The 56,126-nt window shown below is 37.3% G+C and overlaps 1 protein-coding gene across 2 annotated transcripts; it reads left to right on the top strand.

Moving 5' to 3' along the window:
• The first annotated feature begins 13,662 nt into the window (after positions 1-13,662).
• On the top strand, positions 13,663-55,819 carry LOC121375890. Of its 2 annotated transcripts, none has more exons than XM_041503577.1 (18): positions 13,663-14,273; positions 17,628-18,589; positions 19,512-19,662; positions 20,458-20,573; positions 21,863-22,052; positions 23,332-23,468; positions 24,110-24,266; positions 30,193-30,363; positions 31,083-31,214; positions 32,821-32,906; positions 35,204-35,400; positions 39,732-39,896; positions 42,093-42,320; positions 44,696-44,862; positions 46,255-46,401; positions 49,051-49,218; positions 51,296-51,516; positions 52,713-55,819. In XM_041503577.1, exons 2-18 carry the CDS (start codon positions 17,635-17,637, stop codon positions 52,964-52,966), a joined length of 3,642 nt encoding a protein of 1,213 aa, XP_041359511.1. In that variant the 5' UTR covers positions 13,663-14,273; positions 17,628-17,634; the 3' UTR covers positions 52,967-55,819. The 2 variants fall into 2 exon arrangements, with proteins under 2 accessions (XP_041359511.1, XP_041359510.1); XM_041503576.1 differs by having other exon boundaries at positions 13,663-14,498.
• The last annotated feature ends 307 nt before the right edge of the window (positions 55,820-56,126 follow it).

The following is a 56,126-nucleotide window of genomic DNA, read 5'->3' as shown; positions in this document are numbered from 1 at the left end:
ATTCGCATGTTTGCGATGAAGTAACAAGATGGAGCATATTACCTACATTATTTTCTCAATAGTTTCAGTTAGCAGCACCACCTGTGTTCAATATTAGCATATTATTTCCGGTTGCCTAGGATATGAATGCCATGGCAGTCGACACTGATACGTTCTAAGTGCGTCTGTTTACTCATTATTATTAGTGAGTCCGCTGATTAATACAGAGGTTGCTGTTATGTTTGTTTTCCAGCCAAAACTCTTCAACCTTGGCGAGCGCGTTACATGTTATAGTGAAGCCCGAATTAAAGATATAGCTCTTTCGAAAGGTCATTGACAGAGTTAACCTTGGGCACGTTGTTTATCTTCTAGTGTTAAAAAAAGAAAATTGGAGAAATTTTAAGATAGATGTATAATTAATAGTTCAAACTCAACAAGCTGCTTGTGGATACAGTATATATACAGTATATGTACGGCATACAGACTTCGTTTACTCAATTAATTTTGTTTGTAAATTATCTGGTTGCATGTCTGACACATAAACTGTTTTTGACGCGCGCCATAGGTGGCAATCCTCTTACGAAGTTGGATTCAGGTATAATATTGGTCCAGATCCCCTCTAGTCAAAGCACCTGACGTTAAACCATCATTATTATGGCTGTATATCCACATGATTTTAGCAGAACATCTTTTGGAAACAGTTTTGTGCAGAAACGCCAATGGCAGATTCATAACAAGTGGCATGTACGATACGTGTTCTGTAATGCTAGTGTCAGACTGTCAACTGCCAGCAGAAAGTTGGCCAACTCGACGATTGCACTGTGATTCCCCCAACTCCCGACTTACCACGGGTGCCCTCAGATTAACTATTAATGAGTTATATAACGAAAAAAAGTTTGTTTTATTTAACGACGCCACTAGTGCACAATTGATTTTTTATCTTATCATCGGCTATTGGACGTCAAACATATGGTCATTCTGACACTGTTTTTTTTTTAGAGGAAACCCGCTGTCGCCACATAGGCTACTCTTTTACGACAGGCAGCAAGGGATCTTTTATTTTCGCTTCCCACAGGCAGGATAGCACAAACCATGGCGTTTGTTGAACCAGTTATGGATCACTGGTCGGTGCAAGTGGTTTACACCTACCCATTGAGCCTTGCGGAGCACTCACTCAGGGTTTGGAGTCGGTATCTAGATTAAAAATCCCATGCCTCGACTGGGATCCGAACCCAGTACCTACCAGCCTGTAGACCGATGGCCTAACCACGACGCCACCGAGGCCGGTTTATATAACGAGAATCGAGTTGTAAGAGCGCTCAGACCAGCAACTAGTACTAAAAAAGGAACGAAGTACCTACCAGCTTTAAGGTCGATAGCTTAATTACTATGCGACAGATGCTATTCATCTGTTACCATAACAACAGGATGGGTTTCTACCGTCTGAGTATCTGATATTGTGTACGTAGACCACCGCAAAAGATGCACTGTGCTCCACTCTATCCAGGCGCTGGTGGTGGCATAAGCACATTTTTTGGTTATATATATAATATTTGTATATTTGATATACCACTCGTGGTGCACTGGCAGGAACAATAAATAGTCCAATAGTCCACTGACGGGGATCGATCCTAGACCGCTTTACCACTGGGCTTCGTCGGTGTACGTCTCAGGCGCGGATCCAGGATTTTTAATAGAGGATGCCAAAACCCGTTGTTGTTTTGAAAATAGATTTAAGGTCCTTGGCAGGTGGATGGGATACGTTTGTGGGGGGTTTTGTGTGTGTATTCTGTATTATATATTGTTTGACCAAAAATAGGGGTGGCCTGGGCAATCAATGCGCCACGAAGTACATGGTATGTACTGTTCTGTCTGTAGGAAGGTGCATATAAAAAGATCCCCTTCTGCTAACGGGAAAGTGTAATGGGTTTCCTCTTAGGAATTACCAAATATTTAAAACCCAGTAGCCGATGATTAATTAATCAATGTCATATAGTCGTGTTGCTAAACAAAACAGACTTTAAATTTAATATGGCGTTGAGATTCGTGATTAAAGCCAAAACATTTAATAACATCCTTTTATTTTATTTATTTCCGATTAGCAGCATGGGGTGTCTTTATGCACTACCCCACAGACAGAATAATATATACCACGGCCTTTGTTACACCAGTTGTAACCACAATGAGTTTGTTTTGTTTAACGACATCACTATAGCACACTAATTTATTAATCCTAGGCTATTGGATGTCAAACATTTGGTAATTTTGACATGTAGTCTTAGAAAGGAAGGAAATGTTTTATTTAACGACGCACTCAACGCGATTAAATTTTGTCGGTTATATGGCTAAGGCCCACACAGATATTGAGGGAGAAAATCCGCTGTCGCCACTTCATGGGCTACTCTTTTCGATTAGCAGGAATGGATCTTTTATATGCACCATCCCATAGACATGATGGTACATACCACGGCCTTTGATGTACCAGTCGTGGTGCACTGGCTGGAGCGAGATCTTAGAGAGGAAACCCGCTACATGTTTGCATTAGTAGCAAAGGATTTTTTATATGCACCATACCAACAGAGAGGATAACATATACCACGGTCTTTGATATACTAGTCGTGGTGCACTGGTTGCAACGAAAAACAGACCAATGGGGCCACCGACGGGGATCGATCCCAAACAGACAGCGCATCAAATTAGCGCTTTACTACTGGGCTACGCCCCGCCCCTCATTTGTAACCAATGAGCCCACCGAATGGATAAGAATCGGACTTGTATTCATCGTGTATCACGCAAGTTCTGTACCACGAGGCAACGTCCTCCATCTTTTTGGGATAAATATATATATAATATTTTTAAATTTTAATTTAAATTTTAGAAAAGAAAAAAAGTGTTTTTAATTATGAATGGATACTTTAGTATAACTCAAATTTAGTATATCTTTTCAATTGTTATTGCATTGCTTTAAACGGACTATCCTGAGTTAGACGGCAACTGAACGTTGTCCACCCATTTCAGCCAATTGCAGACTTGTATTTTGATTGTGTTAATCACGACGAACGACCGAAAAGCCGTCTTAATTCGTAGTGCTGCATGTTTTGCCCATTTGAGAGAATGAACCAATGAAACGCCGTCTCAATAGGTTAGAAGGCATTCATTCATTCATTTCTTCATAAATAAGAATGGGTAGAGCGAAGTCTATTCTTATTTCTGAAGAAACGTCTGAATTCCTTCTAACCTATACTTTGTAGTCATTTAAAGGGATATTCCTGAGTTTGCTACATTGTAAGATGTTTCCGACTAATAAAATAGCTCTACGATTAAACTTACATATTAAATATATGTTCTTGTTTAGAAATCGATGTCTGTATATTCAATGTGTTTCTGGTCGTCTTAATATTTGTAAGAAGCCCAAACTGGATTTTGTCTTCAAATAATTTCGTACGTACGAACAAATATATTTTAGGAAATAAAATGAAATTTAACCTAGTACAAATATTAGAACGATCAGAAACACGTTTAATATACAGCCACTAATATATTATGCAGAAAACAATATATTTAATATGTAATTACAATCGTTAAAAAGTATCTGTTAGTCGACAACATCTTAAAAATTGCAGCAAACTCAGGAATGTCCCTTTAAAAGGGTTTTCGGCAAATAAAATATTTCTACATTTTTAAAATTACAATGTCTTACTTTTGTTTTACTTAGAATACGTATATCTCTTTAACAAATACATGTCTGGACATCGTTATGTTTTGTAGTATTTCAATTAACATTTTTGCCTCAAATGATTTCGTACTTATTTACTATTTCTTTGAACGGCCATACGAAATTTGAAATAATACAACCAAAGGTCATCCCAAATGTATTTATCCGTATACTGCTTTCTAATTAAAATAAGTTACGGTATGATATGTTTTTAAAAAAAAAGGAAAAGGTTTAGTTTGTTAGAGAGTAGAAAATCTTGCTAGAGATGAAAATTCAGGATAGTCGATTTAATATCTGGTTTAGAAATTTGTTTTTAACTACTGTCTAAGCAAACACTGGATCTGTCCACAATACTGTGTTGTAGCGTTTATTTTGTTCATATGTGTGCACGCGTGTCTGTGTGTTTATGTATTTGTTCTTGTAAAGGTGCGTTTTATACAAATATATGAGACACATTATTTTAAACACAAGCTCAACTGTATTCATAATTGCACCCATGGTAATACAGAACATACAAAAGGTTGTTCATGTATGCATATATATTTTCAATCCGGTCAACAACGTTACCCGCAAATTATTTTTATGATACATCACCATAAACTAGTTTTTGTTTTGTAAACTCCAGTTCTTCACCTTGGTTTGTCTGAATGACTTGTCTTTCTAGCTGTATTTTCTGTTAATTTGACTGTCTAACCCTCCGTCCCTCCCCTCTCTCTCTCTCTCTCTCTCTCTCTCTCTCTCTCTCTCTCTCTCTCTCTCTCTCTCTCTCTCTCTCTCTCTCTCTCTCTCTCTCTCTCTCTCTCAAGCTTTATGTACTCTCCCTATCTATAAATGAAAACAAGTGTACAGTTTAATACATGTATTTAAATATTTTTAAAGAAATAATATCCTTATTGTGTCATTTTATAAATGAAAACGAGTGTACAGTGTAATATATGTATTTAAATAGTTTTAAAGAAATAATATCCTTATTGTGTCATTTTATAAATGAAAACAAGTGTACAGTGTAATATATGTATTTAAAATTTGTAAAGGATATTATTTCTTTGAAAAATTTAAATGAACATATTACACTGTACACATCTTTTCAGTTATAATATAAAGGCACGTAGGAACGATATTTGGAGTGTGTGTGTGTGGGGGGGGGGGGGGGCGGGGCGGCATAAGCCAAATTCGTATCTTTATTTACATACAGTAGGTAAAAAACGTACATAAATATCGTCCTCAAGTGGGGGCACAGGCACCACACACACACACCACTCTCTCTCTCTCTCTCTCTCTCTCTCTCTCTCTCTCTCTCTCTCTCTCTCTCTCTCTCTCTCTCTCTCTCTCTCTCTCTCTCTCTCTCTCTCTCTGTCTATGTCTGTCTCTGTCTGTCTCTCTCTCCTTCCAACCTCCCGGTTCGGTTTCTACGGCCCTATATATATTCACGTCTGTCATCCATGTTAACAGATATGCAATGCATGTACCGGAATTTATTATCAAAACTGGTAGAATATTTGTGTATACAGGAGCGTCTGTGTGATCTTGTCTCAGATGCACACGATCAATCAATGTTTATTGTTTTAATAAGCCATGCTGCAACAACCAAATATGTGCAGATGTTTCTGTGATGCCGCCAGCTAAATAACTGATGCTGCCCAAAACAGATTTATGCTACTATCAACTTGCTTTGATAACATTTTGTACCACACCATGGAGGTTTATGCATTTGTCGATAGTCACCCCTGCGTGTGCATTAACCTCATCGTGGTGCAGGGGTGAACATTATTTTATAGAATAGCCAATAAATGCACAACTCCTCATATGAAGCGCCTTGTTTGCCGTGAGGTGCGACCCGTGAAGTGGATGATGGGATCCTGGTGGTTGAGTCGTGGTTAATGTCTGCAACTGAGTATATTGCCATTGACAATACACCACTTTGGCCCGGAGTTCATGTAGACGGGAGGTCAGGAAGGCCCGACCTGATCAATCGGCTGGTCACGCCAAGCTCAAGAGTTATCAACCCTGTTTTGTTTAATTTTGTCAAGAACAAACATTGTTATATACCATTTGTATATGTTGCTCTTGGGGCGGTGGCTAGGGTCAATTGGGTGATTTCTAGCATATTACCTGAGTATATCAACCATATATCCCTGGCATGACTGACTGGAGGTTATCCGCAGCAGCATGTTCCCTTGTTGGACTCGGTGGTGGGTGGGGGGGGGGGGGGGGGGGGCATGGTTGATGAATTTTAAAATTAAATTATGTCTTCCAAAAATAAAAATACATCCTTGGATGGGACCCTGAAAAGGGTCCACACCGAAGTTTCGGACTTCTTGTCTTCCGACGAGGAGTCCAGAATATCACAGAAAAGTGTGAAAAAATATATAGTAGTTTCTTCACAATATTGGCCAAGGTACCTTGTCATCAGTTCTACTGAAGATGGGGCCTTGAACAAATTGTCCCCTTTTGCCATTCAAAAGGCAATTGTTGGCTTAGCTGGTGAGCCGAAATCAGTTAAAAAGATTAGAAATGGATTGTTGGTCGAATGTTCTACTGAAAAACATTCGACATGTCTTCTTAAGTCAAAGGTTTTTTGTAATGTACCTGTTAACGTGACTCCACATTCCTCCCTGAATTCATCAAAGGGAGTGATTAGGTGTAAAGACCTGGAAGGTACCAGTGAGGATGAAATTTGTGAAAATTTGTCCTCATAGGGCGTTACTGTAGTCAGGAGGATAAAGGTACGTCGGAACAATGAATTGTTACCGACAAATACCTTTGTCTTAACATTTGATGTCCCTACCCTTCCTACATCTATTAAAGCAGGTTACCTTAACATTTCAGTTCAACCCTTCATTCCAAATCCCTTGCGTTGTTTCAAATGCCAGAGATTTGGTCATGGACAGAACACATGTCGTGGCAAGATTACATGTGCACGTTGCGGTCTTTTTGATCATGAAAGCAAGTCCTGCACCAAAGATATTGTTTGTGCCAATTGCAAGGGAAGTCACTGTGCGTACTCGCGGGAGTGTCCACGGTGGCAATTGGAAAAACGGGTTCAACATGTCAGAGTACAAAATAGGTTGTCATTTAATGAGGCCAGAAAGCTAGTGGAGTCGGCAACGCCTATGGTGGAAACAAGTCATACGCAGCAGCAGCTGCTGCTGATCCAAAAGTTGCCACTAAAAGTGTGTCCGTTAACACAGAGCTAACTTGGCACCCTGATGACACCAAATACAAAAAGATATCTGACATTGAGAAGGCAGAAAGACAAGTCCAAAAAGCAGTACAAAAACAAACAAGTGTTTCTCCACCCAAGGACTCTGTGAATAAAAACAATCCGACAAAAAAATCGAATTCTACTTCGACTAAACATGGTTCTGATAGCTGTTCAGGCCGACTCAAGAAGGCCGAACAACGTCTCGTCCCAATCAGCGATAGTTATGAAACTTTAGCTGATTTGGAAGATGATGCTATGGATATTTCATATCACCAGTCAAAAAAGCCACCAGCAAAGTCAAAGATAATTCCCATAATTCCTCCTGATGACTAACTCAGTCATTCAGTGGAACTGCCGTGGGCTTAGGCCCAATTTTGATGAATTAAGTCTTTTAATTCAAACACATAATCCTCTTGCAGTGTGTCTTCAAGAAACTTTCTTGAAGGACACTGATCATATTACCATGAGAGGATTTAACCTCTATCACAAATTTCAAGAAACTGAAAATAGAGCATCTGGGGGTGTTTCCATTCTTGTTAATGAAAACATACCTCAGAGTATTATCACATTAAATACTCATTTACAAGTTGTGGCTGCAAAGGTTACAGCTCATACAACTATTACTCTATGTTCGGTTTACTTGCCACCTCGTAATAATTTTAATTTTAATCCTAAGGATCTTCAAGATCTTATTGACCAGCTCCCTTCTCCCTTTATTATTATGGGAGATTTTAATGGTCACCACACTTTGTGGGGATGCGAGAATATTAATATTAGAGGTAAACAATTAGAAGATTTAATTCTCAAAAATGACTTACTTTTATTTAATGATAAAAGTTATACATATTTTCATTCTGCAAGTGGTTCTTTCACTTCTATAGATTTAACCCTTTGTAGTCCTTCACTTTTTCTTGATTTCTCCTGGAAAGTTGGTTCAGACCTTTGTGGTAGTGACCACTTTCCCATTATTTTGGAGAATGATGGACCACCATCACTTGAAAGGGTTCAAAGGTGGAAGTTGGCGAAGGCAAATTGGGGTCAATTTCAGCATCTGTGCAGCACTCGTCTGTAACAATTTGCCATTACGGATGCTGATGATCCTATGTCTTTGTTCACTTCCATCTTGAAGGACATTGCAGCTGAAACTATTCCTAAGACTTCGGCAGTGCCAAAGTGTTTCAATAAACCATGGTTTAATGATACGTGCAAAGATGCATTCAAAGAGCGAACCAGGTTGCTTGAGCGGTTCAAACGTGAACCTACAGCAGACAACCTGGATGCATTTCGTATTGCTAGGGCTAAGGCTCGCAGAGAGATTAGACACAGTAAGAAATCATCTTGGAGAACTTTTGTCTCCAAGTTGTATTCACAAACATCAGTAAAATCTGTCTGGAATAGGATCTGTAAAATCAAAGGTAAAGAATCCAGTAATACAGTTCATCATGTGTCTGTCAATGATACGGATGTCACGTCTCATCGTGACATTGTCAATGCATTGGCAGACAACTTTTCTCATAATTCATCTTCTGCTTTCAGTACAGATGCTTTTACATCTGTCCGAACTAAAGCTGAAAAGCAGTCCATTAATTTTTCATCTGAAAATGCTGAAGTGTACAACAGGCGTTTCTCTGTGGAGGAATTGCAGGATGCTCTTCGTAGAGCCCATGATACTTCAGTAGGACCAGATGAAATTCATTATCAGTTATTAAAACATTTACCTGAATCATCTTTGATGGTTCTGTTGAATATTTTTAATAACATCTGGATTTCTGGAGACTTTCCTTCTGATTGGAGGAAAGCAATTATTATCCCTATTCCCAAGGCTGGTAAGGATCCAACTAATCCTACTAGTTATCGCCCTATCGCTTTGACAAGTTGCATTTGTAAAACCATGGAACGCATGATCAATCGTAGACTCGTTTGGTATCTTGAATCTCACAAATTGCTTACTAACGTGCAGTGTGGGTTCAGATCTAGACGTAGCACGGTTGATCATCTTGTTAGATTTGAAACGTTTTGTAGGGAACGATATCACGTGGAAGTATGGGATTTTAAACGACCTCCATGGCATGGGCCTGAGAGGTCGACTTCCTGTTTTTATTTCTCAATTTTTAAAAGATAGATCTTTTAAAGTCCGGGTGGGGTCGACTTTGTTTGACATTCACCCACAGGAGATGGGTGTGCCTCAAGGTAGTATCCTGTCTGTAACTTTATTTTCTGTGAAAATTAACAGCATCACCCAGTGTTTAACACCTGGTGTGGATTGCTCGTTATATGTCGATGATTTTCAGATTTGCTATAGATCGTCCAATATGAGTATCACTGGACGTATGTTGCAGCTTTGTTTGAATAAACTTCATCAATGAGCAACTGACAATGGTTTTAGATTCTCAAAGGCAAAAACGCTCACTGGCTGACGACTCTCAGTGTCTACGATTTAGTCTCTCCCATGCATGTCTGCCAGAAAAGAGGTCTCCACTTAGATCCACAGTTGTTTTTGGACAAAAATCCAATTCGAGTTGTGGAGGAGACTAAATTTCTGGGGGTTATATTTGACAGGAAGCTATCTTTTGTGCCCCATCTCAAATATGTTAAAAAGAAGGGCTTGAAAGCTCTTAATATTTTAAAAGTTATTGGTAATACGGAATGGGGAGCAGACCGAAAGGTTATGCTCCGTCTGTATAGATCGATCTCTTGTGAGATCTAAACTAGATTATGGATGCATTGCGTATGGGTCGGCACGCAAGTCTTACTTGCAGATGCTAGATCCTATACACAACCAGGGACTTAGGCGTTGTCTTGGTGCGTTTAGAACATCTCCTGTGGAGAGCTTGTACGTTGATGCACACGAACCTTGTTTGGGTGCTAGACGTGCCAAGCTTTCTCTACAGTATGCTGCCAAGATTAAATCTTTACCAACACATCCAACACATGATGCGGTGTTTGACAACAAATATATGAAGTTGTTTGATGCAAGGCTAAATGCTATTCGTACATTTGGTCTTCGCATTAAGCGCTTTTTGTCGCTTTCCAACATTGATTTATCAGACACTTTGGAAACTCCTTCATATTTTGTTTTACCACCATGGTGTATTACATCACCTAAAATTGTGTTTGATCTTTCGCATCTGAAGAAAGATCGTACAGATGCTGTTGTGTATAAACAGTTTTTCATGGAAATTCAGGACAAATACCGTGACTACATTCCTGTGTATACAAATGGATCACGGGATGGGAATTCTGTGGCATGTGCTAAAGTTTTTCCATCAGACACAATACTTTCCATGAGACTGCCCGACTCAGCATCGATTTTTAGTGATGAAGTTTGGGCAGTCATTAAAGCCTTAGAAGAAATCAAAGATTCAATAGCATCCAAGTTTATTATTTTCACTGACTCACTTTCGTGTCTCCAAGCTTTACGTAATATGAAGCTGGACCATCCCTTAATTGGGATGGTGATACTAAAGTGTGTCTTTTTATCCATTGCCAATAAATTTATTGTATTTTGTTGGGTGCCCAGCCATGTTGGCATCAGGGGTAATGAAAAGGCAGAGTCAGCTGCCAAGTCTGCTTTGGATTTGCCTCATGCCAGGGTTGGTGTGCCTTATACTGATTTTAAAACTAATATCAACCAATTTATCTGTTCGACTTGGCAACGTGATTGGGACAGTGAGGTTGCGAACAAGCTTCATGCTATCAAGCCAGTCTTGGGAGAGTGGCAGTCCTCCTATAGACAGTGCAGGAAGGATGAAATAGTCTTGTGTCGTGCCCGCATTGGGCATACTCACTTGACCCATTCATTTATCTTAAAGAAAGATCCTCCGCCTCAGTGTGAGCACTGTCAGTGTCTCCTGACGGTGCGCCACATTTTGGTGGAGAGCCAGTTTCTGAAAGAAACGCGAAAAGATATATTTGGTCAGAGAAATGTGATGAAATCATTTCGATTCCATCCAGAACTTTTATTACAATTTTTTCGAGATACTGACTTTTATTGTAAATTTTTAATTTTATCTATCTGTGATATTTGTATTTTTGCACAGTTCTTTACACTGTGTTTTAATTTAACTGTTGAATTTTTATATTGATGTTGATTATCAAATTTGTTTTGCTTTTACCATAGTCTGACACCCAATAGCCGATGTATTTTTCGTGCTGGGGTGTCGTTAAACATTCATTCATTCATTCATTCATTCTTTGTCGATAGTCATGGCTTATAAATAATGTTTTTGACAATAACATACATGTAGTTTAAATATTAACTATAAACATACAGGAGCAGTGAAGCTTCCCATTTCAAATCGTTTCAAACTCTGAATCTCTGTAACTGTCCGTGTATTCAGTCTGGATACGGTTTTGTCAACGATTAAAGATATTGTCCTGAGTTTTCAACCATTGTGACATGGGTTTTTTTTCCCAACTTCTGCATACTTTTCATCTCGTTAGATGAAGTGGCAGACCTCACAGCTGTGGTGGCAGTACTCATGATGGATGCCACCGGTGGGGCAGATATACACATATTTCGCGAACACCTTATACCATCACTGTTTTGACAGTGATTCGTGGGTGTATGTCGTCACAGCTATATGTATTCCAATGAGCTCTGTCCTGTGCTAGTTTTAATTCAGTAATCTAGTTTGTGCGTGGCAGTCCTCATTGAGCGGTTCAGGAAGTATGTATTGTTCAATAACGGATCTTCTCGAGAGTGGCTGTCCTCCTATAGACGAGGCATTTGATAAACATTCATGGAATCAATCACTATCTTCCCAAATGCCCATTTGACTCAGCAATGTGTGGAAATACGGTTTTCTCGTTCAGATTTGACTAACAGAGCATTTTTAACAACAACAAAATACATATTAAATACTTCCTTTAAATGTCACTGTCTATAAATATAATGTCTTTCTTGTTATCGTAATGTTTAGGATGTCAAACTGTATTTTACCTTCAAATGATTTTGTACGTGCAAAACAAATTATGTTAGCAAGTAAAATCAAATTTGAGTTAACAAGCATTAGGACGACCACAACATATTCGATTTACAGATATTGTCCCCCCAAAAAAGATCTCCTCTTGAGTGACTGACCTCCTATAGGTGAGGCACCTGATGAGGCATAGAATTAAAGGGACATTCCTGAGTTTGCTGCATTTTTTTTGTTGTTATCGACTAAGAGAGAGATTTTAACGATTGTAATTATATATCAAATATATTTTTATGCATAATATATTAGTGGCTGTATAGTAAACCTGTTTCTGATCGTTCTAATATTTGTACTAGGTTAAATTTCATTTTATTTTCTAAAATATGTTTTTTTTCGTACGTACGAAATTATTTGAAGACGAAATCCATTTTGGGCTTCTTACAAATACTAAGACGACCAGAAACACATTAAATATACAGACAATGATATTCTAAACAAGAAAATATATTTAATATGTAAGTTTAATCGTTGAAATATTTTATTAACCGGAAACATCCTACAATGCAGCAAACTCAGGAATGTCCCTTTAAGCACAAATGACTGACTATTCGACGCAACATTGTGCAGAGATACGGTCTTGATCACGGAATGAATGAATGTATGAATGTTTAACGACACCACAGCACGAAAAAAAACTATGGTGAATGCAACAACAATGCTCTTGATCACAGATAACGGTTTTGTCGTTCAGATTCAAGATGTATCTTCAGTTGTTTATTGTTTGGAAATAGTTACATTGGTTGTAAATTCAGAATAGTCCCTTTACAATTTCTCCATCTATAAAAAACAACTTTTGGCGTTTATCATGGCTGGGGGCCAGCGCTCGCTTGATGCGCGGTCGGTCTGGGATCGATCCCCGTCGGTGGGTCCATTGAGCTATTTCTCGTTCCAGCCAGTGCACCATGACTTGTATATCAAAGGCCGTGGTATGTGGTATCCTGTCTGTGGGATGGTGCATATAAAAGATCCCTTGCTGCTAATCGAAAAGAGTAGCCCATGAAGTGGCGACAGTGGGTTTCTTATCTGAATCTCTGTGGTCCTTAACCATATAACCGTAAAATAAAATGTGTTGAGTGCGTCGTTAAATAAAACATTTCCTTCCTTTATCTTGGCTGTAGTTTGCATCCGGTTAAATATCAGGTGGCAGGCCCCGCGGAGTGTATTTAAAATTGGGGGGCACTGTTATTAATGTAGTGCGATAACTAAGGGGGTTGGGAATCTGTTAGCGGATTCGGAGGTATTTTTAATTTCTGATGTTTCAATACGGCATTACCCCCTGAGAATCTCACTTTTTTTCTCTCTTTCTTTTAACTCCAGAAAATAGTATACACATCTCAGGGGTTTAATTTGTAGATAGTGTTTCATTTGTTTATAAAAATAGTGCCCCACCTCGGATTTTGATCAGGGTACGGCCTTAGAGTATGCGTTCCTCCCAGTGACAGTCGATCTAAACTCTAAACATGGATTTGGGTGAAGGTTGGGGGGTACTCCGACAGTTGACAAGAATGTAGCTCATAGGGACCTACTTAAAAACAATTAATATAAATATATATGTGTGTGTGTATATATATATATATATATATATATATATATATATATATATATATATATATATATATATATATATATATATTTATATGCGCGTCTGTGTCTGCGTATGTGTACGTGTGTGTCTGTGTGTGTGTGTGTGTGTGAGAGAGAGAGAGAGAGAGAGAGAGAGAGAGAGAGAGAGAGAGAGAGAGAGAGAGAGAGAGAGAGAGAGAGAGAGAGAGAGAGAGAGACAGACAGACAGACAGACAGACAGACAGACAGAGACAGACAGACAGACAGACAGACAGACAGAGAGAGACAGACAGAGAGAGACAGAGAGAGAGAGAGATTGAGAGATTTAATAACTGACCTCTCCAGTTTGCCTTCCCCGCCAACACCCACCACCAGTAACTGGCATCTTCCGACGCCTATCATACTGATGTACTTACCTTTGTTTGACACCTAATAGCCAATCTCTGGGGTGTTTTTTTTTTTTTTTTTTTTTTCTTGCTTGTTTTTTTGCTTGCTTGCTTGTCGTAAACATTCATTCCGACGCCTATGAAATAATGTAATCTAAAATCTTGACTTGCGGAAGCGGGTCAGGTCAGTCTTTATGGATATTTTGTACAACCGGATATGTTTATTTCTATTTTTAATTTATTCTTGCTTTCTTTTTCTTTTTTTGTAATTGGGAGTTCTTTCCCTTTAGTGAAACATTTCACAATTTGAAGTAATCGGTGCTTGATTGTCAAAACGTGCTGTTACTTGTACGTGTGTAACTTCAGTCCCCAACTTCATTAGGGCATTTTATTAAGTATTGCAACGTACAGTAATTATTTGACAAGCAACAGTTCTGTATCTGAAGGTAAGTCGATGTCCGTTTGATATGACTGACATCGTACACACGGACACATAATGACAGTCACACTGTTGTCATCAAACACTTGAAACAGTAATATACTAATAATATTATTTGTTACATGTGATACTATTGCACGGGGCACGTTATGTCAATAAGAACCACACATTCTACGTCCCTTCGGACTAGTCACAGTGAGATACCTGCAACTGTTCAAACAGCAACACCTTGGTAAGTTGGTTCCATCAGTGATTAATACTAACAACTTGTATGTTAGTAAGTACAACATACAAAATAGCCAGGCAGCACTCAATACAAATTACACTAAACAATGAAAAACTTAATGCAGTAAAATCGCAAAAGGTACTTGGTGTTTATATAGATGAGTCACTGACCTGGACAGTACACATTAGAAAAGTGATTTCAAAATTGGCCTCGACTATCTCACTTCTCAGGAGACTTAATATATATTTAAATCAAGCTGCCAAAACAGTTTTCTATAATGCATACGTTGTTCCAACTCTCGACTTTGCTGCTACTGTTTGGGGACACTGTGCTAAGGAACAAGTGGTTCAAATTCTAAAAATGCAAAAACGTGCAATGAGAATAATTTTAAACAAACCATTAATAACTCCATCTAAAGACATGTTCAGGGAACTAAATATTTTACCTTTCCCTGACAGAATAAAATACCACATCGGCATAATGGTATATAAAGCGCTAAATGGCTTCTCCCCAGAATACATTACATCTCTCCTTACCCCAATATCTGAAACCAGTAATTATAACCTAAGATCCTCTAACAAAAACAAACTTCAGTTACCAAGGCCTCATACTGAACTATATAAAAAATCTTTCAGTTACTCAGGTGTTCAGATATGGAATACAATACCCCTTGATATTAGACACCAGAAGTCAGTTGCGAACTTTAAATCCAGCCTGAAACAATATCTCATGGATGTTTATTTGGCTGATTAATTTTTATTCTATATAATAATTATGTTTTGAGACTTTAGTGTCAATATTACACAACTAACAGATGTCTGTTAAATGTAAGATTTCTCTAGTCAATATGTATGTATGCATTAGTATAATAGTATAGTACTTAGTATATATGTATTTTCTTTTCCAATATTTCAATGTATTGTTGAGGGCCAAGTGGAAGGTTATGATTATTATTATTATTATTATTATTATTATTTATTGCTGGAGGCTGAAGTAAACAACATGGGCTATTTATCTTTCTAGCAGGACGTAGCCCAGTTGTAAAGAGCTCGCTTGATGTGTGGTCCGTCTAGATATTTCTCGTCCCAGACTGCTCCACGACTTGTATTTCAAAGACTGATATGTGCTATCCTGTCTGTGGGATGGTGCATATATATATATATATATATATATATATATACAAGATCCCCTGCTACTAATGGAAAAAAGCATCGGGTTACATCCAAGACTATATGTCTAAATGACCAAATGTTTGACATTCAATAGCCAATGACTAATAAATCAATGTGCTCTAGTGGTGTCGTTAAACAAAACAAAAAAGGTTCAACAAAGACCGTGCTATGTAGGCCAATCCTGTCTGAGACACCGTCAGTGGGCCTTGCTACTAAAGACCGTACCCTGTGTCGTAGTGATTAAACCATCAGACATAATGCTGGGAGGTACTGGGTTTTAACAACTCAATGGGTAGGTGTAAGGATAACATCTCTTGCGCTATCCACTATTTTAAACAACTGATCAGTAACCCACTGTCATGGACAGACAGCCCAGATTGAAAATCCCATGCCTCGGGGATCCGAACCCAGTACCACGATGCCGCCGAGGTCAGTCCCGAGAAAGCAAAGATTCCATCTGTAATATACCGGCCTCGGTGGCGTCGTGGTTAGGCCATCGGTCTACAGGCTGGTAGGTACTGGGTTCAGATCCCAGTTGAGACATGGGATTTTTTATCCAGATACCGACTCCAAACCCTGAGTGTGTGCCCCACAAGGCTCAATGGGTAGGTGTAAACTACTTGCACTGACCAGTGATCCATAACTGGTTCAACAAAGGCCATGGTTTGTGCTATCCTGCCTGTGGGAAGCGCAAATAAAAGATCCCTTGCTGCTAATCGGAAAGAGTAGCCCATGTAGTGGTGACAGCGGGTTTCCTCTCAAAATCTGTGTGGTCCTTAACCATATGTCTGACGCCATATAACCGTAAATAAAATGTGTTGAGTGCATCGTTAAATAAAACATTTCTTTCTTTCTTTCCATCTGTAATAAGACGATAATCCTATTTGTGGCATTAAGATCAGTTTGCAGCAAGGTATCTTTTATATGCATTTCCCACAGACAGGGCAGCACATACCACAGCCTTTGATATACCAGTCATGGTACACTGGTTGGGATGGGAGCACTACTGACTGAACTTGATCTTAAGCTTTAGAGTCTATATGCCATTATCATAGGTACCATAATGGTTTCTGCCAGAGGGTAAAACGGGTATGGCGCCATACCCAAATTTTGTTGCAGATTGTTTTTTGAAGTTAATTTTAACCCATTTTCCTTCTGGGGGAGGCCCCATCATACCCCCCTGTTGACTGTGGTTGCATTCAATTCCATAGTGCCATACCCAAGAATTTATTTCTGGCAGAAACACTGACCATAAGGAATTTTTGAAGGAGTGTCCATTTCATAATGAATTAAGTGCATTTTATGGTGGGGTTTTTGTGTTCTAAGCAAATTAACAAAAGTGAATTCATTAACACTGAATAAGTCGACAAAACAACTGATGTTGAGCAGTAAATATCAGTTCCCCTTGCTTGACCTTCTGGTAACACTAGGCCAAACATTTTTGTTTTTAAATTGCTATGGCAGACCAGTTCTTAAGTTCTAGCCCTAAATTTCTAGCATTTGCTTTTATCTTGAAATGTGAGAAGCCAAGACTGCTTCCCACTCAACAAAAGGATCATTCCCCATTGGTATTCCCATTAGTTTATTTCTCGTTCCAGACAGTACACCACAACTTTTATATTAAAGGCTGTGGTATGTGCTGTTCTATTTGTGGGATGGTGCTTGCAAAAGATCCCTTGCCACTAATGGAAAAATGTAGCGGGTTTCCTCTCTTCTAAGACTACATATCAAAATTACCATATGTTTGGCATCTAGTAGCTGATTAATAAATCAATGTACTTGTGAATGTCATGTTGTGCTGCATTGTTTACATTCTTTTCGAATCCATCTCGGTATCTGTTGAATCAACCATAAACTTATTTTCTAAATTTTTTACGAAGAAGCTAATATAGTACCTATTGAATAATTGTTTCATTTGTTAATATTTAATTTACACAATGATCTGAAATGTTTTTCTTGACAGCAAAACTATGGAAGAAGATAAAAGTGGATTAAACATTTTGATTTCTCAAAGACTGCATCGTCCAAATCTCTCTCGTATGATATCATGGGAAATAGAAAAGGAAAAGCCACAAGTTGGATCATCAAAACGAAGGAAGAAGGCAAAGAAGAAACTTTCTCTTCAAGATTCTGCTGGCAGTGTCTCTCCTGAAGTAGGGTGTTCCGGTAGTCATGGCGACAACATTGACAGTGATGGATCAGAGTATTATTCTGCAGAAGAGTGTTTCATTTCATCTGACTCTGAAAGTTCTGCGGATTCACCATCCCTCTCATTGCATGGCTTTGACCTGGAAGATGATATACCGATAGATGAATCCGATGATGATGAGGAAGTTGATGGTGAAAGAAAGAGAGCCCTTAGTAAGAAACAGAAACGTCGACGAAGAGAAAGACTAAAACTCTGCTTTGCAGATTACATGATTCCCTTTAGAAATGTTGAACACATTGACCTGGATGCCAGTGACTTGTTTGAGTTCTGTCCCTCCGACGTGCATGTAACCAGGGTTGTGCCATCCTTGTTTCAGCTTGCTCTTCACACACTGTGGAGAAGAAAACAGACCAAAACTAGCTCGCAGTCGTACACAAAACTTCCAAGAGTTATGAAAACTGAGGTGTCAGACCTGCAGCTAGGTCAGTCATTTGCCAGCATCCAACTGTCCTTGCTCTATCGACTTCTTGCATATGTTGAAAAACACATCAAGGAGATTTTAAGAGCAGACTATGATTCTTTTAAAAAAATAAAAAACTACAAGATTGAGTTTGTGAAGAGGAATGTCTGGAGTTACGTCTTTTTTGAGAGGTCTATGAACACAAACTTTATCGGACATGAATCCACTGCTTGGCTGCCATTTACTTATTTTGGATATGGGGCGCTTTATTCTGATAACATGGGCCATCATCTGTATCAGGTTGCCTTGATTTCAAGTGAGTTGCAGAAGATTTTGTCATTTAATATTAATAATCTCGCTTAAAATATATTTTGTGTGTGTATGTGCTGAAAATAGTAAATAATAATCAGAGGCGGATCTAGGGCGTGTCCCAGGGGCCCGGGCCCCCCCTAAATTTTGCAATAGTTATAATTTTATTATATATATTTTTTTTATGATCCCCTCCAAAACTCCCCCAAAGTTCCCTTGACATTCCACCTCATGTCACTGTTGGTAAACCACCTCCACATCAGTAAAAATTGTCTACCATTATTTAACATTTGAAATATGTCTACATGCAACAAATTAACCTTTCAGTCATGTTTATTTGCTAAAATTGGTGCTTTTTTTAAAAAAAAAGCCAGGCTCAAATTTGTCATTGGTGGGCTTTGGCAATTTTTTAATTAATTATTATTATTGCTTTGGGTGACAAATACATGGGTTTTTTTGTCTTACTGTATATAAATAAAGATAAAAATCTGACTTGTGCACCCCCCCCCCCTCCCACAACACACACACACACACACTAGAGACTTTGTTCTCACCACTTGATTGTGTGCCCCCACCACACACACACACACACTCAAGATGTTCCTATGGGCCTGAAAATGAATAATACATATACAATTATGTTGTTGGTTTGTGTTAGTTAAACTGTTCTTGGATATTAAAATCTTGATTAACAGTAATATAGTAAATCAAAAGAGAGGGGTTTTTTGCTGAGTATTTAAAAACCAGTTGGCACTCAATTATCATAAAATATTTTATTGTAATAATTTAAATTTGCTGAATTCATTGTGTAAGATTTTGTGATATTATTCATAAATGTACTCCAATGTTCATTTTCAAAATGTTCTCTCTTTGTGTTGACAGTATGTTTTATGGTTGATAAGTAATTATGAATGTTGTGTTTTTGCTAGTCCTGTCAGTCGTAATGGATCTGATGTTGCCACGGAGCATCTCGGCCGCTCGATACAACAAATCCCGTAAACGGACTCGGTCCGAGACTGATGTTATGAAGCAGGCAATGCAATCACTGCTCCGATTTGTTAAACATTCACTCAGTAAAAGGTAATGAGTTGTGCTCACTTTATTTGTTCATTTCTTTTCATTTTGACTTATTTTCATGCTTACAATGTATATTGAATTAAGGCTTATGCACACTGTCCTGATTAGTTGTTAGTGATGGATGGGATGTAGCCCAGTGGTTAAGTGCTCATCTGATGCACAGTCAGTCCCCCGTCAGTGGGCCAATTGTCATATTTCTCATTCCAGCCAGTGCCCCATGACTGGTAAATCAAATGATGTGGTATGTGCTTTCCTGTCTGTGGAAAAGTGCATATAAAAAATCCTTTGCTATTAATGGAAAAATGTGGCAAGTTTCCTCTCTAAAGACTATATGTCAGAATTACCAAATGTTTGGCATCCAATAGCTGATGAATAATAAATCAGTGTGCTCTAGCAGTGTCTTTAAAAAAAAAAAACTTTTTAGTTGTTAGTGGTGAGTTAGAGAGAAGTTGGTGTAGTTTCCTTCCTCGATGATTCATTCAAACTCTCTCTCTCTCTGGATCATCCAGTACCGGGATGAGAACCCAGAGTCTACCAGCCTTAATTAAATATAAATATTAAATAAGCTTTAATGTTTGCTTTATTGTTGTACAAACTTAATATAAGAATATCCTCCTTTGTGGCATAGCTTCTTGAAAAATTAAAACAAAATGAAAAAAACTTGAAAATTAAGATTGATCACTGAATTTGTAAAGAAGCTTAACTTGCTTCTATCATGATTACAAATTGTGTGCAAAGTAATGATTGCCTACAGATCCATATTAAAGTGAAAGCCCTTCTTTTCGTTGTGCTGTGCAGGTATCCTGAAGTGGTGAAGCATGTTTTCGACTGGGCTGTTCCATACTTCCACTGGTCACGGGGGAACATCAGTCTGGCTGCTGAAGCCTTTCTTGAGAATTCAGAAAAAGTAGACGGTAATTGCCCGATATAATTTATCAAGTGCTGGACTGAATGTAAATATATATATTTTATGGCTTGGTGTAAAGGCAACACCACATGATATAAGTGCCTCATACGAGAATAGTCTATTGTGACAAGACAATATTATGATTTCAGTGGTTCTTAAATTCAATCGGCTATTCTCGTACAAGGCACTTAAGTACTTCTACAGCTTCTTTGCGAGACATTTATTATTATTGATATCCAGTAAAACTTGTCATTTACCAGACCCTGAACAAACCTTAATGCTGTCAAAATTAGCCAAGTTTTATGGTCCCAAATTTTCTTAATTATTACGGCCCTGAAACGATACGGTTTAGACAAGTTTTACTGTATAATTTAAGGTTGACTTGTGCATATTTGCTAATTATTACCCATATGATTAAAAATATCTTGGGACATATCAAAGTGATACATCCCACTAGAACACCAAGTGGGACGTAACACTTGATCGTCACACAATGATGTCATCGATTGGCGCACTACAACCGTATTATATAGGAATGTCAACGATACGAGTTGAGTTATATAAATTAAGATCAATTATGGGTAATAAATAGGATATTAAACTCACTACCATTTCATATTATGTTTATGTCCTTCGTAAAATAATTTTCATTGTCACTTGCTAAAGCTCGTGACAATTGAAAATTAGTTTACTTGGGACATAAACATGATACGAAATGGAAGCTCATTTAATATCCTATAATTATTACATATTTCGGGGTTCACTTGTGCAGTTTTGTTTATTTACTAATTAGAACATTTCATGTGTTTTTTGTGGGTGCTTCCTAATGATAACTCGTGGCAGGCCATCGGTCTACAGGCTGGTAGGTACTGGGTTCGGATCCCAGTCGAGGCATGGGATTTTTAATCCAGATACCGACTCCAAACCCTGAGTGAGTGCTCCGCAAGGCTCAATGGGTAGGTGTAAACCACTTGCACCGACCAGTGATTCATAACTGGTTCAACAAAGGCCATGGTTTGTGCTATCCTGCCTGTGGGAAGCGCAAATAAAAGATCCCTTGCTGCCTGTCATAAAAGAGTAGCCTATGTGGCGACAGCGGGTTTCCTCTAAAAAAAATCTGTGTGGTCCTTAACCATATGTCTGACGCCATATAACCGTAAATAAAATGTGATGAGCGCGTTGTTAAATAAAACACTTCTTTCTTTCCTAATGATAACATATTTCAGATGTATTTCAAGTGTGACTTGTTCACATTTCCTAATATTTCCAGTGTGACTAATGATGACTATATTTTAGGTGTAAATCGTGCGTGTCTGCTAAGCGAGGCAGCGAGGCTGTATTGCCATCACGACCAGCCTGATATGGCCTCCCAACTGTACAGGGAAGCAGCAAACAGTGTGCTCGACTGCGGAAATCTGGAACCTTTGGCTGTTGATCAAATATCTGCCCAGAGGTTTGCTTTGATGGCCGATATTAATGATCAAGGGTAATTAGTCTACATTCTCATTTATTTAGGTTTGCAGCCTACCAGCCTCAGTGATGTCATGGTTAAGCTATCGGACATACGGCTGGTAATTACAGGGTTCACAGCCCAGTACCAGTTCCCACCTAGAGCACGTTTTAGCAACTCAGTGGGTAGGTGTAAGACCACTACACCCTACTCTCTCTCACTAACCATTAACATCTAACCCACTGTCCTGGACATACAGCCCAGATAGCTGAGGTGTGTATCCAGGACAGCGTGCTTGAATCTTAATTGGATATAAGCACTAAAATAAGTTGAAATGAATGAAATTAAGGTCACTTTTTGCACCCTTGTTTAGGCTTCGTACACAGTGAATAAAACATATGCAACAATAATTTCTTTATATGATATGTTTGACAAAAGGTACTTTTTATTTCTTTCATCTTTTAAAACTTAAAATTAATATTTTGTTCAGAGTTATGGAAAAATAAAAAATACCAAACTGTAAACAACATTGTCTGCTTCTCAGAAATTTGACAGGGCTCAAGGTTAGTAGACCAGTTTTTATTTTAATGTGGCGAAGCATTGTAATAGTATATCTAGTTTTGAATTTGAATGACGTCAGTATTCCAGTGACGTCACTTTGCATCTCCTTACATTAACCATAAACTGGGTACATGATGTTTCTGTTTTAAGAATGCTGGAAAAATTTCTAATTTAATGCAAAATTGCTATTGAAAATTATTTGTTTGAACATTACTAATCCACCTGAATGTGTTAGAAGAAAATCTTGTGATTAAATAATTGTACCTTTTACGAAATATTGATGTCAAGTGAAATTACGGTAAGATATGCTATATGTATTGTGTACAAACCCAAGACAAGGGTGCGAGTAGTGACTGTCGTCGACTTTAGGTTTGTATACTGTTTGTTTATCACACTAATTTGGGCTCAACAGGCTTTTTGTCTGTTCTGAGAACATCAAAGTTTTTTTTATTGCAGTAATGTTAATAATAGCTGGTAAAGAGTTGTACATATTCAGAAATGCATTTCAAGTTATTTTATTTCATTGATTTTGAGGTGAAATGTTTTGAGGTTAGCATGTTTATACTTAATTTGGGCTTGTTTACTTTGGACATACTTTGGGCACACACTTTAATGCCTCAATTTTGGTGCAATCTAAAGCCCTGTAATTCACAGTAATTCATTTTATTATTGTCTATTTTACAAATATTACAAAAATATACTGCAGACTGCACCCTTAAGGTTAACTCTTGTATCTTCTTTCTTCCGTCTACAGAGTCATGACATCTCCAAAGGCAGAGGAGGCTGCCAGTACCTGGAGATCGGTTCTCAAGCTTGCCAAACATGCCCCTCCAGGACTGGGATCTCGAGCTATTGAATCATTGCTGTGTTTTCATGCGGGTAGTCGTCAAGGTAATCCGTAAACCAAAGGGAAATTAAAGGCACTTGCTCCTAGTTCATGACCCTGGAAATTGTGATAACAATCATACTTAGGTTGTACATTGCCAGCACATGCCTAGATTTGTAACGCCATTTTTTATTCACACTTTAAATATAGGACATCATGGTCATGGTCATGACATGTTATACAAACTCAGAATAAGTTAGTTGAATTTGTTTTTACTTAACCCATAAATGTTTTACACAAATTTTCAGTTCTTAGAGGCCTTTATTTATTAGGCATTGTAAACCATTTTGTGATGTTATATAGCTGACAATTTCTTGCTTAAACTGTTCATTTTAATAAATCTGTTTCTGATCCTATTTAAATGTGTTTTCCGATTAAAGCTTATTTGCAGTTAAATTTCAGTCAGATTCATGTTCACCTATACACTATACAGCACAGAACAGTTAATTGTGCTTGTTTCATTGGATGGTATGTCTGTGGTTGCTAGGTAGAAGCCAATTGTATGTCTCTAAATTGAAATCACACATATGTATGTTGTTTCCTTGCTATATCATAAATAACACGATACAAAATACAATAAAGAAGGAAAAACACTAACTGAACAATGTGTTGAGGTGTCCTTAAGTAGATAACCGTATACTTGCAGGTGTTTCTGATGCTGACATCTTGAAGGAAGCCTTGAATCTAGCATCACCCGAGGTGATGAGTGACACACCACAGCTCTATCTACACTTGTCTCTCATATACGCTTTACTGGGAAACTCCGCAGAATCACTAGCAGAATACAAACAGTTTAAAGTATAGTAGGTTTCTTTTGAAGTTTAATATTGTCACAATCATTAATGCAATACAGTCTTTTGTAATCAAGCATGACATCTGGTCTGTATTTGAATTAACATATCATGGCAGTTTTTCTACATCATAGTATCTCGGAATAGTCTTAGTCAACTTACTGTGCTAGCACAACAAATATGCTATTCAACCTGAGTCATACCTACACACTGCAGAATTCTCTCCCTTGCCGGATATGCGCAATGCTATCCTTGCACGGGCTACCTGTAACTTCATTCTCAATTCTGCAGTCCACCTGTTAACACCTGTTAAGCTTTGGCAAAAAGTTTTCTTTACTTGTAATTTTGTGTTTGTTTTTCGGTTGAACTTGACATACGGTTGGTAGTTGGGAATTCTGTGTTGAATTTACCATGTCCGACGCCTCCTCCTGTGAAAAAGGCTGCTTTTTTACAGTCGGCTCAGATCCCTAGGGTTCCTGACACTAGGAGGCAACCAGGTAACAACCCGTCTTCCGCTAAGCGAGGACGCAAACATTGTACTGCGTTCCGTTCTCAGTCCACCAAAGGCGTTGCGCCTACAGGTGGTAAGAGGTTGGGGTGAGGGTACGTGAACGATCGGCAGTTGCTTTCGGAGGTACTGTTAGCAACCATACCCGTGGGGGGAAGGTTCCGCCATTTCCTTCGAAATTGGTGCAAGCTGCCTGGTCTCGACCCCTGGGTTCTGTTGGTCGTTCGACACGGTTACAAAATACCCTTTTCTTCGAGCCCCCCTCTTACTTCCACTCCGAGAATGCCGCCGTTACCGTCCGCGGATCGGCGCGTTTTAGTGGTGAGTATGATTGCCAAGTTTCTCGACAAAGGGGCCATCCAGAGAGTCAGTCTGGACACTCCGGGATTTTATTCTCCTCTTTTCTTCACCCACAAGAAAAATGGGGAATGGAGACCAATCCTAAATTTGAAGCCACTGAACGTCTACGTCGATGTTCCTTCCATGAAAATGGAAACAGTTCATTCGGTCCGGAACCTGCTTCAAAATGGGGAGTGGGCTGCGTCGATTTATCTTAAAGACGCATACCTCCATGTCCCGGTGCACAAGGCGTTTTGGAAGTTTCTGCGCTTCCTGTTCGACGGGAAAGCATACGAGTTGTGCTCCCGTTCGGTTTGGCGACGAGTCCCCATGCTTTTACACGTGTGGTAAAAGCGGTGGTAGGTCATGTTCATTTGTTAGGGGTTCGAATGCATACCTATCTGGACGATTGGTTGATCCCAGCTTCGCCGCAACAGGAGTGTCAGACCAATGTCGGGTTGGTTTTGGACACGATCCTCTAATTGGGTTTTATTCCCAATTGGGTGAAATCGGAGTTAACGCCGGCTCAGATTTTCATATATCTCGGAGTGGTCTTCGATCTTGTGGTACTGTCGGTTCATCCCACCGATGTGCGTATCCACAATTTTCAAACGTCGGCGCGACGTTTGATGGGGGAGCAAAGTACTATGGTACGATCTCTCCACGTAGTGTTGGGCCACCTCGAATCTCTGGCCTCATTGATCGTGCGGTTCTGACGATTCAAACGATCACTCCAGTGGCATTTGTCCCCACGGTGGGACGGTCACAATTGGGACACGATAGTGCCTCTGGGCCCATGGTTCACTCATCCAATACAGGAGTGCCTGTCGGACAGGTGCATGTCCCTATCGGTTCCGTTGCACCCCCCTGCTCCGGATCTGATCCTTTTCACGGATGCGTCGCTGCACGGGTACTGGGCGCATCTGTTGGATCAACACATTTCAGGGGTATGGAATCTCTCCAAGAGGAAGCTTCATATCAACTGTTTGGAGATGGAGGCAGTGCATTGTGCCTGTCTTCATTTCCGGTGTGTTCTTCGACACCGTCGAATTCTGTTGAGATACAACAATACGTCGGTAGTGGCATATCTCAATCGTTGGGGTGGAACGAAATCGGAGACTTTGGGTTGCAAAGCTCTTGCGATTTTGGAATTCTGCGACCAATTAGGGACCACTCTGTGGGCAAAACACACTCCTTCATCGGTGAATGTGTTAGCCGATGCCCGCAGTCGACATACCCCTGTTCAGACGGAGTGGATGTTGAACAAAGGGGTGGTCGCAGCGGTTCTTCAGGTGTGGGGCAGTCCACAGGTGGACATGTTTGCCACACGGTTGAACAACCAATTGCCGGTGTTCGTGTCCCCGGTACCGGACACATTGGCGTTGGAGTACGCGTTAAGTATGGATTGGACGGGACTGGATTTTTATGCCTTCCCTCCTCTTGTCTTACTCGGCAAGGTGTTGACCAAAGTGGTCCAGGAACCTTGTCACGTGACGCTGATAGCTCCTCTGTGGGTGGTGCAGCCCTGGTTTCCACAGCTCCTGTCACTGTTAGTGGCAGTCCCGTTCCGGTTACCAGTGTTGTCCGATCTACTCAGCCAGCGACTGAGTCAGACGGTGTGGCATCCGAAGCCGGAGGTCTTCCGGCTTCACGCGTGGAGGTTATCAGGGCTTCCTTGCGACGCAGAGGTTTTTCGACAAGAATTGCGCATCTCGTCTCTTCAGCAAAACGCAAATCTACCGAGTCGGGTTTATCAGTGTCACTGGCGTATGTGGGTTCGTTGGGCGAACGCAAGGGATTTCGATCCCTTATCGCCTACTGTCAATGATTTCGCGGAGTACTTTCTGGCGTTGGTCCAAGAAAGGAAACTTAAAGTGACGACAGTGAAAAGTCACAGAGCTGCGATTTTCACTACTCTTAAACAGTGTGGATGTCGTGACTTTTCTACGAACTTGGTGTTGCATGATTTACTTAAATCATTACAATCCACGGTTGAACGACCTTTCATTATTCCGAAATGGAATGTCTTTCTGGTGTTACATGCTCTTAAGGGTGCGCCTTATGAGCCGTTGAGGTTTGCTAGTCTTTGTGCCTTGACGTGGAAGACTGTTTCTGGTTTCACTGGCGGCTTGTCGTCGGATCAGTGAGATACATGCTTTTTTGCATGACTTGGTTGATTACAATTCGGACGGGTCTGTCACTTTACGTACCGACCCTATCTTCCACCTACTGTCATTCACAGTTTATCTCGTACACTGTCATCTGGTAACTCGGATAGACTTCTTTGCCCGGTGAGAGCATTGAAGTATTATTTGGAGCGTACGAAAAACCGGTGGCAGGGTAAAAAGAGATTGTTTATTTCTTATACCATTAGGCCGGGTGATGTCACAAAAAATGCTTTTTCTCGATGGATAGCAGCTACCATCAAGCTAGCATATGAGATGGCGGGTGATCATGTGTTACGGAATTTCTCTGTTAAACCACATGAGCCATTTCTGCTTCCCTGAATTTTCATGACTCTTCAGATATTATAAAGGTCATGAATGCAGGGGTTTGGAAAGGACGGCACACTTTTGACCGTTTCTATTTCCGGGATATGGCGGTTGGTCCTGACGGTACGTGTAGGATCCAGACAGTCATTGCGGCTCAACACGTCGTGTCTGTGCGCAGGGCAACGGAAAGGGGTCGACCTCTTTTCCGTCCGACTGCCATCGATTCACGCATGTTTAACACTCCACCCTTTTCTGAGGGATGGGTTTTTTTGTAGTGTTGTCTACCATTTCCTCTCCCTGGGGAGATGTTTTTCCTCCCTTTCATGGGGATGATTTTTTTTTTTGGGAAGCCCCTTTTTTTTTTTTTCAAAAAAGTTTTTTGATTCCTTGTTACCATATGTCGTGGTTCATCCTATCTCCATGTCATTACTTCAAAGGAGCTTTTTGGGTACAGGTAAGTCCTCTATTTTCTTACCTCCTCCCATTAATGTTAAATTCACGTGCTCTAATGGTGTCATTGCACGTCCGTTATAGCATATTTGTTGTGCTAGCACAGTAAGTTGAATAAGACTGTTAGAAAATTTGTTTCTAATTTTCATTATTATTCATACTTACCTAGTGCTAGCACAACAAATATGCTTTTCAACCTGAGTCATACCTACACACTACAGAATTCTCTCCCTTGCTGGATATGCGCAATGCTATCCTTGCACGGGCTACCTGTAACTTCATTCTCGGTTCAAAGTGCACCCAAACCCATCGAGGGAAAGCCTCATAGGGGTGGGTGGGAGGTATAGTTTATTGTGCTAGCACTAGGTAAGTATGAATAATAATGAAAATTAGAAACAAATTTTCTAATTATACACACATGATTCTGAACTACATGTATTGGGGAGGTGTGAAATAAATGACAAGTGATTCAGTCAGAATTGGTTTTAAAAGATTTCACCAGAACTGCATATTGAGTATTATTATTTACATAGTTCAACATATACAGGGAAATATAACCAGTATGACACACGTGTGTCATAACAATTTTACATGACCAACAACTGACTGTCATCATAATGTGGCTTCACCAGTCTTCGCCTTGTGTATTTGCTTACCAAAATGGCATCATTTCATCATCTCCTTCTAGTTACATTTGCAAAGTTTTGACATGGTCCTTTTAATCTTTAAAAAAATATAATATCATGGATAATATTGATAATAAAGAAATGATTAAACTTGCATGTGAATCGTACTGATTTTACAAAACTCGTGACACTCGTTTCATAAAATCAATGTGACACTTAAGCTTACTGCATTCATTGAGTATTAGGGGTGCGATCCAGCTCAGATGGTAGAGCTCTCGCCTGAGGTGCGTGCGTCATAGGATCAAATCACCTCAGTGGAACCATTCTCTGATTGGTTTTTTTTCCCCCATCCCAACCAGTGCACCATGACTGTTGTGATATGTGCTGTCCAGTCTGTGGGGAAAATGCATATAAAAGATCCCTTGCTACTAATGAACAATGTTTGTTTTTTAAAGCTCATTATGCGATGTTAGTATTTTTCAACTTTTGTGACACTTTTGGATTCCTGTTTACATTAAAACCGTTTCCAAAATTTCGTAAAATTATTGGCATTCCAATATTATGTCTACATATATTCGTTTAGAGATACAATATATAGATTCTATGTAGACCATTTAGTTTAGACTGGTCGCATGTTACAATTGTTGCAGTGTAATGTTGTTTATTGGTTTACTGCACATCAAATATCTAAAAATTCAGTCTAAAACATTTGTCGGAATACTAGGAATATGTCTGCTTTAATAAACTTACTGTAATAGTGAGTTTTAATTTCTGAACCTCTACAGGTCAAGACATAACCGATTTGTGTTTTGGGTAAATTTAATTTTGCGTAACCGACACGTGAACAGAATGGTGGTTCAGGTGAAATATTGTGCCTGCAATAGCTGATGATTAATAAATCAATGTGCTCTAGTAGTGTCATTAAACACAACAAATTTTACTTTCAATGAATGTTACTGCATTCATATAGAGATTGTAAGATCGATGTACAATTCAGTCAAGAGCAGTTTTAAAGGGTTAAAACAAAAGCTATTTTGCCAAAACTGGACATTGAGTGATTCATGCGTTCATAGATAGGAAGAGAGGTGGGTGAGGTTCGATGTAGCTCAGTGAGCAGTACTGTAGTGAGTTCGTCTGAGGTGGGGTCGAGACATAGCCCAGTGGTAAAGCGCTCGCTTGGTGCGTGGTCAGTTTGGGATCGATCCCTGTTAGTGGGCCCCTTGGGCTATTTCTTGCTCCAGCTAATGCATCAAAGGCTGTGGTATGTGCTATCCTGTCTATGGGATGGTGCATATAAAAGATCCCTTGCTACTACTCGAAAAGAGTAGCCCATGAAGTGACGACAGCGGGTTTTCGCCCTTAATAACTGTGTGGTCCTTAACCATTTGTCCGACGCCATATAACCATAAATAAAATGTGTTGAGTGCGTCGTTAAATAAAACATTTCCTTCCTTCCTTTGATGCATCATGATCATTTGAGCCAATACCGTATTATTTTTAATTTTTAATATTTTATCTTTCAGTTATTTTGAGAATGACATAGTACCAGGCAGTTTCATGATGACAAAAGGTGATGGTAGAACATTCAACCCTTGGCAGCACCTTCTGAAACACACCGAGACTGGCAACATATTACATTTGTTAGACGTGGCCTGGCGCACTCAGCTAGGACACATGAGGATAGTGAAAGACAAGTGAGTCGCAGCTAGCATAACTGCAAGTTTTTACAATCAGCGATTAAAAAAACAAAACAAAATTTGCTTGTATTCTGGCACTTAATCTTTATGTTAAAGGCAAAATTATTTATCAGCTTATAGGTCTCAGTACTATGGATTACCTTCCCTTTTTTTCAAATTGTGGCTTCTGTGATTCTCTGGAATTTTTTTTAATGACCGACATAAGTTTTTCTATGCATGCGGCCTATTGATATTAAAACAAGCTAGATTGTTATGCTATTTCCCCTGTCAATAGTATTTATTAATGAAACCTTTCATTCCTGCACCAAACATTTCTCAATGAAATTTATACATAAACATATTCAAGGCTAAACAAATGTATTCAAACATGTTTTTATTAAATTATGTGACTGACTACAGATATTTTCTGATTATGGAAGTATTCGAAAGAACAATGTGCACACTTTTGGCATGACACCCATGGTATCTTTTCCACCGTGTAATAAATACAAAGTTATCAGGAGATAAATCCAGTTTGGGATAATATAAACTACCAGACACATTGAATATGCACACTGATGTTCTATATAATAAAATGTAATTTTCTTTATTAAAAGGCTCTATTAGTTGGAAACATGTTACCATGGCAGCAAAATCTAGATCCCTTTAATGATTGTGTATATCAAAAACAAAACTTAATTGTTAAAATGAGGCTGTTTTTGTTTTATTTCACATAGGGATTCATTTGATGGTGACGTTGCTTCATATCCTGATCTGCACTTGACCATGACCTCTGATGGCTTCCTTTCAGCTGACCTCCAGATGGTGCTGCCCTCTATGAGAAATCTGAAACTGGATCCGTACACTGGGTAATCCAATCAGTTAATCTCTAGAACAGTTAGGAAATCCAGCGTTTCTTACCTTAACACCTGATATTTTAGTTAAGAAAAGTTAAAGTTTGTTTTGTTTAACATTGAGCACATTGATTTATTAATCATCTATAATTGGATGTCAAACATTTTGTAATTCTGACATATAGTCTTAGAGAGGAAACCCGCATATTGATTTATTAATCATCAACTATTGGATGTCAAACCTTTGGTAATTTTGACATATAGTCTTAGAGAGGAAACCAGCTACATTTTTCCACTAGTAACATATATCAGTCATGGTGTACTGGCTGGGACAAGAAATAGCCCAATGGGCCCACCAATGGGGATCGAACCCAGACCAACCACACATCAAGCAAGCATTTTACTACTGGGCTATGTCCTGCCCCTTCTGATATTTCAGAGCTTAGATTATAACAATTTACATGTGTTGAAATTTTTGTCCAGCAAGGACATACATGAATTGTTAACACTATATTTCATAGCTTAACATGATATTAATTAAAAAACATTTTAATGTAATATAACTCATTTATTGATTTGGTAAATGACCATTCTTTCTTGAAGTCATCTTGATTGTTTTTTTACAACAAGAAAAATATGGCATATGCCTCATAATACAAGAACTTTAAGAACAGTAATGTTTGTGTTATCGATTATAACTGAAAAATTGATTGGTTGGTTTCAGCAATGATCAGTTGAAATCCATAATCAATACCTCAAGGTATTGAACTGATATTTTGTGTATAGCTTTATCATGTTCCATTACAGGTCAAATTTGACATTCATGGCACTTTATCCTTTTGTTTTCAGAGTTATGGCCGTTGAATTTAGGAAATGAGAAAATGTTTTGGGTCTGGTTTTAAAGAGACATATGTATTGCTTTTTATCATATAATATCTTACATTTTCAGTGCAATCAAAGTATGTGATATTTTTCAGATCACATATTTAAGAATTTGATAACTTTGCAAATTAGTTGTAAATTAGTCGAGGTCTTGGCACTAGGTTTATTGACATTTAAGCAAACGTACTTGGATGACACTCCATGATTGACGTATGCATTCATAGTCATCAAATAAAAACATTTCAATGGCAATTTGACACTGAAAGCTGATCAGCATTCAGAAAACAAAAAACGTTAGGCATAACTTTATTTTGATGTAAGGACATCCAAAATGACGTCATTCGAGTTTGACGTCATTTCCATTCAAAAATATACACCGCGCCACATTTTCTTACGTCATTTGAATTTCTAGTAATGGCGGACTGGAATTAAAGTTGCGTGTACAGTTTACAAAAACACGTTGTATTAAGCTTGAGCTTATATGATAAAGAGATTATTACCCTCGTGTATTTCAGTATCGTCAATATCATATATTAGGAATAAAAATAATGTATTATGTTCGCCAGAGGCTCGCATCATACGATTTTTATTCCTAATATATGATATTGACGATACTGAAAAACACTCTGGTAATAACCTCTCTATATATTGAATACATGGTGTTTACTTATTAGTATATACATATATGGTTACTGAAGTGAAAACATATTTAAAGATGTACTAATATTGTATCTTTCAGTTCGATTGTTTATGACCAGCTCTCCAGGGTAAACTTTCCATGGCATTCATTGGATTTCCTCCATGCTGAAATGCACAACTATAATGGTAAGTTAGTGTCTGTTTTAATGTACACAAAAACATCTGTAATGGGGAGTAAATATTTGTATAATTAATGTATTTTAATATTTATTGTATGTATTTTAGTATTTTATTTCAGTTTTGTAGGTTATGATATTCCAGAATGTCACATTTTTTGGAGACAGAGACATAGCTTGTTCCCGATTATATTGTCCTGTTGTATCACATGATGCTCATGTAACGTCTGTGCAACAATCACATACACTGATACACCACTTCAATACGTCAACAGAGAAGGGGTACAGGACGTCTGATGTGCGGTCAGTCTAGGATCGATCCTCATCGGTGGACCCATTGGGCTATTTCTCGTTCCCGCCAGTGCACCATGATTGGTATATCAAATGTCATGGTATGTGCTTTCCTGTTTGTAGGAAAGTGCATATAAAAGATTCCTTGCAGCATTAGGAAAAATGTAGCGTGTTTCCTCTGATAACTACATGTCAGAATTACCAAATGTTTGACATCCAATAGCCGATGATCAATCAATCAATATGCTCTGTTGGTTTTGTTAAACAAAACAAACTTTCAACAGAGAAGGGTTTGTTTTTGTGTCTCTGTTCATCTCCATTGTCATCATCCATGATCACAGCACAGGTTTCGATGTGACACACACAATTGTCTGGTTATAACTTTATGAGATTACTCTACCACAGTGAAGAATTGTTTTTGTATTTTATCCGGTAGTTCTTGTTCCCCTTGATTGAAGGCTTTGCTGATATCGCAAAATACTGCCTTTACCTCTTTCCCATCATCCATTGCTTTAGAGATATAATTATAAAGGTCTGTCAACTGATAAGCTGTGGAATCACCAGGTCTAAACCCAGACTGTAAATAAGATATTATTTCATTATCAAGAAAGAAATTTGAAATATATTTCATAACGCATGTTTCAAATACTTATAAACAGCTTGTTAAGGCCACTGGCCTGTAATTACTGCACAGATGAATACTACCTTTTTTATGGATGGGAACGATGATTGACTGCTTCCAAATAGTGGGAAATACAGAATAAGACAGAGACAAGTTAAATAATTTTGTCAACGTAGTTCTTGTTCCCCTTGGGAATAATTTGTGAACCTTTACCCCACCGAGTTGTCTTTCAGTGAGTGTGATACACATCTAAGACATATCTAGAGTAAAGTACAGACTTTGTTGTTTGAAATGAGCAATTCCTCTCACTCACCTGTGCTCATACAAAATGATATCCACATGGGCGAAAAACTGCTCACCTCACCAATTAAATGCTTATATTGCTCATTTATTTACTCAAAATTACTGTGACATCTTGTACCTTACATAAGTATAGTTATTTCACTTCCTTATTTTATTTTTTTTATAAATCATTGCCTTCTAAAAAAAAATTACGTACATTTTTTAGAAAAAATTAAAATAAACATACCTTGCAGATTTTTTTTTTTTCATTTACACATGGAGAGTAATTGCTCTCATACATAATTTATATATGTACTTAATATTATTGGGGTTTTTCATGTTCCAACCAGTGGCCCATTACTGGTGTATCAAGAAAGAAAGAAATGTTTTATTTAACAACGCACTTAACACATTTTATTTACGGTTATATGGAGTCAGACATATGGTGAAGGACCACACATATATAGAGAGGAAACCCGCTGTCACCACTTCATGGGCTACTCTTTTATATGCACCATCCCACAGACAGGATAGTACATACCACGGCCTTTGATGCACTGGCTGGAGCGAGAAATAGCCCAATGGGCCCACTGACGGGGATTGATCCCAAACCGACCGCGCATCAAGCGAGCACTTTACCACTGGGCTACGTCTCGCCCCGGTGTATCAAAGGCTATGGTATGTGTATGTGTCTTGTCTGCTAATGAAAATATGTAATGGGGTTTTCTCTGAAGACTTGCGTGTGAAATTTACCAAATATTTGGCATCCAGTAGCTGATGATTAATTAGTCAATGTGCTCTAGTGGTGTTATAAAAAAGCAAACTTTATGTTTAGTTAATTGTCATTTTAGCTTGCTTCCTTACTTAACAACTCATTCCAGCCAATGCACCACAACTGGTATATCTATGGTAAGGACATGGTGTGTGCTATCCTGTCTGTCAGATGGTGCATATAAAAGATCCCTTTATTTAAATTTAGCGGGTTTCTTCTCTAAGACTATATGTCAGAATGACCAAATGTTTGACATCCAATAGCCAATGATTAATTAGTCAGTGTGATCTAGTGGTGTTGTGACAAATCAAGCTTTATGTTTAGTTAATTGTCATTTTAGGTCGCTTCCTTACTCCAACAACTGTCGAGCTGTACAATGATGGAGCAGGAAATCGGGTTCACATTCTGTGTTCTGATGTAAGCCTAATGGAAAGAACAGACTTCTTGAACAAGTTCATCACCCTATACTGGACAGGTGCAGGAGGTCAGAAGGCCAAACTCAATCTGTTTTCACGCATTAGGAAAGCATGTTACGAGGTGAGTACATTTCATACCTGCCTTCATTACAAAGAACAAGCATACAGAGCTGTGTCAGTATGGTACAGTGTACCCTCAATTTATTGCCCCCGATTTAACACCAACCTCACGTATCGCCAACTTTCTTTCAAGTACCGTTTGTTTTCTTCGTTAATTCCCTCTATTTAGTGCCACCCTCACTATCCACCATCCGCCAAACAAGTTTTTGAACAAAATGCATTTTGGGTGTTACAGTCCAATAGATTGTATCGCCCATTAGCTGTAATCAAGCTGCTCAACAGAAGTACATTGGCCATAATTAAGCTCTACAGGAGTTGTTCTTTTGTTATTGTCTAATGATTGACAATGCCACTGTGTGATGGTTAGTTGTCAATGCAGTGATTCCACAGTTCAAAGAATTAGCAGTACAAGATAAAAAGCCGGTCATATGATCACGTTACAGTAACTTGACTAAGGGATTTTATCGGCGCATTTGATTGGGCATTTCTGTGTAAATGCGTAATATCAGTTGTTTTAAGTGCTAATCAGGTATGACCCGCGTTTAATAAATAAATTGTTCAAAGTGTGAGAAAAATTGATGAAAAGTGTGATGACTGGGAGATAATTTTGACCCTGAACCGGAAGATGTTCCGTCAGCGGCTTGTGCACGAGTCACGAACAATACAGCTAGTTCTTCGGTTTGTAAAAGGTAATCCACATTCAGTTGAGTCTGAAGTAAATTCAACAACTTCTTTCCAAACGAGTGAACAAGTTAAATCTTCTGAGCACACAGCAGAAAAACATTCTGGACTTTTTTTTAAATGATTGACTTTGACACTGTGCTATTCAAATTTACCAAACACGTTTTACCGTACACGTTTTTACCGTTTTACCATACATGTTTTTATATTTCCAATGTTCATTGATGATTGACAAATTAAAACGAATGTTTAAGTTGTTACCTTGTTTGTTTGTTTTTTTGTTTATTGTCGTTTTACACAAACTATATGACATTTAGTACATGTAGATGTATCAGATGATAAATATGTTTGGTGGCGCATTCTTGGCACCCTCACTTTAACGCCAACTCGATATAACGCCAAAATCACATTGGTATCACAGTAGGCGGTAAATCGAGGTTGTACTGTATATATAGGATCAGGGTAAAATATATGGGTCGAGTGTCATAAGATACTGACAAAATTGCAAGAGGCCTTTGTAAAATAAACACTGCTATGAAATAGCATAAAATTTACTGAAATAATCTATAAATATATTTATTGTAGACTGTTTATTGTAGTGTATCTAATAATTATAAAGGACTTAAAAATTAAAAATGTTTTTAACCTTTTTTGGTTTATTCCTTTTTATATTTATTCCATTTTGCTAAATGAACATAATTTGATTTTTACCGGCCTTAGTGGTGTCGTGGTTAGGCCATCGGTCTACAGGCTGGTAGGTACTGGGTTCGGATCCCAGTATAATGGGTAGGTGTAAACCACTTGCACCGACCAGTGATCCATAACGTCATGTTTTGACGTTCCGTGTTCATGATTAAAAATAAGAACATACAAACGCCACCATGATGATCATTTGTTTTACACCATTTGGCAAATATCACCTTTTAAATGTGACATTTTATACATACATATATATTCTTGTTTTTTATTCCTTTCTTTTCTTTTTCTCCCCTCATGGGGGATGTCACGTGGGACCAATTGACAATTTTTATTTTTCCCCACCCCTGTTTTTGACATCATAGGTTAATTGGGGCGAGACGTAGCCCAGTGGTAAAGTGCTCGCTTGATGTGCGGTCGGTTTGGTATCGATCCCCGTCATTGGGCCCATTAGGCTATGTCTCGCTCCAGCCAGTGCACCACGACTGGTACATCAAAGACAATGGTATATGCTATCCTGTCTATGGGATGGTGCATATAAAAGATCCCTTGCTGCTAATTGAAGAGAGTAGCTCACGAAGTGGCAACAGCAGGTTTCCTCCCTCAATATCTGTGTGGTCCTTAACCATAGCCTATGTCCGACGCCTTATAACTTATAAAATGTGTTGATTGTGTCATTAAACAAACCATTTTCCTTCCTTAATTCATAGGTTAATTATTCCTGTGGACCCTTCATATAAATCCCTGTAGATCTGCCATGGGTGTATTTTATTTAATTGCAGATTGTATGTGTGTGGGTGTGAGAGTGTTCACAGTAGCTGTAGATTTTTATAGAGAGATGTGCAATGTTTAAAAAGGGCACAAAGAATTACTCCAAATTAACCATGAACAGTATTCCAAAGTGAAAAAATTAATGCAAATTAATGCATTATATAAAACATTTATCCTCCAAAACCTCCCAACAAATAACATCTTCCCTACTTAAGTAAAATAAAATCAATTCTAATACACCTTTCATATAAGCCTTTTTTCCATTGGTTAATTTTTGTGATAAATCTGACGATAGATGTACACTGTCATGGGCAACCAGGATTTATAACAATAACAAAATTCTGAGAACTCGTCCAATATACTGTCACTTAGCCTCATGTGTGGTGTTTTCGTTAGTATATTAATTCTGCGTCTTTCATTATATTTAAATGTCAATATAAATAAATTTCAACAACATTACTAACTTCAGATGAAAATGATGTAATTGTTACTATTTTATTATTATTTTGTGCCATTTTAACTTTAAACACTTCGTTAGCAGCAATGAATGTGCACCCATCCACCCCAAGTAAGGTCCGGTCACTGATCGATCGCAGCAGTCGCCAGCATGTCTTGAGGTCTGCTCTTATAGATTGTGTTCTTAAAAGGGTGCAAGCAGGTTCAGGTTGCCGCATATATAGTCTTTAAAACATTTGTTGTTGTTTCTGGTTTACCTTCTGTACTGCTAGTCAATGGATGTGTGCTTCACAGTTGACTATAAATCAACATTTGACATCTCCTTCAGAAATAATGCAAATGGAATGTATTAAATTAACCGTTTGTTTTCTTTTTCCCATTTAATTACTTAATTCTTACTTCATGTGGTGTATTGTCATAGTAAGTGAATCTACAACTGTCAAGCCTAGCCTAGTCATACTTTCTTAATTGATACACAGTAGAGATGTCGGGACTGAATGGGTACTAGTATTCCTGAAGGTGTGAAGACCAGTTATTTGCTGCAACTTATCGCTGTTGTTAAAATATTTATTTTATATAATAGTACAAATTTACTGTGGCCGCTTAATACAGGTATTTTAGTGATTTGGGATCCGATTTAGGTGGCCGCTGGTCGCGTTAGACAGGTGACCGCTTATTACAGGTGCATTTACATTATAAATTGTTTGGGAGTGAAAAAAGTGGCTGTTTAAAGGCAGGTGACCGCTGAGTACAGGTGGCCGCTAGGACAAGTTTGACTGTATATCACAATCTGAAGTACCGGTACCTTATTTTTGTTTAGAACATACTTTTTGGGACAATGAAATTTATAAAGAAGACATGATGGAAATGACTTGATTTTTTAAACGCAATTTTAAACAACATTAACTGCTTTAAAATATTGCACAATTCTGAAAATCTTTTGAAAATAATACTTTGCTTTTAGTAAATGTATTATTTTATGTATTTATATAAAATTTAAGTGAAAATATGTAAGCAAGTTATAAACTTGTAGACCTACCCTATCAACGTGGTTTTTGTACAAAATTAAACCAGGCGAATTCCTCAAAATAATTCAATATGAGGTTGAAACACCACTCACAAATATACAGTCCAATCATATCCATATGTCTTGCAACAGAAATTAACAGCTAACGAAAATATTTCTTTTAGTGTATCCTATATCACAATAAATTATGTTCAAAAGACAGACTATAATGCTTATAAATTTGCCATTTGGTTCGCTCCTAAGTCAGTGACATCATGTGAAGAGAACGGGAAAAACTATTACGTCATACTTTTACTTACTACAAGCGTTGTCATTGAATATCGTAAGTAAGGAGAATAGATACATGTAATTAGGTTTTTAATATTTGTGGGATTTCTTTCATAAAAACACAATAAAATGTCTTACAGATACTCCTAATAGGTGTAATATTAGAATAGGGATAATATCACTATGTTTTGTTGTTAACTGTAAGGATTTATCACAAAATGTTTGGATTTAGGGACTTGACTTCGTCCCATCCCCAAAACCAAATTTTGTGATAAATCCTTATAGTTAACAACGAAACACAGTGATATTATCCCCTGATTGAACACTAGATTTACAGGGTTCTTTGAAGTTTGGTTTAGAGTATGTGCACCCCAAACACCCTACCCAAGATCTGCACCTGTAGTAATAGTAGTGTTTTTTAAATTGTTTTGCAGGCAGAAATAGAACATATCACAGCCAAAAAAGAGGTGGAGTTTGACAGACAGAAGTCGAAGAAAATAAGTCTGGCCTACTACTGCAGTAATGCCGATGAATATCATGCAGCCTATTTGAAAGCTCTGCTGTTCTGTTATGAAAGAGGATGGTCCTGTGACTTTCATGTAAGTTAGATATAGTTTACGTACAGTTTCAGCAAAATGTCTGGATTAGTACAATTGTTTTTTTAAACGACACCTCTAGAGCACATTGACATGCATGTGTATTAATCATTGGCAATTTTATGTCAAACATTTGATAATTTTGACATATAGCAGTCATGTTGCACTGGCTGGAACGAGATAGAGCCCAATGGGTCCACCGACAGTGATTAGTACAAATGCTACAAGAAGAATCCCACATGCGTGTTTAAAACTACAGTCTGCCAGTTTCGGTTAGAGGTGTCAGGATTTGTCTTGCCTGGGGTGTAGTGGATCATAGGATCGATCCTCGTCTGTGGATTAATTTTTTTTTTAAACCATCTCAACCAGTGTCTCATGCCTGGCTTATCAAAACCATGATATTTACTGTCCTGTTTATGGGAAAATGTATATATAAGATCTCTTGCTGCTTTTGTAGTGAAAATATAAACTGTGTGTCAGTAGCAGGTAGTGTCGTGCAGTTAACCATGGAATCAGTTTGGTTTCGGTTGTAGGAAAACTGGGTCCACGCATGCACACACACGTGCACACACAGACACACACATGCACACACAGACACACACGCACACACAGACACGCACACGCACACACACACAAACCACACCACACAAACACACATGCATACACACACACACACATGCACACACATACACACACACAACAAAACACACACAATTAAAAGTTATTGAAACAAACATTCAAAGGACAAGGATACAACCTGTTTATATTCAATTCAGGGTTTCCACAAATTGTTCCATAGGTTATCAACTCAAAGTTGCAAACTTCACAGTTACTATGTCATGGATTTTGCATTCATGTTCACCAATAAATTTGAAAAATGATGTTGCCATTGAAAATAAATTAACCAGGATATATATAGAATCAAGCTTCTGTAAATGTGACTTAGCTTACAATTATGTACATGTATATTGTGTAGGCTTACTGCAAATCTGCAGTGTTGGTTTTATAACTGAGATATTGTTGGGACGATTGTAATTATTTTAACAGTTAGACAATTACTACCTAAAGGTAGCACTTAGAAACCGATATCATCCTGAAATAAATATGAAGAAGATCTATCAGTTTGATCACATGGCAATAATAAAACAAAAAATAAAAACAATTATGATTAGTTTGAGATCTAATGATATAATAGAAGTATACAGTTAAGTTCTCTATTATGATGCTGTATGTTTCAGATAAGTATATGTCTGAAGCCTTAGTGAATGCTAATTATTATTAAGTACTAGTATAGTAGTTACAAAACAGTTCTTTTTTTAAATTATATTGCACCTATTATCAGACATGTTTGGATAGTTTTCAAACAAGCTGATCTTGTGTTTTCAAAAAACCCAGGTGTGACATGTCTGAAACTCATGATTGGGTATGATCTGCATCTGGGTGAGCAGTAACTTTTGAAATTTTATCTTGGATGTAATACAAAATTATTGTATTTTTAATGTCAGTGTGTATCGTTGTTTTGTTGTTTGTTTTTGTTGTTGTTCTGACCATTGTGGATGATATATATTCATTCCAGAGGGAACTATGGGCTCCATCTTCATCCTTCTGTCTGTCAGTCTTTCATGTTGGTCCATCCATCTGTCCCACATATAGTTTTCCAGATATTTTTGTCATGATGCCTTGAGATATTGAGCTAAAAACATTTTACAGATCAACTTTGACTTTCATGGTAATGTATCCATTTTCCACTGAGTTGTGGCCCTTGAACTTAGGAGATACCTTTATTTGGGTGGCCCGGTAGGGGACATATATTGCTTTAGCAGTACTCTCAGAATGCTTGTTCATTTGTTGTAATTATATTGGTACGCAGATCCAGTTTATCCTATTAGCACATGTAGCACATGCTACGGGCCCCATGCTTCAGGAGACCCCGCGGTGTACATTTATTTTCTCCAGGTAATTTTTCCCCTCTTCTCGATAGTGTTACAAAATATATATCCTGTTAAGGGGGCCCGGCTGTTATTTGTGCTACAGGCTCTGCTGATCCTTAAACCAACACTGTTTGTACAGAATTTCTAAATTAACAGTGCTCATTTATTTTGTTTTAAACTTATCTTTGGCACCTAATGTTCAATGGTGTATTTCTTCCATGTCACCAAACATTCATTCCTTTAAAATGCTAGTGTTTTATATTTTCAGACTGTTGATAGAGTGCTGCAGGGAATGGTGGATCAGCTACATCCAAAGAAGTCTAAGACCAAAAAAAAAACATCCCAAAAACCAAAGTCAACAAGAATAAAGAACCCCTATAATTTTAACAAGTGGGGAGAACCGACGGAGTTCAACCTCAAGATTAGTTATTACTTTTCCTATTACCAGACCATCTTGATGCTGTTCAGCACCAAAGAGCATTCCAACTGTGTGGCTGTGAGTACTTTTAAACATACATCATTATATGGTATGTGTTATCCATTTTGTGGGATGGTGCATATAAAAGATCCCTTGGAAAAAATGTAGTGGGTTTCCTCTCTTAAGACTATGTCAAAATTACCAAATGTTTGACATTTAATAACCGATGATGAATAAAAGCAGTATGCACTATAGTAGTGTCGTTAAACAAAACAAACTTTTTTTTAAACAGACACTGGTTCATTGGCGAGTAGCATTTTGTTGTTTTTCACTTCTGTAGTTTCAATTGTGTGGCCGTGCAGGGCTTTAGATTGCATCAAAGTCAGGGCAATAAATATTGTGCCCAAAATAATCATGCCCAAATTAAGTCCAGACATGCTGACCTCATAGAGAATACTACATGAGCGGCCATTAGATAACTGTTTATCTTACAATGAGTAAGAAAAAATACTTCACCTCAAAACCACTGAAATGTTATGTTTAATTGCATTAAAATAACTTGAAATACATTTCTGAATATTGAAAACTCTCCAGCAGCTGTTAATGACAGTACAGTACTAGAACGACCTTCCTGCACTCACAAAAAGACAAAAATCCTCATTGTGAACAAATTAGTAAGATCTAAAGCCTTGCCATGAGTACTATTAAACAGACATTGGTTCAGTGGCGAGCACCTTTGTGAATATCGTTTGCATCATCTTATTATTAAAAACACCTTTCTCTTCTGTCTGAACTATACAAGTGTACTCTTATTATTAAAAACACCTTTCTCTTCTGTCTGAACTATACAAGTGTACTCTTATTATTAAAAACACCTTTCTCTTCTGTCTGAACTATACAAGTGTACTCTTATTTTAAACAATTCTTGCCAATGTCGGCAAACACAGGACAGTGTCTTTAAAGTGGCTATATCCGGAATATTTTTATTATTTAAGCATATAGAACAGAAAATCCAAAGCCAAAGCCAGTATTTTGAAAGTGGGACACTTTTGACGGGTTCCTACCGATCTCGGTTTTCATTGGCTTATCACAAGTGTGGAATTCCCCAACAAGAGATCATGTGAGATTTCGCAATTTTTGAACAAATTTAACCGTCTTGATTGAGGGGTCATCTCATATCTCCAAAACATATTTATATCTAGAGAGGTATGGTATAACGCTTTTCCAGGGGTCGATGGGATGGGGGATTTGCCTTGAAATTTTTACAGTGGCCAGCTGTTGGCATATGCGTTACATATAAGGGGGTGTTACTAATTACGTAACGCTCTAGGGGTAGAGGAAGAGGGTACTGTGTTCAATTTACGTAACATTTTTCAAGACTATATGTTATTTTTATTAATTACTTAGACCTAAAAAGGTGTTTTCTGGAAATGTGCGGTCAGTCTAGGATCGATCCCCATCGGCGGGTATATAAAAGACCATGGTATGTGATATCCTGTCTGTGGGATGGTACATATAAACGATCCCTTGCTAAAAACAAAATGTAGCAGGTTTCCAAGGCGCGTGTGAAGGGATTTCAGTGGGGTTGGGGTTATAGACTGTGTTGAGCGAAGTTTATATGGGGCCATAGTCCCCCAGAAAATACATTTCAATTTTTTTTAAGCTTGGGCAAGTAAGGGTTTCGACCTCCAATACCCTCCCCCTGCACATGCACCAGATTCCTCTCTAAGATTATATGTCAAAATTACCAAATGTTAGACATCCAACAGCAGATGGAAGGAAGGATAGGATATGTTTTATTTAACGACGCACTCAACACATTTTATTTACAGTTGTATGGCGTCGAATGATTATTAAATCAATATGCTCTAACTTTGATGTCGTTAAACAACCCCCCACTAACTTTACCATTTCCAAACGAAAGAATATTTATTTGAATTTGTCGATTTTAAAATTAAGAAGTGAAAACATCTACTTTAGTATATTTTATTTTAAAAATATATACATGATCAATGTGTTATACAAACTAAACTTTGAAAGTTCTACTAACACTTTATAAAATATTAATTCTGAAATAGGAAGGTACGATTGTCGATAATACGTTGTCAAGATCAAGCCGGTTTTTACGAAAGACTCTAGTACCGTATCCTCAACCAAACGTTCTTCATACAGGGCAAGATTTCTCTTTTAATTTTTTGAGACGAACCCTACAATTTGAAATCGGCAAACGCACGTTTTAACTGAAACTGACAACAGGCTGTCGTTTGTGCTTTGCCAAGCTATGGCGGCATAGGCGACAAATCAAGCGTATACTTTTGTCGATCTCCATTCATAGCGAACACACACGAGTTTTTTAAAAGTGCATTTGAGCTTGTATTTCATATTTGTACATGATGTTATAATATAGTAACCAGAGAATGTAACTTTAATATTAATATCTATATTTATTTTAGTTCATCGACTGTTCAAACAGAGAAAACTTCCTCAGTCCGAAAATTATTGCTGACTATAAATTACTTGACAGCATCATCAATGAGGATGAGTTTCCTAAAGTTGACCGACATGTGCTGCCCCGTGCTGAAATCATGTGGCACAGTGTTTACATTACAAGTGATCGAAAGTAAGCCAGTTTTAAAAGCAGAAAATATATTCAGTTTGCCGTGACCTCATCTACTTATACAGAGTGGGACATAGTTCAGTGCTATAGTGCTTGCCCGAGGTGCAATGGAGGGGGGTCTCCCATCAATACATGAAAGGCTGTGGTATGTGCTATCTTGCCTATGAGAAATTGCATTTTAAGTTCCTTTGCTGCTTTGTTGGTTGTGGTAATCTATATGGAGGCAGCAGGTAGCTTATCTGACAACAATTGCTTCCTTGTGTGTTTTGTAAATGAAGTGTTTACCACACTAAGGAGGCTCAATGTAACTTAACGGTAGTGTGTTCCTCTGAGGTACTGTGTTCTTGGTGGAGGCGGGGGGTGGGGGAGAGAAGTCCTTGTCCCAATCAGTGTATACTGTTCTATGGGAAGTATATAATTATAAAATTTCAGCTTTTTCAGTTGGACTGCAAGAGTGATTTAGCTCGGTCAGTTGAGTGCTCACTTTTGATGTTCTTGCATCACAAGATTGAACCACCTCAGTGGATTCATTCAATTGATTGGGTTTTTTCTCGTTCCAATCAATGCACCACAACTGGTCAAAGGCTGTGGTATGTGCTTTCCTGTCTGTGGGAAAGTGTGTATAAAAGATCCCTTGCTGCTAATGGAAAAATGTATCGGGTACACGTTTCCTCTGATGACTACGTGTCAGAATTACCAATGTTTTACATCCAATAGTCGTGGATTAATTAATCTAGTGGTGTCATTAAACAAACACAAACACAAGTAGTCTGTGACACCCAAGTAGCCATAATTTAAAATGTGCTGGGGTGTCGTTAAACAAACACAAACACAAGTAGTCTGTGACACCCAAGTAGCTATAATTAAAAATGTGTTGGGGTGTCGTTAAACAAACACAAACACAAGTAGTCTGTGACACCCAAGTAGCCATAATTTAAAATGTGCTGGGGTGTTGTTTAACAAATATTCCTTTCCTTTATCATGTCTTAGATATCTTATAGCCATAGACTAAATTTTTGGGGATGTTGTGCAACACACATTCCTTTCCTCTCCTTTTAGGACTGTGTAGCGTTATTAGTTCTCATCCAGTCCAGCCAGAGGGGACTATCGGTTCTGTCTCCATCTTTCTGTCTGTTGGCCCATCTTACCCACATATAGTTTTCCTGACAATTTTTTCACAAGAAAAGTTTGACTCGTGGCAATTTACCCATTTTTCAAAGTTATAGCCTTTGAATTTAGGAGATATCGAAAATATGCTGGGGCCCTGTAATGACATATTTTGCTATAGTAGTATTCTCAGAATGCTTGTTTAGTTTTTGTCATGTAAGAATATTTGTTACACTTCATTATGTCTTCAGTAATAAGTATGTGTTAATAAATGTCTTTGTCTTGTAGAGCCTGCTTGATATATGGACAGAAAGGTGAACTCTTAAAAACAACCTACCCAGACGAAGAAGGCTTCACACCACAGTCACACACTTTTACCAGAACACCGGTTGTTCTAGGAAGAAAAATGTACGGAACCACAGACGACAAATTAAGGTGATATTATTAATACTTGCAGTAACAAAGACTTGGCCTATGTTTCAGCCAGACAATTTTAGCTAAACTGTTTTGACTGGTTTCCAAAATGGTCATTTAGTTTATTGTGTGGGTGGGATTTAACTCAGTCTGTTGAGTGCTCATGTTTGCGTCGCAGGATTGAACCACCTTTGTGGATCCATTCAACTGATTGGGGTTTTTTTTCATTCCAACCAGTGCACCACATCTGGTCAAAGGCTGTGGTATGTGCTTTCCTGTCTGTGGGAAAGTGCATATAAAAGATCCCTTGCTGCATTTTGAAAAATGTAGCAGGTTTCCACTGATGACTACGTGTCAGAATTACCAAATATTTGACATCCAATAGCCAATGATTATTAATCAATGTGCTTTAGTAATGTTGTTAAACAAAACAAACTTCTTTTTTAGTTTATTGTGTAGCATAAAAATCAGTCTAGCAAGTATTAGCAATGGCATTTGAGGAATACAAATTTACATATATAATATAACAGCATCAAGGTGACAAGAGTTTGAAAAAACAATTCATAAACTGTAAAAATGTTCGTTGATAATAGTTATAAATCTACACAAGTTTCTAAGGGTGCCTATATTTTTACAATTAAAAGGCTGCTGGCTGACTGAACTTAACCCATAAGATAAAAATCAATGTGCTCTGGTGGCGTCGTTAAATAAAACAAACTTTACTTTTTTTCAACCCATAAGATAAACCAGTATAGCTTTACAGGTACTTGGTTCTCTCATGACATTGTATGGCAAACTGTATTTCTTTTCAAAGGAAGGAAATGTTTTATTTAACGACACACTCTTTTCGATTAGCAGGAAGGGATCTTTTATATGCACCATTGTACGTCCTTTGTTATGCCAGTCGTGGTGGTATTTCTTTTCAACTTAGCCTGACCTCTAACCAGTGGCATTTTCCCCATTTCAATAATCATCGGCTATTGAATGTCAAACATTTGATAATTTTGACATATAGTCTAGAGAGGAAACCTGCCACCTTTTTCCATTAGTAGCAAGGGATCTTTTAATCAATGTGTTCTAATGGTGTCATTACACAAAACAGACTTTAATGTTAACTTTAACTGTAGGTAAGTATGTTGAATTTACATTTTATTAAATAAAATATTTCTTTCTTTATTTGAAGTAGTAACAGTCATATAACATTTATGTCTAAGTGCCAAATCTAGTTCAGTTGGTAGAGAGGTCACCTGATGAGCTTGTGTCATAGGATCGAACCACCTCAGTGGACCTATTCTCTACTTGGGTTTTCCCATTACAACCAGTGCCCCTCAACTGATACATCAAAGGCTGTGGTATGTGCTGTCATGTCAGGGAAGTGCATATAAAAGATCCATTGCATTTAATGGAAAACGTATATGTCAGAATTACCAAATTTTTGACATTAATTAACTGGTAATTAATATATTAATGAGATTTAGTGGTGTCTTTAGACCAAACAAATTAACAAACAATCACTTTTGGACCAGAAAAATTATCATGGTCATTTATTGTGAGTTGCCACACATTTAGACTTTTAAGTAGGTTGCATTTTAAAAAATAGTTTTATACAATCTTTGAAAAGAGTGCCTCCATGTTTTTTATAGAATGTCTTTTTTTTCTTGATGGGATTTGCTTTTTGGTGGAATGAGATGGTGTGGTGATTTCATGAAGTCTTTCAAAAGGATACCCTGTTTAGTTCACACAATGTGACTTGTTATATATGATTATATTGGATTGCAACTTTGGAGTGACCTTTCCTAGTGAAACGTTCTTTTGGGGATTTTTTTCTTTCTTTTCTTTTGTTCTTTTTTTTTTTTGTTCTTTTTTGGGGGTGGGGTGGGGTGTTCAGTTTGTTTTTTGGGTTTTATTATTATTATTATTATTTCATACATATATGTACCTTTGACACCCAACAGCTGGTATTGCTGTGTGCTGGGGTGTTGTTAAACATTCATTTGTTTGATTATTTATAACATCTTAAGTAACATTGTGTATTGTGGTAGGTGTTGCTATACTGGTTGAGAACATTTTAAATAATGATAACATTCACAAAGTCTGTTACATGTTTATTTCACTTAAATCTGTAGTTTCATTTCTTTTTACTTTATACTGTTATTTTATATTTAAAAAAATATTTTTTTATCATTTTAAATTTATAATTTTATTTCTTTTCCCATACCAGACCAACTGGAGGGGACCATAGGTTTCTTCTCCATCCTGTCTGTCTGTCTGTCTGTTTATCTGTCTATTTGTCTCTCTGTCTGCCTATCTGTCTCACATAGTTTTCCAGATGTTTGTTGGCATTGCTTCAAGATGCTTGTATAGTTTTATCATGTGGAGTCACAGATCAAGTTTAACTTTAAAGGGGAAATGTCCATTTTTGATAGTTGTGGGCAGACTTTCATGAGAATTTATTAAAGGGACATAACTGTAAAAAATATAATTTATCTTTGTTTCACAGTTATGGAGCCTTGAACTTAGAATATATAAACATTTGTGGAGGCAGGTAGGGAACATGTATCATTTTAGCAGTACTCAAAATGCTTGTTAATATGCAGGGTTTTTTTTCATTTTCAGTTATATTGGGATTTTTTTAAATATACATTTCTATTTCTCTTTTTATTTTAATAGCATCATCTGTGATGACCTCTCAGACAATATGACCTTCAGTGACTCGGTACCTGAGGTCCGCAAGCTTTCTGTGATTGCTGATAAGCTTATGGTTGTCACGGTAACAGGGCTGTATATATTTGATCCTGAATCTCTCCAACCTTGCCAGATTATTGTCAAGTGTGAAAGGTGAGATTGGAAAAAAAGAAGAAATTGTGTTACTTACATGTAGCTTAAATTTAAGTACAGTTGTATGTGTTGCACAATGTCATATCTATATTATTGCTTTGCTCTTGTATTCAAACCCACCAGTCGGAATTAGCAAATATGGTATGAGTTTGTGATCAAAAGAAATATTCATGTACTGCAAGTAACAGCACAACAATTCTATTGTTCATTTTAATTTATTTTCGTGTTTATATCCAATTAAGATTCAAGCACGATGTCCTGGCACACACCTCAGCTATCTGAGCTGTCTGTTCAGGATAATAATGAGACAGAAGTCTGTGTAATGGCCCCCATTAGGTCTTTATAACTTGCTCTGCGTGGGAGCTGGTACTGGGGTGTGAACCCAGTATCATGTGCTCAACAAAAAGTACCTTTTATTTCTATACCATACTTCCTTACGTGTCTGCTTAAATGCATGAGGTCAGCCTTCGACTGACTCTGTGTGGTATTTTTGTCTAAAATATTGTATTTCACTTTAAATTGTATTTTATTACATATAGTATTGTGAAATTTGTTTTGCGTGTATATTACCCTTCACGTTTGTTTGGCAATACTCATCCCTAAATTTTCACTTCTTACGCCCAAAACACACCGAAACTCTAGTTGGGTCTTGCAAATGTGGCAAAGATCACTAATATGTTACAGTTTACAGTATATGCAGTATAGCTGTAGTTTAAAAATGTTATTTGTCATTAAAGAAATAGGGCCGAATTTATGAAGCCTGTTTTTCTTAAACGCAGGTGTTTAAAGGGACAGTAAACTCAAACATGAGCCTTATGTTTTGGAAAGATGCATACCCAGACCACCAACACATACTGACACTTTAAGAAATGAAAAACGCGTAATTTTACAGTTAATGAAAAAAAACGTGATTATTCCTTCTAACTGGGGGCAGCCATTTTCTTTTGTTTTCGGTGCGTCCAGAATTCTAGCTTGGGGTGAAGTGATGTCAGCTCCAACCAAGTCCTCTATGCTCAGTGTAAACAAAGGCAGTCATTTACGACAAGGCGCTTTGCTTTTATCAACCTTGCAAAACAACATAAATGATTTGATAATATAATAAACTATTTAACAAAATATATTTCAATTTTCATTAATAGCACGAAATGGGGTTACAGTACTTTTCTCTTAAAAAATTCAAAGAAAAAATACATATTATTAGGCCTATTGGTAAGGGTACGTTGGAGCAAAAATGACCACTTGAGACCCAAGTGATAATTTTCTTTTCTTTGGGACTATGTAATTGGTCAGTTTTGTTATTTTAGATGGGAAAGTCTACTTAATCAAGGGTTTTACAGAATTATTTACAGTAATAAAGCAGTACGGTTGATAATGTCCATTACGATTTTAGGGGTGGCCACGCGGTTATCCCATAATATCCTGTGATCTTCATAAAACAGGCACTTATGTTTTTTTGTGTCTAGACACCTTGACTGGTGACCGTCCAAAATATACACCTGCCAGTCAGGAACCACAGGTACTGGCCACAGAAAGAAAAGACCAGTTAACTAAGAAAACACTCCGATTATCATTTCAGTACGCGAGTTAATGTATGGACAAAACATAATACAGTTATTTCGATACTTTGACAATGGTGGTTTATTTTGTATTGAAAAATAATATATACTTATTGTGAGCTTACTGAGATGGATATTATTATAGAACATTGCAATGCATCTGCAAAAATTAGGTATGTTCTGTTTCTTCAGTTCTAAGACTAATTCCTGACGTGACATGTTAAGTGTTACATAACCACCGGCTCGCCAGAGGGCGTATTCACTGGGATGGTACAAAATGGCTTCACCCATTATATGTAATAACCATCACATTTAACCGTTTTATTAATTAACTATATGATTATACTTGTTGATATTAAGCAATAATATGCATTATATATCGTTGAATATGCATACCAGTCCAAAAGCTTTGCTTAAGCATTCCTCTAAGCATTGTAAACGTATGTAGTTACACCCGTATATAAACAGGCTTTGTAAATTCGGCACATATTATTTTCCTTTCCTTCATGGTGTTTTTTCAGTTGTTCTCTGAAGCTGGATGATAAACATGAGAGCATTGTGGATGTGGAACATGTTGAGATTGTTGGGACAAAGTTGATATCTGACGGAACTGTCCGCACGGAGCGTGTAGCACTGTCTGCAGACAACCACTTGGTCATTCTGGACTTCACTCAGTCTGTGGAGCTCATCATGTGTACTGCTCTGGCTGGACTGGCAAAGGAAGTCTGTTTTGTGGGGAAAAGTAAGTACAGATATATATTTATATAATACACATTAAAGATGCATTCTCAAAGTTCCAAGCATTATATTTCACTATTTTTGCATGTACATGTATTTGTAAATAATTAAATTTCCATTATATATTCATTACAATTTAAAGACATCCTATTGCTCTAGCCATTGTATAATGGGTTTGTTCATTTCTCAATTAATGTAAAAATAATCAGGAACGTCATATCTGATGATGTCACTTTGTATGGATACTATGTCTTATTTAGCATTATTAGGGTTAGCTCTGGGCAATCAGAAAATTTCACCAAATTATCTATTAAACTTTTTTTTTTTTAACAAAACAACTTTATTTTGCAATACAATATCAATTATTACACCAATTTGTTTCGCCAAATCAAAATAACATTCGCCAATTGTTTTTAAAATTCGCAATTGGCAAGAGCTAGCCCTGCGTTATTGTTTAAGAACCAACCACCGGCCTCGGTGGCGTCGTGGCAGGCCATCGGTCTACAGGCTGGTAGGTACTGGGTTCGGATCCCAGTCGAGGCATGGGATTTTTAATCGAGATACCGACTCCAAACCCTGAGTGAGTGCTCCGCAAGGCTCAATGGGTAGGTGTAAACCACTTGCACCGACCAGTGATCCATAACTGGTTCAACAAAGGCCATGGTTTGTGCTATCCTGCCTGTGGGAAGCGCAAATAAAAGATCCCTTGCTGCCTGTCGTGAAAAGAGTAGCCTATGTGGCGACAGCGGGTTTCCTCTAAAAACAGTGTCAGAATGACCATATGTTTGACGTCCAATAGCCGATGATAAAATCAAAAATCAATGTGCTCTAGCGGCGTCGTTAAATAAAACAAACTTTACTTTTATTTAAGAACCAGAAAAATAAATCAAAATTAGAAATGAACTTTTAGTGCTGTTATTAATATATATGTTTCAAATTTAATTATAAGGATTGTCTTTTGTTTCCTCAGGATATGGAGAAAAAAAAATCATCCGCTAATTACGTGAGAATGGCTTCAATTATTAATATAAATTCACCAATTGTTTTTTAAAATTTGCAGTCAGCAATTGGTACAGCTAGACCTACTCAATGTTATTTTCTTTAGTTGAATAACAACCATTAATTGATAACATTAAGTAACAAACAGCACATCATTTACTGTCATTATGCTGATTTTCTTGTCATGCTTGTTTTCTGTAGAAAGTCTGCTAGCATCGTGTACGCTGCACAGTAGCAGTACAAGCTTCTACCGGGAACACATCTACCACCTGTCATACTCCGGTCAGCTTCTGGGTATCCTTCCTTTCCTCGGCCCCGGACCGCGCGGCTTCCTGCCAGTCTGGTTACCAAACAACGAGGACGCTTTAATGGTCGACTCCCGGCTCGGTCAAGCAGGCTGGCGGGTCTTCATGCGTGACGGACATGAAGGCATTATGTCCATTTTACTTGTCTGACTTACGCCACTCTCTGTCTGTGTGATGAACATTACCTTATGGAGGATACAAGACCTGGATACTGCCTCCATGGTTGAAAATATCTTGGTTAATATCAGTAATATGTCATACATAATAACCATATTACATTGTGAAGGATACAAAGACTACATATTTCCCAGGTTTATATGGTTGAATATATCTTGGTTATAATATCAGTGCTACATGTATATCTTAATTACCTCGTGTGAAGAATACAAAACCTGTATACAACCCCTGCAATTAAGAAAATGTCCATGGCAAAAATAATTGCCATTGTAAAAAAAAAAAAACTGAATATAGTCCCATGGTTAACTAACAACTCCACGGCAATCTCCACAGCATTGCCGATTGCCGTGGGCAATTGCAGGGGTTGGTATATTGTCTATATGTTGAAAATATCTTGGTTAATATCTGTGATATATCTTAATTACCTCATGTGAAGGATAAAAAATCTGGATATTGCTCACATAGTTGAAAATATGCAGTTAACAGCTGATGATGTGATATGAATGATAAAACATTGTGACACTTTCAGTATACATCAACTTCGTTTGTTCACTGATTGTTAAAATTGATACATTAAAATCTTCAAATGTTCAAACTATTTTAATCAACCACAGAGGTCTGGTTAGTTACAAGCAAATGGTGTACAAATTAATGTCTTAAATAAAGTGTTCAAGTAAGGTGATATTCAATTGTCATAATACACATGTATGTTTTATGAGATTACTTGAGTGGCAAGTAGAAATTACTTTCTTACAGACACATAATGTTGTGTGCTATTTATCATGTCACATTGTGATATCCATCATATGTTGGTAATTGATTTATAGCCATATCTGACTGGCTTCTTCATAGTGATGACCTAATGTCAAAGAAAGGTGTCCACTGCAGTTAACACTGCTGAACTTGATTGCTACATACACATGTATGATGTATAACGTATGTGTGAGAAATGACAATATTCCTTATAATTATGATGTGAGAAATGTCAATATTACTTAATTAACTGATGATATGAGAAATGACAATATGACAATATTACTTAAACTGATGATATGAGAAATGACAATATTACTTAAACTGATGATATGAGAAATGACACTATTACTTATACTGATGATATGAGAAATGACAATATTACTTATGCTGATATGAGAAGTGACAATATTACTTATACTGATGATATGATAAATGACAATATTACTTACTGATGATATGAGAAATGACAATATTACCTATACTGATTATTTGAGAAATGACAATATTACTTATGCTGATGATATGAGAAGTGACAATATTACTTATACTGATGACATGAGAAGTGACAATATTACGTATGCTGATGATATGAGAAGTGACAATATTACTTATACTGATGATATGACAAATGACAATATTACTTACTGGTGATATAAGAAATGACAATATTACCTATACTGATTATTTGAGAATTGACAATATTACCTATACTGATTATTTAAGAAATGACAATATTACCTATGCTGATGACATGAGCAATGACAATATTAATATACTGATGGTATGAAAAATGACAATATTACTTATACTGATAAGAGAAATGACAATATTACCTATACTAGTAAGAGAAATAACAATATTACTTAATATAATGATGGCATGAGCAATGACAATATTATCTAAAGTGATGACATCATAAATGATAATATTACCTGTACTGATGACATGAGCAATGGCAATATTACTTCATATACTGATGATATGAGAAATGACACTATTACTTATACTGATGATATGAGAAATGACAATATTACTTATGCTGATATGAGAAGTGACAATATTACTTATACTGATGATATGATAAATGACAATATTACTTACTGATGATATGAGAAATGACAATATTACCTATACTGATTATTTGAGAAATGACAATATTACTTATGCTGATGATATGAGAAGTGACAATATTACTTATACTGATGACATGAGAAGTGACAATATTACGTATGCTGATGATATGAGAAGTGACAATATTACTTATACTGATGATATGACAAATGACAATATTACTTACTGGTGATATAAGAAATGACAATATTACCTATACTGATTATTTGAGAATTGACAATATTACCTATACTGATTATTTAAGAAATGACAATATTACCTATGCTGATGACATGAGCAATGACAATATTAATATACTGATGGTATGAAAAATGACAATATTACTTATACTGATAAGAGAAATGACAATATTACCTATACTAGTAAGAGAAATAACAATATTACTTAATATAATGATGGCATGAGCAATGACAATATTATCTAAAGTGATGACATCATAAATGATAATATTACCTGTACTGATGACATGAGCAATGGCAATATTACTTCATATACTGATGGTATGAGAAATGACAATATTACTTATACTGGTATGAGAAATAACAATATTACTTATATCGATGTGTAAAGCAAAATGTACAGTTATCCTATTGTTAAGATACTTAACAGAAGTCTACTGACTTGTCTAAATATTCTTTTTGGATTTTTTGTTTCACACTCTTTCATCAAGATATTGTTATTTTAGCATTCATTATCGATCACATTTTTTATATTACATTTACATGTTTTGATTTGAACTGTATGTAAATTTCTTTGCACTTTATTTTTGTTAAATATACAAATATATTATTAATGTATGATCAAATATGGATTTTGCAACATGGAATTAAAAAAATAATAGACATGCATGTATTATTTGGATCATTTATGAGAAACTGTGATATACGTTTTGTCGTATTTATTTGCTATTTTCATCTATGAATAAATATTTTTATGTGATGTACCGGTATACATGTTTGATTTTAATCTGTGATTAGCTTACACCATTAATGCAATTGCCCATGGCAACTGGTAATGCCATGGAGTTTTTAATTCTCCACGACATATTTTAAGGCTGTGGACTATTAGATTTGTTTTTCACTGCATGATGTTTGCTGTACAAATGTTCATAATTGCAGAGATTGTTTACCAGACATTGATTGAACAATAAACATGGTTTCCAAATATGTCAAACCATTTAAGCATAATTGGAGCATACATTATCATACCATGGGTCTCACTACAACTGGAACAATTCCCCCCCCCC

This window comes from Gigantopelta aegis, chromosome 6, assembly GCF_016097555.1.
Source record: "Gigantopelta aegis isolate Gae_Host chromosome 6, Gae_host_genome, whole genome shotgun sequence".
NCBI classification, from domain to species: domain Eukaryota; kingdom Metazoa; phylum Mollusca; class Gastropoda; order Neomphalida; family Peltospiridae; genus Gigantopelta; species Gigantopelta aegis.
This window is presented reverse-complemented; position numbering and strand designations above follow the sequence as displayed.

What these genes read in the sequence shown, in the direction of transcription:
- LOC121375890 (XM_041503576.1), top strand. Translation starts at nt 14,416, where the DNA reads ATGTCAATAAGAACCACACATTCTACGTCCCTTCGGACTAGTCACAGT. An exon ending in TTAGGAAAGCATGTTACGAG is followed by an intron (nt 35,401 to 39,731) that starts GTGAGTACATTT and finishes ATTGTTTTGCAG; the next exon opens with GCAGAAATAGAACATATCAC. An exon ending in TACATTACAAGTGATCGAAA is followed by an intron (nt 44,863 to 46,254) that starts GTAAGCCAGTTT and finishes TTTGTCTTGTAG; the next exon opens with AGCCTGCTTGATATATGGAC.